We start from the raw sequence: 72089 nt of genomic DNA on the forward strand, positions 1-72089 counted from the left end.
TTTGGACATATTGTCAGGAGGGATCAGTCCCTGGAGAAGTACATCATGCTTGGTAAAGTACAGGGTCAGCGGAAAAAAGGAAGACCCTCAATGAGACGGATTGACACAGTGATTGCAACAATGGGCTCAAGCATAACAACGATTTTAAGGATGGCACAGGATCGGGCAGTGTTTCATTCTGTGGTTCGTAGGGTCACTATGGGTCAGAGCCAACTTGACGACACCCAACAACAACAATTACGAATTTCCCTGTTTTGGAATTATTCATTACGGGTTTTACTGAGCCTGCAATGACTTAGGCACTCAGAAATGTTTTTTTTTGAATCAGTGCAGGATGGGGTCATTCATTTCATAATTACTTACTCTACTTCCACCTAAATCTGGCCCTTTGTTAGCATTTTGTTCCTCCTGTTTGAATTCTTGCTTTCTTGGTGTGGTTTACAAAAGCTACACCATGGCTGTTAAGATGGAACCCAATTGGAATGTAATTGTCTGAGTCCAGCTTCTTCCTGGTGATGCTCTTCACCGATAGTCTTAAAATTTGATTCTGTCTCAAAGTGGGAATAAAAGTCTATCCTGGGGCATCCTTCACCTCAAAGCAGCAGCACTCTACTGAAACATTGTAAGAATTAACCTCATATCCCTCTCCTTTGAGATCACATGATCACAGCCCTTAATTTCTTAGATGTCCTGACTGGTGGTCATTGAATCATAAAGATTAGGGTCAGTAGTTTCCATTCATGTGGGAGTGAATTAGTATTCCCACTTTACAGCTGAAAGTGGTGTAAAGTTCAGGGAAGTTAAGGACTGTGCTCTAGAGAAACAGCACTGGAGTCTGTACTCTTTATTTTGGAACTAGGTGGTTCTCCCTGATGAAATGGATGACAAGACTGTCTTCCCTGCCACAGGAGTTTCTACTCTTCCAGGTGGGCTTTTTGAGGACTCCCAGCACTTAGTTCCTGATATGTCTGGTTCTGGTTCACCCTCAGGAGGGGGATGATGTCTCCTGAATGACTCTGGATCCCTTGGCATTCTCAAAGGACAAATGGTCAGCAACTAGACCATTCAGATTGGCCACCGGTGCAAATCAAGACTGTCAGGGATTAACCTTGAACTTCTGGCTGTGGCCCTGGGGTCATGGGCCCCGAGTCATGCTTTCAGGTCAAAACCTCTGATCTAGCCACCAACAACCCTTTGCACAGGTTACCACAGTCCTAATGTGTCGTGTGAAGCCCATTTCAAGTTATCCTGGTCTTTAAAAAAAAAAAACAACTTTTTTTTTTTTTTTCGGTCTTTAGAACCCATGAAATGCATAATTAACTTCGTTTTCAGGGTATATAGCTTCTGGTTCAGGAATCTTATCTGATCCGTAAGGACGATTGCCCTCTGTCCCTTCCTGGCTGTTTTCTGGCCCCTTCACTTCACACAGTGACCCTGCCCCCTCCACCTCCAATTCTCGCTTCATTTCTAGACCCTCAAGCCTCATTCTCAGCCTCTGCCTACTGCCCGCTGGAGGGCCAGGGTCTCAGAGCCCAGCTTCAGAGGACAGGTTTAAAGGTCCCCGTGCCAGGTGCCAGCTCTGATATCACGCCCCACAGGCCTAAAGTTGATCATTAACCCAGAGCTAATATAAGAAAGGGGCCACCCTGGAAGCGGGAAGAACCACCTGCAGCCATGGCCAGCACATTAAGCCCCAGCACCACGACTGGGGCCTCAGAGCAGCCTGTGATGTCAGAGCGCATCCAAAATGCTGCTGACATCTCTGTCATTGTCATCTACTTTGTGGTGGTGATGGTGGTTGGGTTGTGGGTATGTGGGAGCTCAGTGGGGCTTTGGGGTGGGCACAGGCATGGGGGGAAGGTGTCTTATGGAGGGAGGGGTGTGGAGTGACAAAGCTGAGGAAACATGACAGCTTTCACAAATTTCACTGTCTTTGGCCAAAGTCATTCGTGAGTGTGTGACATAAGTAAGATTTATACTGAGCTGTGTGAGTTAATTTATTCGCCTAACAACCCCATCATTATGAGGAGAGCCAGCACTGGGAATGTCTGACTTACTCTGTTTGGCATCCCCAGTGACCAGCATGAGTGAATAAGAATTTTATTTTTATTGTCTCATGCATTTTACTTTCCTTTGCTGTTTGCTCACTTTTATAGTGAGTTGGATTTTTTTTTTTTTTTTTTTTGGGTGCCTAGGCCATTTACTTTCAGTCTTTCTTTTTGGTAATGGGGTTGAGGCTGCAAAGTTTCTTTCAAGCCCAGCTTTCATGGTACCTCACCCTGTTTGAGTAAATAAAAAGAACCCGAGCATTTAGGACAGCAATTGAGGAATAGGATTTCTCAAGTTCCTTCTAGCTCTAGGTTTTTATGTAACTGTGGTTTTTTGAAGTCCTTAAGCAGGACTTCAGTTACATCACAGCTTCCAGAAAATGTTTTTCTCTTTAGAAATGCTGAAGCAGTCGCCTCTGTCAGCACCCTGGCCAGAGCATCTGGGCTCCTGGGTGAACATGTTCAGTTTGACCCTCACCTGTCTTCCCTTCTGCTCAGGCCATGCTGAAGACCAACCGGAGCACCATTGGAGGCTTCTTCCTGGCTGGTCGAGATATGACCTGGTGTCCGGTGAGTGGGCCAGGGTTTCCTGAAATTAAATTTCTTGCATGTATGTAAGAGTGAATAAAGGAAATATGGGGGCTGAAGATACTTTCTGAGCTACACTGGTTGCCCACTTGCTGGTATCTCTTTTCCTAAATCCTGACCTCAGGGCTCTTCCCTGTAGTTTTAGTTAAGTTATAGTTTGTCACCAGTTATGAGAGCCACTTGTCTGACACTTAAGGACCCTAGTTCAGCTTTCCCTCAGATTCCTTTTCCCGGTTCCTCAAGAACTTTCTGCCTCAGCTTCATACTATGCCAGCACGTCCCTTCTTTGTTCCCAAGCCTGAGTTAATGCTGCCCATCTTATTTGGATTAGCCTCACCCTCTCTACTGTCCTCTTTCAACACCCAGCTCAAGTCCTTCTTCATCTGAGAAGCATCCCAGCTCACTCCAGCCTTCACCTGAACTCTTAGTCCTGGTATTGAGTGGAGTTAGTTGGTAATGGATTGTATGTTACCCTGTGATGATGCTAATGTCGAGGCTTCTTTGATTCTTGCCCAGTTGGTGTTTTCCTTGCTGGGTTCTGGCCTTCTCCTGCCCACCCTGCCCCCCATTGCAGCAGAGGAGTGACAAAGTCCTCTGAACCACTTAGAATGTCAGCACTTGGTTGAGTATACAGTGGATGCTCAGTAAGTGCCTCATTCACAGATCCGCTGAACTCATTGTCCATATAGTATGAAAACATATGGATACTTGGAAATGATCTGACCAGAGTGATTAAAGGGGACAACCAGTGATGAACTGAAAGCTTGAAATGGATTTTTATTGGCATGTCCAATCAGACATTACCTTCTTTGTCCTTCTATTTAGGACTATTTTTTGAAAATATTCAGAGCTGAATCAATCCTTTAGCCACAAACAGCCTCAATCCCATCCCCAGGCCCCAAATGTCTGAATAGAAAAGGTAATTTTACAGAGAGCTGGAAAGTTGGGAACGGAGAGCATACACTTGAGGAGTGGACACTGCAGGGGTCACACACACACGTTCGGGTCTGTCAGGACTGGGGCTCATCTGTGCCCACTCAAGAGATCTCTCTTGATCTAGAGGCATAAGACTTGATGTATGGAAAGGATGAGAAGAGGGTCCCAGAGCCAGGAGGACAGAGGGAAGCACTATTCTTCACTAGCTTTGGGGTTCTTGAGGCTGATCAGAAGAGCCGGGGCTGGTGGGAGGTCTGGAAGTTCTTGACCAAGGACAGGCTCAACTCAGAGTTGGAGGTAGATAGGCCTATGTTCACCTAAGGCAGCAATCGGCAAGATTTTTCTGTAAGGTGCCATATTGTAAGTATTTGTGGTTTTTGAGCCATATACTCTATCACAACCATACAACTCTGCCATTCTACTACAAAAACAACTATTGGCAATACATTAACAAATAGGTGTGACTGCGTTAGGGTAAAACTTTATTTATGGATACTAGAATTTGACATTCATATAATTTTCACATTTCTCAAAATATTCTTCCTCTCTAGACTGTTTGTTTTGGCTTTGTTTTATTTTGTTTCAACATTCAAACCTGTAAAAACCATCCCACACCCACAGTTTGCCACCTATTGCCCTAAAAAAAGGAGTAGCAATTGAAGCATCTCAACATTTACCTGTTTTCAAGAATTCTGATTTGAGTCTTTCAACTCTGATCCTAATCTGTCTCTTGGATTCCAGATGGGTGCCTCCCTTTTTGCTAGTAACATCGGCAGTGGCCACTTTGTGGGACTGGCTGGAACGGGAGCAGCTTCAGGCATTGCCGTTGCAGCATTTGAATGGAATGTAAGTTATATCACAGGCTTTTTCCTTTTCAATCAAGCGCATATCCAATATATTTTTTCTGGGAGTCTGTATAATACAAACTTCTCTTTGGTTTGATTTCTATTTTTACTCTCTTCTAGTCTATCCCTTTTTTGACTTTCGGGACCTTCCTTCCAGACATATCGTTCCTCTCCTCCAGGCTTTTGCTCAAGTAGTTACTCCCACTATGAATGTGATTTTTATCTGACTCAAGCCCACTTTCACTTGACCTTCTTGGCCACTTTAGCTCTCAATCATCTCGCTCCTCCCTAAACTATCGTACCATGTGTCCAACTCTGAACAATATGCAAGGAATAAAAAAATGTAAAAGCCAAGCTTCCTTCTTTTGAGGAGTTTACATTCCAGTGGGAGGGACAGACACACATTCAGTACAGCTTAGGAAGTACAAGGGCAGAAGCATGTGCAGCTATTGGGGGATCTCACAGGAAAGGAACTGTTTTTTGTTGTTGTTGTTGTTTTAATTGTACTTTTGATGAAGATTTACAGGACAAACTACTTTCTCATTAAACAGTCAGTACACACATTGCTTTACGACATCGGTTAACCACCCCACAACATGTCATCACTCTCCCTTCATGACCTTGGGTTCCCTATTACCAGCTTTTCTGTCACCTCTTGCCTTCTAGTCCTTGCCCCTGGGCTGTTGTGCCCCTTTAGGCTCATTTTGTTTTATGGGCTTGTCTAATCTTTGGCTGAAGGGTGAACTTCAGGAGTAACTTCATTGCTGAGCGGTGATGGTAACCAGGCACCATCTAGATGTACTGGACTCAGTCTGGTGGTGGCCATGGTAGGTGTGGTTCATTAGTCCTTTGGACTAATCTTTCCCTTTTATGTTTAGTTTTCATCATTCTCCCTTGCGCCCAAAGGGGTGAGACCAGTGAAGTATCTTAGATGGCCGCTTACAGGCTTTTAAGATCCCAGACGCTATTCATCAAAGTGGAATGTAGAACATTTTCTTTATAAACTATGTTATGCCAGTTGAGCTAGATGGTCCCCTAGACCATGGTCCCCACAACCCTTAACCCAGCAATATGGTCCCTCAAGGAGCTTGGATGTGTCTATGGAGCTTCCAGGACCTTGCCTTGTACAAGTTGTGCTGGTTTCAGGAGGGGCATTTATTGTGGACAGGGGGTGGGACTTAGTACATGCTGGGGGAGCTTCCTGAAGCTGATACCTGGAGAAGGAGTAGGAATTAACCAAATGGGGCCTGACCAAGTCAGTGACAGTGGAGTGAGGAGTGACTGGCATGAGAGATAGCAGGTAAAATCTACACTCTTTGTAATTGAGTTCCCAAGTATCCTATTGTCATTTTACCGTAGAAGTTATGTCTCCTTAATTAGACTGCAAGTTCTTTAAGACAAGAGGCCATGTTATCTCTCCCACTCATACCGCCCCATCATCCTGCACATGGCTGGGCACATAGTGAACATGCCAGAAATATTTCTTGAGATGGATGAGTTTTTTCTTTTCTTTCTCATATCATTTCCAGTGTTTGCATGTGCATGTGAGTACATATCAGCCAGAGGAAGATGTCTGTATGGAAGAAATTTGAACCATAGTAAAAGTGTAAGCAGACCATCAGTCTTAGGAAGTGACCTTGAGTCATTACAAATGACTGTGCCCCTTTGTTGAATTTTTTGCCACTCTTTTTTTCTTAGATAACATTAGGGAACTGGAATGGACCCAGCCCCCAAAGACATGGACAGACATGCCCTATGGCCGAGTGGGTGTGGTTATCAGGCTGCACAGGCTCCAGCTGCACCTCTTAGAGCATGTGACTTTGTGCTTCCCTTATCTCAATGAGTCTCAGTTTCCCCCTCTATAAGACAGGAAAGACTGTGCTTATCATACCTGCATCACCTAGTTGTCATGAGAGCAACATGAGTGATATATGTGAAGCCTCTCTATAAACATTACATATTAATGCAAGAGTATATGATTGTCCTTATATTTTAAGACTTGGGGGAGAACTAGTAACGTTATCTTATCTCCAACTTTCGTTATCATCGTTTTGTCACTCTGCCTATAATTCCTACCATTCCAAGGTTATTTTATTTTGGCAAAGACTGTATAATCTTCCAGGGGTCCAGCTGGGTCCAGTCCCTTTATCTTCTGTTCATTTTTCATAACACATTTTTTGTCACATCCTAAGCCCCTAGACATTATGAATTATGAATCATGGAAACAGGAAAGGAACCCATAGTTATTGTCTAGGGATCATAATTGGGTAGGGTGGGAGAGGACCCAAAAAACATTTTTTTCCCCCAGACTCAGAGTTCATGAAGTGATGAGGCCTACAACCACGTCTCTTTAAATTTACTTCTTTTTCCTTTCTTTCTGTAGGCTGCACTGCTGTTGCCAGCCCTAGGGTGGATTTTTGTCCCTATATACATCAAGGCGGGGGTGAGTATATTCAACTGGGTGTTCTGTGCCCATCTTTCAGATGTACTTCAGGGATTCATTTATTCTCTCATTCATCCTGCTCAACCATGATGTCTAGATACTTGGCACTCAGCTGGTCTGTTTCTAGAAATATACAGACAACCAAAACCCAGTTCCTTCCCTAGAGAGACCCAGTGTATACTGTGGCTGCAGCAAGGAGACAAATCAGTGATGGCCCTGAACAATGACCATTGTGATAGAGGTCAGCCCAGCCTAGTGTAGGAATACTAAAGCTGAGCCACACACGTGCTTCAAAAATTGATTGTTAGAAATTACCTGAGTCCAGTCTTGAGGAATAAGTGATACTTCTGTAGGTAGAAAAGTGGGATCATATAGGATTGGAGGAAACAATATAAAGAGACTAAAAATCATGAAAGGACTTGGAGTGTTGAAGGCCAAGAGAAATTATGTTTAAATATGTGGAAGGAGTGGTGGATTGGAGGAGGTCTGCAGGTGTAGGTAGGTTTGAGAGTGAAATCTTTGTGTGTACCTGAGATTGAAAGGTGTGCCCTTTAACCTCCTAGAAACAGGCAGTCACTGTGGGCTTTCAGGCAGTTAAGGGTTATGATCAGGTTCCTGTTTTAGGAAGTTTCACTCAGACAGCTGAGTGGAGAATGGACTTGAGGGGACACCTGCTGAAGAAAGGATAATGAGAAAGTTTATATGATGCCTTGGGAGGCTCCAGGAAAGCAAACGGGAGGAGGAAGAGTTGCTGGGGTAGAGATGACAGGTTCGATGACAGATTAGGGAAAGACAGTGGAGAGAAAAGCATCCAGAGCAATCCTAAGACTTTAAGCTCAGGTACCTGGCACATAAGGCCACTGTTAATGGAGGGAAGGAATCCCATAGGAGACCATATGATATACAACAGGCAGAATAATGAGTTCTTTTTGGAACTGACTGAGGTCTTGGTTCCTTTCAGACACTAGCATGACACACCTATCAGGCAATTGAGCTGGTGGGTCAGGAGGGGCATCTTGGTTGGAGTTAGCCATATGGGAGTCTTTCTCTTCAGAAATGTTTGAGCTCCCACCATGTGCCTCAGGGATGTGTCTGTGAACAAGAAGCCACATCTCCCCAACCAGGAAGGAAGAACAAATAAATTGGACTTCTGGAAGGAATGGGTCAACCAGTCAAAGATGGGTGAAAACAGTTGCCCAAGCAGGGGATATATTGCCTGCAATGGCCCAGAATGACAAAGTGTGAAACACATTTGGGGATCTGGAAATTGTTTCATGTGGCTGAAGCACATGGACTGGGGCCAGGGTGTGGATGTTGGCAATGGAGGCTGGGTGGAGCAATGGGCAGGAACCTGTTGAAGAAGTAAATGTCAGAGCTGAGAACAGATCCCAGGATTCTTTGACTCCAGCTCCTGTACCTTGCTGCTCTACCAAGAGATCATTCCTTTCTCACCTCTGTATTCCCAAGGTGCCATGCACAGTGCTTAACCATCTGCAGTTGCTTAGTAAATGTTGAATGATCCAAATGTGCTTTTGCTCTGCAATGAATCCCTGTTGGTGTCTGTCTCTGCAGGTGATGACCATGCCAGAATATCTGAGGAAGCGCTTTGGTGGGAAGCGACTCCAGATCTACCTCTCCATCCTGACCCTCTTAATCTGTGTGATTTTGAGAATCTCAGTGAGTTCAGAGCGCCCTGGTTGTTTGTTTTTGAGTGATTGCCTTGATGGGTAGAGTGCTAAGATAAGAGAGCTAGAGGAGTAGACTATTGACTGCCTTTATAGCTGGAGCCATGTGGGTGTCTTAACAAGCTGGGTCTCTCTACCAAGTCTTTGTGGGAAAACAGGAGCTTCAGAGACCATGTGTTCATAGAGCAATAGTTTTCAAGTTGTAGGAAGCTTCAGATTGTAAGTCCACGTTCTCATTAAGGGTATGAAAAAATGGATGTACAGAAAGAACAAAATGTCTTGTTCAAGTAACACAGCTATTTAGTAGTGGGAAAGAGGAGGACTTCTGTGGTCTCCTGCTTTTCCACCGTGTAATATCCTCTTCGTTCTCTTTGACAGAATCATTTTGGGTTTATATTTTTATTTTCAGTTGGACTATCTGACACACGAACCCAAAGAAAAGTGTTTTGCGTTGTTCTACACTGAATTTTCTTAAACTTATTCTATTTTATCTAAGATTGCCCCTGTAAATTAGTGTTAAAATAATTTAGAAGACATTTAAAAGCTACACTCCTTGGAGACAATCAGTGAGTAAAGAGAAAAAAAAGTGAAGATTCAGCAGCACGTGTAGAAAACAAAGAAAGAGTAAATCATTTACTTCTCATCTATCAGTGATTAATGAAATAATCTGGAAGTTTATAGTCCAGGCAGTTGTCTCAATGTTCGTGACAGAAGAAGCTGATCCTCACTATTGCTTTTCTGTTGAGCTGATTCAGTGTTGGAAAAAAACCAACCATTCAGATTAGGTGGCATTAGCCTTCCTAATGCAGCATGAGCATTTTTTCAGCACTTACTGTTTGCTAGTGAGTTCTGTGTTAGGGGTAACAAAGGTTCCTATGTGCTGGGAGCTCGCCAGAATCTTACACATGAAATAATTAGCACTTTATGACAATATATGAAAAAAAAAATACATGAGAAGATACTAAAATATGAACTGAAATAGAGATGTGTGGACAAGTACAGACATGTGCTAATGATACTCAGGAAAGAGAGTGTTCCTTGATGGGTGGAATATGGAGGTTGTCTTCATGGAGGAGGCATTAGACAAGTCCACAAAATGTGAAAGGTTAGGAGATGCAGAAGAAAGCAGAGGTGTCCAGTGTGTTGGGCCCTTGGTCTCCCATGTTCCACAGTGGGTTGGACTTGCTAATCTCCCAGTTCTCTTCTGGCTCTGACATCTACAGTTTTATGGTTCTAAAGGACATGAACAAAGTGCTAGGGCAGAATGACAGTGACCAAAGGGCCCTGAGAGATACAGCTTCCTGGCGTGGAGGGTTCCTGGTGGGGGGGAGGGGCTAGGGAGGGGTCGGAATGTTGTGGAGCTGGGGGTGGAGGGGGAGCAGTTTATGACAGCTGATCTTAGGTAGGTTGGAATGATATGGTGACAGGAGTCCATTCTTGCCTCCAAGGACATTTCAAGTGGTATTAACAGCAATTAATCATTGACATGACCTTTTGTGTACTTATACACTCCGGCAACAGATTCTGCCCTGGTTACTTATTAAACAATTAGTTATAAGGAATTAGGATTATTTTCATAATCCTGCCCTGCCCCAGCCTTAGAAAAGATCATCTTGTTCACTGGTTGTCAATCTCCTATAATATACATACTGAGAATTTATATATATATATGGAAGCCCTGGTGGTGCAGTGGTTAAGTGCGAAGGCTGCTAACCAAGAGGTCAGCGGTTTGAATCCACCAGGCCCTCCTTGTAAACTCTATTGGGCAGTTCTACTCTGTCTCTATGAGTTGGAATCTACTCGATGGCAGTGGGTTTGGTTTTTTTTGTTTGTTTGTTTTATGTATATATATATATAAACCCAGTCCAGCGCTGTCGAGTCAATTCCAACCCATAGCAATATATATAAATCAAGACAAGAAGCTGCACCCTTACCTCTAAGAATTTCAGTTTCTATTTCCCAAAGTGTTGACATTTTTTAAGAAAACCACATTGTAAATTTTAAAATCAGGAAATTAACCTTAATACAAGGTATTATCTGATCCATAGACTTAATTTAAATATTGACAATTGTTCCAATAATGCCTTTAATAACAAAAGAAAATCCTGGCTAATAAATGTAATGTATCTTTTTTATGAGCAATATATTATAATGCCTCCTTAACTATCCTGAAATAAAAATCATTGATAATACAAGCTACTTACATATAATTTCAAAACCATCGATTTAATGTCTTAATTGTACTATATAAGAGCGAAGGGATCCATAATAAAATAATTTGTGTATTAATATGTATGTGATTGGGCATGACTACACCAGCTATCCGTGTCTCTCAGTTTCCTGTACTGTGGTGGCTTGAGTGTTGCTGTGATACTGAAAGCTTTGCCACTGGTATTTCAAATACCAGCAGGGTTATCCTTGGTGAACAGGTTTCAGCAGAACTTCTAGACTAAGACAAACTAGGAGGAAGGGCCTGGCAGTCTACTTCTGAAAAAATTGGCCACTGAAAACCTTATGAATAGCAGAGGAACATTGCCAGATACAGTGTTGAAAAATGAACCCCTCAGATTGGAAGGCATTCAAAATAAGACTGGAGAAGAGTTGCCTCCTCAAAGTGGAGTGGACCTTAATGATGTGGATGGAGTCAAGCTTTTCGGACCTTCATTTGCTGATGTGACACAACTTAAAATGAGATAAACAGCTGTGAACATCCATTAGTAATCAGAACATGGAATTATGAAATATGAATCTAGGAAAATTAGAAGTCATCAAAAATGAAATGGACCTCATAAAATTTGATATCCTAAAGATTAGTGAGCTGAAATGGATTGGTATTGGTCATTTTCAATCAATGATATGGCCTACTATGACGGGAATAATGAATTGAAGAGCAACGGTGTTGTGTTCATCATCAAAAAGAACATTTCAAGATCTATCCTGAAGTGCAATGACGTCAGTGATACGATAATATCCATACACCTACAAGGAAGACCAGTTAATTATTCAAATTTACGCACCAAACACTAACCCCAAAATGAAGAAATTGAAGATTTTTACCAACTTCTGCAGTCTGAAATTGATCACACATGCAATCAAGATGCATTGATAATTACTGGTGATTGCAATGCAAAACTTGGAAACAAAGAAGAAGGATTGGCATTAGGAAATATGGCCTTGGTGACAGAAATGACGTGGAGGGACCAACATAAACAGTGACTATACACATGGACCTCACCAGATGGAATACACAGGTATCAAATAGACTACATCTGTGTAAAGAGATGATGGAAAAGCTCAGTACTATCAGTCAGAACATGGCCAGGGATCGGCTATGGAGCAGACCATCAATTGTTCATATGCAAGTTGAAGTTGAAGAAAATTAGAAGTCAGCGAGAACCAAAGTACAACCTTGACCATATTCCACCTGAATTTAGAGGCCACGTCAAGAATAGATTTAGCACATTGAACACTAATGACCCAAGATCAGATGAGCTGTGGAATGATGTCACGGACATCATACATGAAGAAAGCGAAAGGTCATTAAAAAGACAGGAAAGAAAAAAAAGACCAAAATCAATGTCAGGAGAGACTTTGAAAGTTGTTCTTGAATGTAGAGTAGCTAAACCAAAAGGAAGAAATGATGAAGTAAAAGAATTGAACAGAAGATTTCAAAGGGCAGCTTGAGAAGACAAAGTAAAGTATTATAATGAAATGTGCAAAGACCTGGAGATAGAAAACCAAAAGGGAAGAGCACACTTGGCTTTTCACAAGCTGAAAGAACTGAAGAAAAACGTCAAACTTTAAGTTACAATACTGAAGAATTCTACGAGGAAAATATTAAATGACACAGGAAGCATCAAAAGAAGATGGAAGGAATACACAGACACTGTACCAAAGAGAACTGGTCAACATTCAGCTATTTCAGAAGGTAGAATATGATCAAGAACCAATGGCACTGAAGGAAAAGGCCCAGGCTGCACTGAATGCACTGGCAAAAAAACAAGGCTCCAGGAATTAATGGAATACCATCTGATATGATTCAACAAACAGATGCAGCACTGGAAGTGCTCACTCATCTATGCCAGGAAATTTGGAAGACAACTACCTGGTCAACCGACTGGAAGAGATTCATATTTGTTCTCATCCCAAAGAAAGACGATCCAACAGCATGTGGAAATTATGGAACAATATCGTTAATATCACACACATGTAAAATTTTGCTGAAGATCACTCAAAAGCAATTTCAGCAGTACATCAACAGAGAACAGCCAGAAATTCAAGCTGGATTCAAAAGAGGATGTGGAACCAGGGATATCATTGCTGATGTCAGCTAGATCTTGGCTGAAAGCAGAGAATACCGGAAGATGTTTACCTGTGTTTTATTGACTATGCAAAGGCATTTGACTGTGTGGATCATAACAAATTATGGATAAAATTGAGAAGAATGGGAATTCCAGGAGGATTAATTGTGCTCATGCAGAACCTATACATAGACCTGAAGGCATTCATTCAAACAGAACAAGGGAATACTGCATGGTTTAAAGTTAAGAAAGATGTACGTCGGAGTTGTATCCTTTCACCATAACTATTCAATCTATACACTGAGCAAATAATCTGAGAAGCTGGGCTATATGAAGGAGAACATGGCAACAGGATTGGAGGAAGACTCATTAACAACCTGAGTTATGCAGATGACACAACCTTGCTTGCTGAAAGTGAAGAGGACTCAAAGCACTTACTGATGTAGATGAAAGACCATAGCCTTCAGTATGGATTATACTCAAACATAAAGAAAACAAAAACCCTCACAACTAGACCAATAAGCAACATCATGAATCATGCAGAAAGATCGAAGTTGTCAAGGATTTTATTTTACTTGGATTAATAATCCACACCCGCAGAAGCAGTAGTCAAGATGTCAAATGACGCATTTCATTGGGCGAATCTGATGCAAAAGACCTCTTTAAAGTGCTAAAAAGCAAAGATATCAGTTTAAGGACTAAGGTGCGTCTGACCCAAGCCATGGTGTTTTCAATCACCTCATATGCATGTGAAAACTGGACAATGAATGAGGCAGACCAAAGAAGAATTGATGCCTTTGAATTGTGGAGTTGGTGAAGAATATTGAATATACCATTGACTGCCAAAAGAACAAATAAATCTGTCTTGGAAGAAGTACAATCAGAATGCTCCTTAGAAGCAAAGATGGTGAGACTACGTCTCATATACTTTGGACATGTTTTCTATGAGGAGGGATTAGTTGCTGGAGAAGGACCTCATGCTTGGTAAAGTAGATGGTCAGTGAAAAAGAGGAAGATCTTCAATGAGATGGATTGACACAGTGGCTGCAACAATGGCCTCAAGCATAACAAGGGTTGGGAGGATGGAGCAGAGCTGCAGGATTTCCTTCTGTCTTACATAGTCAGACCTGACTGGACAGCACCTAACAACAGATATCCTAATGCTGTTAAATAATTGCTCCCCTATGTAGATCAGTATGAATGAGACAGCTATAAACGAAGAAAGATGCAGTTTCTTGATTCCCAATTAGGTCAAGCACCTTTTCTGGTGTTTCTGGCATTTATTTACTATTTGGCTACACTTTTGAAATGTAGGAACCCTGACGGCAGCAGTTAAAAGTTCGGCTGTTAACCAAAAGGTCGGCAGTTAGAGTCCATCAGCCACTCCTTGGAAACCTTATGGGGCAGTTCTAGGGTCACTATGATTCAGAATTGACTGGATGGCAATGGGTTTGGTTTTTTGGAGAGTACCTACTCAAGTCTCACATTCATTTTTTTTTTATTATGTTGTCTTATCACTTATTCTTTTGTAGGAGTTCTTTATATATTTGAAATACTGGATCTTTGTGGGTTTATACGTGTTACAGATATCTTCTCCTTAGCTGTGGTTTGTCTTTACTTGAACAATTCTTAATTTTGATATATATAATTAAACTTAACAATCTTTTCCTTTTTGGTGCTTTTTGGTTCTGTGTAATAAATCTTTCCTTACCCCAAGGACACAAATTCTTTTTTCTTTCTTCTCTCATTTCCCTTCTCTTTCCTTCCCTTCCCTTCTCTTCTCTTCTTTCTCATCCTCATACTCTGTCGCTCAATCTCCCTCTCTCTTTATTTCCCACATTTAGATCTATATTCCACCTGGAATGAATTTTTGTGAGGTAGGGATCAAGTTTCTTTTTTTTTTTCTGTATAGATATCGCCTTGGCTCAGTCTACTTATTGAAAAGATTATCCTCGCCTGCTGCTCTGTAATGCCATTGTGATTCTATGGGTCCATTTATGGGTTCCCTATTGTTTTCTATTAGTCTATTTGCTTAGCCTTGCACCAATCCCACATTGTCTTAATTATTGCAACTGCATAATAAATCTTGACATTTGACTTCGTTAGCATTTTACTCCATTTTTGTGTTCTCTTGCTCTCTCTCCTCTCATTTTTTGACCATTTGAGAGTAAGTTATATATCATTGCTCTTTACCTCCAAAATACTTCAATACGCATATCCTGTTTCTAGAAATAGGTATATTCTCTTTCAAAACCCTTATTAAAATTATCAACTTCAGTAATTATTGTATTGCACATTGATATAATATGATGTAACATTAATATAATACTAATCTGTATCTGAATTCCAATTTTGTTAATTGACCCAAAAATACCTTTTGTAGACTTTTTTCTTTCCAGCACAGGATCCAGCCTTTCTCTGTCTTGTATGATACGAATTTTTTTTTAAATAATCTAATTCCTCTTCTCTCTTTATAACACCCCTCATTTCTGATTTGTCTTATATTTCCTCATGACTAAGTTCAAGTTATGCATGTTTTGCTAGAATACTATACAGGTGATGTTGTGTCCTTCTCAAGGTATCATATCTAAAGTTACTTGATGTCCATCTGTTTCTCAATGATGATGTGAATTTTGATCGCTTGGTCAAGGTGTTGCTGGATTTCTCCAATGTATAATTACTATTTTATTTTCTGTTTTAAATAATAAGCAGTCTGGGATACTTTAGCCCATGCAAAGATTTTCATCACAATTTATCACTAGATTTATCGTTCATTGATGGCTCTTACCTGCTCCAATCTTTACTACAGTGGTTGCAGAATGATGATTTTCTGATTCTAGCACTCCCTCCTTATTTACCAGTCACATTCAGCATCCTTATGAGGGCAAGAGCACTCCCTTCTCCCTTACCTACCTACCCACCTACCTACCCATCTATCTACCTACCCATCTATCTATCTACCTACCCATCTATCTATCTGTCTGTCTGTCTATCTGTCTGTCTATCTCTCTATCTCTCTGTCTCTCTCTTCATCTCTCTATCTCTATCATCTATCTATCATCTATCTATCTATCTAATCTATCTGTCTGTCCACCTCTATCTTTCTCCCTAGATATATATATATACACATATATATAATGTCACCTATTTATCTGTCTATCTTGTAATAGACTCAGAATTTTTATTTAATCAATGGTTTACAAATCATTATTGTATGTAATTATTTTGGTGCTCATATATCCCAGATTTAACATAGCTGGCTCCTTCTATGTAAAAAATGTGACATACATCCATTATTTTCTAGAGCAATTCTTTATGCTCTAGCATAGCAAGATGTTCTAAACTCACCTTGCACCAGCCCTGCATCAGTCTGGAGATCAGCCATTTCTCTGGGGATACTTGGTTTTTCAGTGGATAAAGATATTAAAGACCAAAATCTGGGTGATAAATGTGGTTATTTGTACTGAGTTTTCTTTGTTTCTTCACCCTTTCAGCAGACAGAATTATGTATATACATATACATACAAATATATACACTCATACGTATACATGTAGGTGTACATATACACATAAATATTCATATTTTAGAAATCATACATTCACATTAATATCTCCAATTACAATCCATCTGTATAGAGTTCTTTCTTGCCTTCCCCAATTCCATATTTGTACCTTCTTCCATACTTGAGGACCAAAAAAAAAAAAAATTACAATCCATCTGTATAGGGTTCTTTCTTGCCTTCCCCAATTCCATATTTGTACCTTCTTCCATACTTGAGGACTCTAGCTCCCCCAAATTATCAACATCTCTACTAATCTCCTCTATCCTACAATATATCTAAAATAGTTTTGGAATTCTTACCCATACCACTACAACAAACAACAAACTAAAAAAGGATTCAGAATTTCTTTGCAAATCTTCTCCATACCCTTCCCTCAAGACTGTTGTGTAGTCAAATACAACGTTTTGCTCAGTTTTTATTTCACTTCCAGTAGTTTCTTCTCAGTGGGGCCCTGTCTTGAAAGGGAGTTTTGGCAGTTGGTTTTGAAAGTTGATATGGCCTAGACTACTCTGTTTCCTCTCAGAGCTCACCAGGGAATTCTTACACTCACCACTAGTTAACAGAGCAAAACATCTTCAGTTTCAACTGCTGTCCTAAAATCAGCATGCTGTTCTTCAAATAAGTCTTTGTTTCCCTCTACTTTCTCCCAAATCCTGCTACCATGTAGGCCTTGTGATTTGTGGGTGACTTGTGCCCATTTCTTGCATCTTTGCTCTGTCCTATAGGGTCAGTATGAGTTGGAATCGACTCGACGGCACTGGGTTTGGTTTTTTGGTTTTTTTGGTGTGTTTGTGAAACACCTTGTCGCCTAATTTTTTTTTTCATTTAAGTTTATTTAATATTGGGTCTCCTTAAAGGACAGTCAAAAATGTTCCAAAGAGGAAAGAACCTGGAAAGATTCTTATACCCCAGCTTCTTTTGTTGTTGTTAGGTGCCATTGAGTCAGTTCCAACTCATAGCTACCCTAGATACAACAGAACAAAACACTTCCTGGTCCTGGCCTTCCTTACACTCATTGCCGTGTTGAGCCAATGTTGCAGCCACTGTGTCAATTCATCTTGTTGAGGGTCTTCCTGTTTTTCACTGACACTCTACTTTACCAAGCATGATGTCCTTCTCTAGGGACTAGGTCCCTCCTGGTAACATGTCCAAAGTACGTGAGACTAAGTCTCACCATCCTTGCTTCTAAGGACCATTCTGATTGTACTTATCCCAGGACGGATTTGTTCATTCTTCTGGCAGTTCACGGTATATTCAACATTCCTCACCAACACCATAATTCATGTGGTATTTTTTTTTTTTACTGAACTTTAGATGAAGGTTTACAGAACAAAGTAGTTTCTCATCAAACAGTTAGTACACACATTGTTCTATGACATTGGTTAACAACCCCACAACATGTCAACTCTGGGTTCCCTATTACAGCTTTCCTGTTCCCCCCTGCCTTCCAGTCTCTGCCCCAGGGCTGATGTACCCCGTTAGTCTTGTTTTTTTCCATGGGTCTGTTTAATCTTTGGTGAAGGGTGAACCTCAGGAGTGGCCTCGTTACTGAGATGAAAGGGTGTCCGGGGGCCATACTCTCAGGGTTTCTTCAGTCTCTGTCAGGCCAGCAAGTCTGGTCTTTCTTTTTCAGTTAGAATTTTGTTCTACATTTTTCTCCAGCTGTGTCCAGGACCCTCTATTGTGATCCCTGTCAGAGCAGTCAGTGGTGGCAGCCGGGCACCATCTAGTTGTACTGGACTCAGTCTGGTTGAGGCCGTGATAGATGTGGTCCATTAGTCCTTTGGACTAATCTTTCCCTAGTATCTTTAGTTTTCTTCATTCTCCCTTGCTCCTGAAGGGGTGAGACCAGTGGAGTATCCTAGATGGCCGCTCACAGGCTTTTAAGACCCCAGAAGCTACTCACCAAAGTGGAATGTAGAACATTTTCTTTATAAACTCTGTTATGCCCACTGAGCTAGATGTTCCCTGGGACCATGGTCCCCACAGCCCTCAGCCAAGCAGTTCAGTCCCTCAGGGAGTTTGGATGTGTCTATGGAGCTACCATGGCCTTGCCTTGTACAGGTTGTGCTGGCGTCCCCAGTATTGTATACTGTCTTACGCTTCACCAAAAAAAAAAAAAAAAAAATTTTTTAAAGCTACTGCTTATCTTTTGTCTATTAAGTGTTTTTCCATCCCCACCCCTCTCTCATGACCATCAAATATTGTTTCTTTTTGTATGTAAGCCTTTTCATGTGTTTTTACAGCAGCAGTCTCATACAATATTTGTCCTTTTGTGATTGACTTATTTCACTCAGCATAATGTCTTCCAGATGCATCCATGTTATGAGATGCTTCATAGATTCATCTAACATTTTCTTTGTTCCTCTTACTCTCCTGTGCTGGGTTCCTTTTGTTTGTGGATTTCTTTTTTTTTTTTTGTAGATTTTGTTTTTATTGAGGCTTTATGTTTTCTTCTTTATTTTGATGTGTAGTTTTGTTAACTTTCTTTGACCAACACTGTAATTCAAAGGCATCAATTATTCTTCAGTCTTTCTTATTTATTATTATCCAGGTTTCACATGCATATGAGGTGAATAAAAATACCACGGCTTAGGTCAAGCACACCTTAGTCTTCAAAGTGACATCTTTCCTTTTTAATACTTGAAAGAGGTCTTTTGTGGCAGATTTGCCCAGTGCAATACGTTATTTGATTTCTTGACTGCTGCTTCCACAGGCATTGATTGTGATTTCAAGTAAAATGACATTCTTGACAACTTCAGTATTTTCCCTTTTTATCATGATGTTGCTTATTTGTCTAGCTGTAAGGATTTTTGTTTTCTGTATGTTGAGGTGCAATCCATACTGTTTTTTTTGTTTGCTTGTTTTTATTTGTTTTACCAGAAATCAGGGCTATGAGTTTTATTTGGGAAAGCTGGGAGGGATTTAGAATGAGTTGATGGCCACTGAGTAAGCAGGTTTCAGGAGCCCCATATTTTCCAGAACCTAAAGTACCATAACCATGAAATTCAGCAATATTAGCACATGCTTGAGAACCTCTAACAACCAGCCCTACCCAGCTCTTCCTTCTCAGCCCACATTCCAGGTAAGGAACATTTTTATCTTTGAAACCCATGTGCACAGTCAGAGGAAGGGAGAAACAGTGACATCATCTTTTTTAACAAGCATTGCAACTGAAAGAGAAATTAGCATCGCCCTGAGTTTTGTGTGATGTCAGTTAAATGAAGGTATTTTATAGCACTTTACAACAAATTAAAATCAACTAAATTGAAAATAAGTCTAGCAGCTGGGATAAGTAATCAGGTAAGTAGCCAGTTTTACTATTTTTGCTTCGTGCTGAAGATAGAATTTGAATTTCTTTTATTGTACTTTAGGTGAAAGTTTACAGCTCAAGTGAATATATCATACAAAAATTTATACATATATTATTTTTGAGACATTAGTTGCAATCCTCACAATGTGACAGCACTCTCCCCTTTTCTACCCCAGATTCCCTGTGTGCATTCAACCAGTTTCTGTCCCTTTCTGCCTTCTCATCCTACCTCTGACAGGAGCTGCCCATTTGGCCTCGTGTATCTGATTGAACTAAGAAGCATACTCTCCACATACATTATTTTTTGTTTTATAGTCCTGTCTAATCTTTGTCTGAAGAGTGGGCTTCTAGAATGGTTTCAGTTCTGCGTTAACGGAGCATCCGGGGGCCATAGTTTCAGGGGTTCCTCCAGTCTCTGCCAGACCATTAAGCCCAGTCTTTTTATGTGACTATGAGTCCTGCTCCACACTTTTCCCCCACTCCATCTGGAACTCTCTGTCACCTACTTTTGTTGGAAATGTTCGCGTGATTTGGTTTTGCTTCTACTTCTTATGTTTTCTTATATGGAGATTCACAAATTATGCTGCCATAATCACCCTCTTCCCAGGTTGGTTTCTCTATACTTCTGGGTGAGCCTGATCCATATCATTAAGTTAAGTTTCATACTGGTAGTATGACAAAGTGTTTAGCAGTGTGATGGTTAGGGTCACGCTGTACAGATTCAAATCCTGACTTTCCCACTTGCTATCTGGGTGACCTTAGGCAAATTAATTAACCTCTCTGGACCTTAGTTTACTCAGATACAAAGTGATTATAACAACAAAAATACTTTACAGGTAGTTCTGTGAAGTGAAGTGGGGTAGGGGTGAATTCTTTCAAGGTTTCAAGAAGAATATAGTCATTTAACAGCTTAAGTTTTATCACAACACAGAAAAAAACATTATTCAATTCATCCCCTGAAATAGGCCCAGTCTTGTATATAATTGTAACAAAATAAAGCAAACATATGTAAGTGTGAAAATCTTCACTGGCAAACAAGAATATTGATTTTAAAAATGTGTGGAAAAAAAAGTGTCTTATCACAGTCAAGAGTGTTCTTATAAGCATATAAAGTTCCTGGTACAGAGAAAGTTCTCAGGACATGTCACTTCATTTAAGAAGTGCCTCAATTGAGCAATGAACTAAGTACTATGAGGACATAAGGAAAGAGAGTAAAAATCACAGTTTGAGACTCTGTGAAAGGTATCACTATAATCCGTTGCCGTCAAGTCAATTCCGACTTATAGCAACCCTATAGGACAGAGTAGAACTGACCCATAGAGTTTCCAAAGAGCACCTGGTGGACTCCAACTGCCGAACTTTTGGTTAGCAGCCGTAGTACTTAACCACTACACAACCAGGGTTTCTGATATCACTACAGGGACATTCAAATGAGTTTTGAAGAACAAGTAGAAGTCAACTAGGAAAATGAGAGGGAGGACGTTGGAGCAGAGAAACCAGAGGTCTAAACTACATGTTTCTTTTTTATCCAAACTGTCCCTTTTCAGTCAGACATCCTTTCTGGAGCCATATTCATCAAGTTGGCCTTGGGATTGGACCTTTACGTGGCAATCATCACCCTCTTGGCTATCACTGCTGTGTACACAATCACTGGTGAGTCCATTGCATGTTTATCTCACTTGCTGCCTCCTACTCGCCCCACTACAACTTTCAATTAGGAACATCAGCATTAGCCTTGTTGCCACGAAGGTAAGGACACAAGTGGCATCACTAGGGTTGGTGTTACCCCGAGCAATAACTCATGGTGTCAGCCCCTGCCCTGAACTTCTTCCCATACCAGACCATACAGAATCCTTAGTAATTTTTTTTTTTACTAATGGTACTCATAAATTGTAATTCCCATGTATCACTCCTTCTTTTCTTTTAATTACTACTTCATTATCAAAAAAATTGTTGATACAGGTTCGCAAATGCTAATTACCAGATTATTGTACCTAAAATACCAGAAAATTTGACAAAATCAACAGCTATAAAAATACCAGCAGCAATAAAAACAACAGTGAGTCTTTGTAGCATATGTAGATGAATCATGTGATTCGAGGCATCATTGTAATTGGGTAATAATGACAGCTCTGATTAGAGTGTATTAGAAGGTTCAAAAAGTAAATAGGCACAGAGTTTTAGCCTTATAGGTATATTGATACACGTAAACTGGGCTTAAGAAAAATGGTTTTGTTGTTATTGCTAACTACAGGAATATTTTTATAGACAGTCATTTTCGTGTCATCCCATCTGACAGTGTCGTCAGGTACAGTCTGCACCCACTAAACACTCCTAGTAATGCCACTGAAGGACACTACCCTATTCCCACTATGAGAGTCAGGTTCAGGCCCAGGAACACAATTAGAGCAAAGAAAATAGAATCCTCAGTATTAGATATGAGCTCCTTGGTCAAAGATAATGATGTGAGTACTGGGGGTGGGGAACTGGTGATCTGTTTCAGCTGTGTGTTTATTACCCAGATTGACAATTAGGAACCCAGCAGATAATACAGATGGAAGGTCAGGGCAAAATAGCAGTTTACACATGAGACTGGATAATGCAAGGTGGGGTCCAATGAATAAAGGATGCCAGGGTATGGTGGTGGGCTATGAGTGGCAGAGTCAGGAAGGAGAACTGGGTTAGTGATCTGGCTGTGGGGGAAAGGTGTGTGGCAATAGTCTAAGCAGTTTCTTACAAACCAGGTATGTTGGAATAGTGTCACATGTATATTAAATTAAGAAAATTAAATTATACCTGCTCTGTAAGAAAAAAAAAAAGAAGAAGAACAGCTTAAACAATCAAGATAGTTCTAGAGCCATTTTCATACAATGAGCATATGTTTCAGGATAAGTGAGAGATGGAGGTGTAAATCTGGTGTTTTCAGGATCCGTTTTGTTTCCCTATGACACTCTCATAAAGGAAATATCTCCCTGACTGTGTAACTAGTGTGTCTAGAGTTTAAACAGAAGTTTTTAGGTTTTTTGGTACAACATTGTAGCAAAATATAAGTCAACTACTATTTCTAGTATTCAACCAAAGAAGCAATGTGCAAGGATAGCCCAAGACGACAGCTTAGTCAGACATACCACACAGCAAAGACCAGAGAAACCAAGTGAAACAAATACAGTTGACAATTTTGGAATGCTGAGCAGCAAATGGAAGAACGAAGAATTAAATCAAACACTGAATGCAAGGAGAAACTGAATTTATAAAACAAACAAGGGGACTTATGGATCATACGCACCCTGACAGCTGACCTGGTACAGCATGGCAATCTTGAGAAAAAGTGAGCAGAATTCCTGGGTAAGGAGCGTAGGAAGGCAACTTCATGGAATTCCCATTGGGAGACAAAGATACTGTGTAGACAAACCTGGACATGTACACCTCTGTTCAAACAACAAGCAGGTGATCCTAGCCCCCTCATCCAATGCCTGCCCTGCTGCGACGGTATACATGCCACACCCAGACAGTTCCTGCAGGCTGATTGCACATGCACCAAAGCCCCTTGATTCCCCCACTACCTACTGAGACACAAATTTATGTATACACAGAGGGCCTATCCCATCCTTTTGGCTAGCATTCCCTCACAGAGCTACAGAGATGTCCTTCCCTGACCTCCAGAGGACACACTAACTGCTAGCACCAACCTGGAAGGACCCCAGGGTCCCACAAAGTCTATGGCGGGACCTTGACCACTCAACACTTGCACCCAATATCAGGGAAAGAATCTGCTCTCCCACCTCCACTCAATATTGTAAGGGAGGATATATGAACTCAACCACAGAGAACTAGATAGGACCCACCATACCCACTAGTGAGAGGAAATTATACCCAATCAACCAACATCACTGAAGTCACACATAAACCAGTACCAGAAAACCAAAACAACAACAATTAAAATAATACAAAGGAAGAAAGACATCCCAAAGAGAACAAGAAGAAACAAAGCTCACGATATATAAAACAAAAGAAAAAAATCAGGACGAAACAAACAAACATACAATTGACAAAGAAAGATCTAGATAAATAAATTAACACCTTATGCCTCAGACAGCAGACAATAACAAATCACATGAAGAAACAAAATAAGATGGCTAAACAAGTGAGCAAAATAAAGATACAGAAAACCTTCCTGATGAGGAAATGGTAATAGAACTGTCTGATAAGGAATTCAAGACTTAGGCTCTTCAAAGAGATCAAGGAAAATACAAACAAAACCCTAGAAGAATTCCAAATAACAATACAAGAACAAAATGGCAAAATAAATAGACAATTAGAAACCATACAAAAAAAAAAAAAACTAGAAATCCAGAAGATTAACAATAAAATAGATAACTCAATGGAAGAACATAGAAGTATAATTGAATCAATGGAAGAAAGAATCAGCAAAATAGAGGACAGATCCCTTAATATTATTTTAAGAAATTACCAGAAAAATGAAGAAAGCCTAAACCTAACCAGGAATGTAAAAGACTTATACAAGGAAAACTATAAAACACTACTGGAAGAAACCAAGACAGACCTACATAAATGGAAAAACATTCCATGCTTAAGGATTAAAAGACTTAATACTGTGAAAATGTCGATACTACCCAAAGCCATCTATAGATATAATGCTATCACAATACAAATGCCAACAAGATTCTTTAATGAAATGGAAAAACTAATCTCCAACTTTATATGTAAAGGAAAGAGGCCCCAAATAGCTAAAGCAATATTGAAGAACAAAGTAGGAGGCCTCACACTTCCCAACTGAAAACTTACTATACAGCCACAATAATTAAAACAGCCTGGTACTGTTTCGATGACAGACATATATCAATGGAATAGAATTGAGAACCCAGAAGTTATAATCCATCCATCTACAGGCAGCTGATCTTCAAGAAAGGGTCAAAGTCCACTCAACCAAGAAGAAACAGTCTCTTCAACAAATGGTACAGGCAAAACTGGTTATCCATTTGCAGAAAAATGAAGCAGGATCCATACCTCACACTATGCACAAAAACCAACTCAAAATGATTCAAAGACCAAAATGTTAAAATGAAAATTATAACATTCCTGGAAGATAACACAGGGTCAAAACTAGGAGACCTAGCTTTCTGCATAAATAGCCTATCAAACACAACTAAAAACGAATGAACAACATAAGATAAATTAGATAACTGTAACCTCCTAAAATTTAAATACTTTCATCAAAAGACTTTACCAAAAGAATAAAAAGAGAACCTACAGACTGGGAAAAAACCTTTGGCAATGACATATCTGACAAAGGTCTAATCTCTATAATATATAGAAAATTTCAACAACTCAACAACAAAAAGACAAACAATACAATAAGAAAATAATCAAAGGATATGAACAGACACTTCACCAAAGAGGGCATTTAGGTGGCCAACAAATACATGAAAAGATGCTTGCAATCATTAGCTATTAAAAAGAAAAAAATTTTTTTTAGAGAGATGCAAATCAAAACTAAAATGAGATACCATCTCACCCCTGCAAAAACAACAATGATCAAAAAAAAACAAAAAACAACAAATGCTGGGGAAGCTGTGGGAGATTGGAATTCTTATATTCTGGTGGGATTGTAAAATGGTATAACCACTATGGAAAAAGGTATGGCTCTTCCTTCAAAAACCTAGAAATAGAAATATAAGATCCAGCAATCCCACTCCTAGATATATACACTAGAGATCTAATAAAAGAGTCTCAGATAGACATATGGACACCTATGTTCGCTGCAGCATTATTCACAATAGCAAAAAGATGGAAACAACCTAAGTGCCCATCAACGAATGAATGGATAAACAAATTATCGTACATACTATGGAATACCATGCAACTGCAAAGAATAATCAGGAAGTCCACGAAACATCTTATAACATGGATGAATCTGGAAGACATTATGCTGAGTGAAATAAGTCAATCACAAAAGTACAAATGTTGTATGGCCCACTATTATAAAAAGTCAAGAATAGATATACACACAAAAAGCAACATTCTTTGATGATTACCAGGTATGGGAGGAGAAGGGAAGGGGAATAGCTTTCTAGATAGTAAAAAAAACAGTAGACACTTGTTATTTTTGGTAATGGGAAAGGCAATATCAAATATGGATTAAGTCTGCACAACTCGACCAAGGTAAATGAAGATACTAAGAAGTACACAAGAAAAAGGGACAATTTCAGTACAATTCTGCAAAAACAGTAATAACAACAACCAAAAAGTCTGTTCATGGTTACATAGGTAGATATGCATGCATATATGTGTATAGGAGGGCAACAGGAATAAGTGCACATTCATGTATAGGTTTATCTGTAGGCATAGTATATACATATTTATTTGTGCTGCATATATATCTATATATATACTTGGATCCACAATCAACACCCGTGGAAGCAGCAGCCAAGAAATCAAAAGACACATTGCATTGGGCAAATCTGCTGCAAAAGACCTCTTTAAAGTGTTGACAAGCAAAGATGTCACCTTGAAGACTGAGGTGAACCTGACCCAAACCATGATATTTTCAGTTGCATCATGTGCGTGCGAAAGCTGGACAATGCATAAGGAAGAGCGAAGAAGAATTGATGCCTTTGAATTGTGGTGCTGGCAAAGATTACTGAATGTACCATGGACTGCCAAAAGAATGAACCAATCTGTCTTGGAAGAAGTACAACCAACATGCTTCACAGAAGCAAGGATGGCAAGACTACATCTTACATACTTTGGACATGTTATCAGAAGGGATCAGTCCCTGGAGAAGGACATCATGCTTGGTAAAGTAGAGGGTCAGTGAAAAAGAGGAAGACCCTCAACGAGATGGATTGACACAGTGTCTGCAACAATAAGCTCAAGTATAGCAATGATTGTAAGCATGGTGCAGGACAGGGCAGTGTCTCATTCTGTAGTACCTAAGGAGGTTATGAGTTAGAACTGACCTGATGGCACCTAAAACAACAACAATAAAGCATGGAGCCCTGGTGGTATAGGGGTTAAGAACTCAGCTGCTAACCAAAGGTCAGCAGTGCTAATCCACCAGCCACTCCTTGGAAATCCTATAGGGTAGTTCTACGCTGTCCAATAGGGTCATGATGAGTCAGAATTGAGTTGACAGCAATGGGTTTGGTTTTGGTATAATAAAGCACATAGGGAGCACAGTTACAAAGACTTCCAAGATATATCCAAACAACTTATGGGATTGGTTTAGTGAGTTAAAAGGCTTAGGACTATAGTCTTGTGGGACAACTTAGTCAATTGGTGTAACATACTTCATAAAGATAGTGTTCTACATCTTAGTTTGAGAGTAGTGTCTGAGGTCTTAAAAGCTTTCAAATGGCCACCTAAGATACAACTATTGGTCTCTACTCATCTGGAGCAAAACTGAAGGAAATCAAAGACTCAAAGAAACTAATCCACAGGACTAAAAGCCCACACCAACCACTGCCTCTTCTAACCTGAGACCAGAAGAACTAGATGGTGCCTGGCTACCGCTACTGACCATTCTGACCAGGGACACAATAGAATGGGAGAAAATTGTAGAACAAAATTCAGGTTCCTAAAAGAGGCTAACGACCAAAGACCAGACAAGTTGCAGAATGACATCAAGGATATCATACATGACGAAAGCAAGAGATCATTAAAAAGACAGGGAAGAAAGAAAAAGACCAAAAAGAAAGAGAAGGCCAAAATGGATGTCAGAAAAGACTCCGAAATTTGCTTTTGAATGTCAAGTAGCTAAAGCAAAAGGAAGACAAAGTAAAGTATTATAGAGACATGTGCAAAGACCTGGAGATAGAAAACCAAAAGGGAAGAACACACTCACCATTTCTCAAGCTGAAAGCACTGAAATAAAAATTCAAGCCTCGAGTTACAATATTGAAGGATTCTATGGGGAAAATATTAAACGATGCAGGAAGCACCAAAAGAAGATGGAAAGAATATAGAGTCACTGTACCAAAAAGAATTCGTCGACTTTCAACTATTTCAGGAGCTAGCGTATGCTCAGGGACCAATGGTACTGAAGGAAGAGGTCCGAGCTGCAGTGAAGTCATTGGCAAAAAACAAGACTCCAGGAATTGACGGAATACCAATTGAGATGTTTCAACAAACAGATGCAGTGCTGGAAGTGCTAACTCGTCTGTGCCAAGAAATTTGAAAGACAGCTACCTGACCAACTGACCGGAAGAGATTCATATTTATGCCTATTCTCAAGAAAGGTGATCCAATTGAATGCATAAATTCTTGAACAATATCATTAATATCACAGACAAGTAAAATTTTGCTGAAGTTCATTTAAAAGCGGCTGCAGCAGTACATTAACAGAGTACTGCCAGAAATTCAAGCCAGATTTAGAAGAGAACGTGGAACCAGGCTGAAGGCAGAGAATACAAGAAATATGTTTACCTGTGTTTTATTGACTATGCCCAGGCATTCAGCTGTGTGGATCATAACAAATTATGAATATCATTGCAAAGAATGAGAATCCCAGAACACTTAATTGTGCTCATGAGGAACCTGTACATAGATCGAAAGGCAATCATTCCAAAAGAATAAAGGGATACTGTGTGGTTTAAAGTTAAGAAAGGTGTGTGTTAGGGATGTATCCTTTCAGCGTAACTATTCAATCTGTATGCTGAGAAAATAATCCGAGAAGCTGGATTATAATAAGAAGAATTGGGCATCAAGATTGGAGGGAGACTCATTAACAACCTACGTAAAGCAGGTGACACAACCTTGCTTGCTGAAAGTGAAGAGGACTTGAAGCATTTACTGTTGAAGATCAAAGACTACAGCCTTCAGTATGGATTGCACCTCAACATGAAGAAAACAAAAATCCTCACAACTGGACCAATAAGCAACATCATGATAAACCGAGAAAAGATTGAAGTTGTCAAGGTTTTCATTTTACTTGGATCCACAATCAACACCCATGGAAGCAGCAAATCTTCTGCAAAAGACCTCTTTAAAGTGTTTGAAAAGCAAAGATGTCACCTTGAAGACTAAGGTGCATCTGACTCAAACCATGGTGTTTTCAGTTGCCTCATATGCATGTGAAGTACGGCCATGAATAAGGAAGAACAAAGAATTGACTCCTTTCAGTTGTGGTATTGGTGAAGAATATTGAATATACCATGGACTGACAAAAGAACAAATCTGTCTTGGAAAAAGTACAGCCAGAATGCTCCTTAGAAGCAAAAATGGTGAGACTACATCTCATATATTTTGGACATGTCATCTATCAGGAGGGATCAGTCCCTGGAGAAGGACATCATGCTTGGCAAAGTAGAGGATCAGCGAAAAAGAGGAAGACTCTCAGCAAGAAGGATTGACACAGTGGCTGCAACAATGTGCTCAAGCATAAACACAAGTGTGTGGATGGTGCAAGACACCAGTGTTTCGTTCTGTTGTACATAGGGTCGCTATGAGCCAGAACCAACTTGACAACACCTAACAATGACAACAAAAAAAGCTAGACCTGCTGGACCAATAGAGACTAGAGGAGCACTGGAGACTATCACCCTAAGATAACCCTTTGAACTTGGAACTGAAGCTATTTCTAGAGGTCACCTTTCAGCCAAATAATAGATTGGCTTAATAGCACCCACGAGTAATGTGCTCCCTTAAACAATCAACTAGAACCCCACCCAGTGCCGTCAAGTCGGTTCCGACTCATAGCGACCCTATATGAGACAAAATGGTCAACAATTACCCAAAAGCAAAGGTGAGAAGGCAAGGAGGGGAAGGGATGCTAGATCAATGGAAACAGAACAAACAGAATAAAAATAATGCGAATACTGACACATTGTGGAAATGGTAACCAATGTCATAGAACAATTTGCATAAAAATTTAAAATGAGAACCTAATTTGCTGTGTAAACTTTCACCTAAAACAGGGTAAAATGTTTTTTAAAAAAGAAAAGAAATGATGTGCTCTAACACTAGACCAAAAATAGCTTTGCTAGATCTTTTTGAGCTCTGGTAAACTGCACTACCAACCAAAACCCAACCCCGTTGCTGTCTAGCCGATTCCAACTCATACCGACACTATAGGACAGAGTAGAGCTGCCCCATAGAGTTTCCAAGGATCACCTGGTGGGTTCATACTGCCAGCCTTTTGGTTAGCAGCTGTAGCACTTAACCACTATGCCACTAGGGTTTTCTAAAAAATGCCACTAGGGTTTTCAAAACTGCACTAGATGGAGTAAATTAGGGGGAACTTTCATGATATTTCCCCTACTCATTTTTCAAAACCTCACCAAAAGATGAACCACACTCATAAAAATTTTGAGTCAGGGCAAGGCAATGAAAAATCAATAAGAGACACAAGTACTAATGAGATAATGATGTTAAAACAAGTTTGTAGCCCAGCTAGGAGCTTTTAATACGTTTTCTACTTAGTCATCTCTAGGGTTTGGGTGAAGATCCCAGAGGCAAAGACAAATAGATGAGTGCACTTAATCCTTGGTTCTTCTCTTCATCTCCACAGGTGGCTTGGCCTCGGTGATTTACACAGACACTCTTCAGACCATCGTCATGCTGATTGGCTCTTTTATTCTCATGGGATTTGGTAAGTGAATGAAGGAAGATGACGGCGTGAGTGTGAGCAGTGCTCTGGGCTGGGAATCATGAGATGATTTTTTCTGCTCAGTCTATCTGGGCTGCTCTTTATCTACTGCCTTCCAGTTCCATCTGGTCTCATTTTCCAATCATTTGTATAATTCCCATCTTTGGAATGTTTGCCTGACTTCCTTCTTGCTCTTCTATCTCAGCAGAAGGAAATGGAAAAGGATTTACTCCCTTTAAAAAATTATTGCTTAGGTAAATTATCTTATTTCACCATAGTTTCTTTGTGTTCAGAAAGGACAAAATCAGTACTATTGGGTTGACAACTTTACATAAATATTGGTGAGTTGAAAACTTCATTTATATAGAATCTTCATGAAGTAAAGGATTAAATATTAGGAAAAATTTAGATAATTGAGTATTAATCTTATGACTATTTTTGGTGAAAATTCATGAAAAGAACTACTCTGTTGTTAGAATATGCAAACATAGGTTGAATTTTCCTTGATGACTCTGATGATGCTTATTGGTATCATTAGTTCACTCTTAGAAGTCATGCCAGAAAGCAATATTGATTAATCTAGTTTACACCTGGCTAATTTTTGTTTTCTTTTATTATGGTGTTTTTTAAATCTTTGGATAAGCAATCCATGCACACGGTAAATAGGTATAGGGTGTGCATAGTTTTCCTAGGGCTGTGGTAACAAAATACCACGAAGTGTGTGACTTATCAAAGCAAATTTCTTGTCTCACAGATCTGGAGGCATCAAACTGTCAGCTGAGCCATGCTTTCTCTGAAGTCTCTAGGGGAAAATCCTCTCTTGTCTCTCTCAGCTTCCGATAGCCCCAGTGATTCCTTGGCTTACAGATTCATCTTCACACGGCAGCCCTTCCTCTTCTGTCTCTCTGTTTTTTCCTCTTTTGTAGGGACACCACTCAGATTTTATTAGTACCCATCCTATTCCAGTATGACCTAATATTAACCAATAACATCTTTTTTTTAAAAAAATAATATTTTGTTGTGTTTTCAATGATAGTTCACACAGGAAATTCGGTTCCCATTTGGCAATTTCTATACAAATTTTTCAGTGACACTAGTTATCACAGTTATCTTTAATTGCATTCTGGTGGTTTAGTTTCCAGTGCTCTAGTTTCCCTGCCCCTTTATCTTCTCATCTTTGCTTTAGAGTAATTGTTGACTTTTTTGGTCTCATGTAGATGGTTTTTAATGGAGCACCATACTCACAGGTAATATCTTTTATTTTCTGTACCAATCTGTTATTTTGCTAAAAGGTGACCTCAGGGGATAGTTTCAGTTCAAGGTTTAAAGCGTACCTCAGGGAGATAGTCTCAGGGAGGCCTGTAGTCGAAACTGGTCCACTACATCTAGACTTTTTAAGAATTTGGCTTCTGTTCTGCGTTTTTCTCCTATTCTATCAGGGTCCACATATTGTGGCCCTGCTTAGAATAGTCAGAAGTGGTAGCTGGGTACTATCTAGTTCTTCTAGATGCATTCCTGGTATGAATCCCACTTGATCACGGTGTATAAATTTTTTGATATGTTGTTGAATTCTGTTGGCTAAAATTTTATTGAAATTTTTTTGCATCTATATTCATGAGGGATATTGGTCTATTATTTTCTTTTTTTGTGTGATGTCTTTGCCGGATTTTGGTATCAGCGTGATATTGGCTTTATAGAATGAGTTAGGGAGTGTTCCTTCCTCCTCTACGTTTTTGAAGAGTTTGAGTGAATTGGTGTTGACTCTCTCTCTAATCGACTTGATGGCTCTGGGTTTTTTTTTTTTTTTTTTCTTCTCTGAATATTTAGTAGAATTCTCCAGTGAAGCCATCCGGTACTGGGCTTTTTTTTTTTTTTTTTTTGGCAGTTTTTGGATGACATCTTCAATCTCTTCTTTTGTTATAGGTCTGTTTAGATGTTCTACCTCAATTTGTGTTAGTTTAGGTGGGTAGTGTGTTTCTAGGAATTTGTCCATTTCATCTAGGTTTTCAAGTTTGTTGGAGTACAGTTTTTCATAATATTCTGTTATAATCCTCTTTATCTCATTTGGGTCTGTTGTAATGTCTCCACTTTCATTTTTTCTCTTGGTTATTTGCCTCTTCTTGTTTTTTCCTTTTGTCATCTAGCCAGTGGTTTGTCTACTTTATTGATCCTTTCAAAGAACCAGCTCTGGTTTTATTAATTCTTTCTATCATTTTTCTGTTTTCTATTTCATTTATTTCTGCTCTGATCTTTATTAGTCCCCTGATAACATCTTCAAAGACTCTATTTCCAAACAAGGTCATGACCACAGGTACCAGCAGGTGGGACTTCAACATATCTTTGGAGGGATACATTTCAGTCTGTAACAAGGTGAAAATAAATTTCTCTTCATCACTCCCCTGTCTTGCAGCCACCATGCTCAACCCACTTCAGCCACACTGAATACAGCAATTCTGAATACACGTGCACCTAATCACAGAGCTTGAAGATATGTGATGCAAACACTGATAGAATTGCAAAAAGAGACAAATTCACAATGACAGTTGTTAAGACAATGCAAATACTGTTAGTCACATGTAGCTATTTAAAATTTAAATTAAATAAAATTTAAAATTCAGTTCTTCAGTCATTAGCCATATTCCAAGTGCCCAATAAATGACTAGTGGCTACCATATTGAGCACTGCAGATACAGAACAGTCTATTATTACAGAAAGCTCTATTGCACAGTGCTGCTCTGGAGGCAACTGCTAGTACCAATTCCTTGCATACCCTCCTGTTTAGTTATCGAAAACTTCTAGGCTATTCTTGTTCACGGTCTTTGGTTTCTGGCCTCACTGATGTACTTGCTGGTAATTACTCAGCCTCTCTAAGCCTCACTTCTTTTATTCTTAGTATGAAGAGATGGAATTCCCTCATTACTTAGAGTCTCCTGTGTATTTCATTACAAACCACATTTCCCTTATCAGTAAAATTCCCCTGCATTATGGTTACTTGTCTTCCCCCTCCCACTAGGCACATTCATTTTGCTCATTATCACATTCCTGCTTCCCAGCACAATGTTTGGTACACAATAGTTGCTCAATAAAATAACTAGTGAAAAAGTAAATTAATATCAACCTCAAATCTATAATTACATGACATTTTGATAAGTTTTACATCATTTGAACCTGTATGAAGTGGTCCTAGGTGCCTGGACTGGCCTTTCTAAGTTTCCATTTACCATAGTTCTTCTCCACTCCTGACTAACCTTTCCAGACCCCTGTGGGCTTAGTCTCAACATTTCCACCTGCATCTAACCTCCTGCCCCAGTTTCTGCTACTTACCTTCCCAATTTAAAAAAAAATTGTAACATAGGCAGAACACAGTGCTTCACCTGAAAACAAGACTGTGGTAAGATCATACAAGCCCAGCTCTGTCTCAGGAGGAGAGGCCACTGTTTCTTGACCCTTTCAGAGGAGTTGGGGCTTTCTGAGGTTTGATTCAGTTAGGTTCACTCTGTTAGCTTACCTTCGTGTTTGTTTCTTCTCTGGATGGTTGTAAGACATCAATATCAGTCTATTGGTAAAAGTTTTATTTTTACCGTGAGTCTAGAAATTAAGTCAAAGTTTTAAGGAACACCACAAGAAGAAAAGTTAAAGAGAGATGTGCTATATGTACTTTGTGAAAATAAATTTAGTAGCATGATAGATACCAGTGGAGCTACTAGAAGGACACGGATCCTGGGAGAAGGAACAGGCTGATGTGCTTGAGCAACTCCACCACAAAAGAATAATCATAAATACCAGGGGTCTTCAGCTTCTGTAAGACATTCCATTTTATCTGATGCCTTTTCAGCATTTGCCGAAGTTGGTGGCTATGAGAGTTTCACAGAGAAGTACATGAATGCCATCCCGTCCGTAGTTGAAGGTGACAACCTGACGGTCAGCTCCACGTGTTACACTCCTGGGCCCGACTCCTTCCACATTTTCCAAGATGCTGTCACCGGGAATATTCCATGGCCAGGCACAGTTTTGGGAATGACCATTTTGGCTTCGTGGTACTGGTGCACAGATCAGGTGATGTGTGTGTGAGCACGTGTGTGTTTTAACATGTTTATGTTGTTCTTTGTCTTCTCAGAGAAAATCTAGTTTCCATTTTGTGATGCTATCATGTGCACACATTGCTTAAAGAGTCAAACAGTTCTACCAGGCTTGTTATGACAAACAGCTGCCCTACTATCTCCCCTATTTCTTGTCTCGCAGAGGCAAACACTTTCAGCTCTTTCTGCCGTGACTTTGGGATTTATTTCTGTACTCTAAATCCTTGCACTCGGTGTGTGTTCTGTGGACCATCAGCATGGATGTCACCTTGCAGCTCATTAAGAATGAAAACTCTCCTACCACACCCAGATCCATTGAAGCAGAATTTGCTTGTTAACATGAAACTCAAGTGATTCAAACTCCATGCATGTATTGCTCCCTTTTGGTTTGTCAGTCTCCTATTGGCTTCCCAAAGTGAGAGGCAGTCGATTAGCTATCTTTCAACTTTCCATCCTCAATCACACACAAGCACACCTCCTGTCTTCCCAGGCTCCCAACAGATTTAAAATCACAATTTTGATGAGATCAACACTTCGTGCTTACACTTTATGATTAGTAAATGTAATTCATACCTAAGCCACACAGTATTTTTGTACTATAGCTTTTTTTTTTTTCCCTCAAATTAATAATTAACTTTTCTGGTTTTCAAATTTTCTTGGTAATTATTAATTAAACTACAAGCCCTCTGCAATTTGCCTGAATCTCCTTTCAATACAGGAAAATACATCAAGCATTCTACAAATTCATTTTTCTTGCTTTCTCCCAGAACCTTTGGCCTCTCCCAATCTGTCAGGTTGCTCCTATACTCAGTGCCCATCCTCAACAGGACCCCCTTCACTGCCATCTTTCGAATTCCGTTTGCCTCTCTCTTGGGTTATAGCTCCTATTTCCAGTAGCCCACGTCTTCTTCTTTCTTGATTAACTCCTCCTTTGAGGGCAAGCAAATCTTCCAGTAGCTTCCTGAGAAAGGCCTCATAGGAAATAAATTTATTGCGACTTTGCATGTTTGAAAATATCTTCACTCCAAACTTTCCTTAATTGATAGTTTGGCCATGTACAAACTTCTAGATTGGAAATAATTTTCCAAGTCATAGATCCATTGTCTCCTGACTTTCATTGTTACTGTTGAGGAGCCTGGAGTTATTCTAATTATTGATCCTTTGAATGTGACTGTCTTTTCTCTCTGGAAGTTCTACTTTCTTTTGTCCTTGGTGTTCTGAAATTTTACCATAAAGTGTCTTCTTGTGGATCTGTTTTTGTCCATTGTGCTGGGCCTATATATAAGCCTGTTTATTCAGGTAGTTGATGTCTTGGGTAATTCTAAAGGATTCTTTGATTTTTTTTTCCATTAATTTTTCTCTTTTGGGACCCTCTATGTTTGGATGGGAGCCCTGGTGGTGCAGTGGTTAAGAGCTACAGCGAGCTACAGCTGCTAACCAAAAGGTCAGCAGTTCAAATGCAGCCGGTGCTCCTTGGAAACCCTATGGGGCAGTTCTACTCCGTCGTATAGGGTAGCTATGAGTCAGAATTAACTCGACAGCAATGGGTTTGTGTTGGATGTTGAATTATCTGAGCTGGTTCTCTGGTGTTCTTATCTTTTCTCCCCATTTTCCATACCTTGGTCCTTGTATTCTACTTTCTAGGTGGTTTCCTCAACTCTATCTTCCAGGTTTTTCTGCCTTTGTATTTTTAATTTCCAAATTACCAAGGCTCCTTAAGTTTTTGTTTCTGTTTTACAGTGCCTGCTTGTTTGCTTTTTTGAAATTTTCTCCTCTCTGAATAATCTCTGTAACCTTAAGCTTATCATTTCACAATCTTTAGCCCATCCTGATTCAATAGTTACTTGTGAGTTAGTGTGGGATCCAGTTTTCTTTTTCTCTGTATAATGAACCAGTTTTTCTAACATATCAACTAAAGAATGCTTCCTTTCACCATGATTTTCAGGAGCATCTTTTTCTTTATATTTCACCTCTTACACCCTGACTTGCCTCACATTACCCTTAGATCTGATACCTGGCCCTGCTTGTCTACTGACAGGGCTCCCCTCCTCACTGTGGTGTGTGTTGTCCCACTGACTGTCTGCTCTAAGTCCTCTGTCTAAAAATGCAATCTTCTCCCCCAGCATTGAATGACACCATTGATGGATTTGTCTCTCCAAAGGCAATTAGGCAGAAAAAGACATCCCTGTTTGCTGATGGACCTTGAGAATAAAAATATCAAGAAGTTGTGCCATCTTAGATAGAAATTCCACTTTGCTAGAAAATTCTTAGTCAAGAGATTAAACAATTTAACTAGGAATTATGAAATTATATGTACTACACCACCACACTTTTCCTGTAACTGTAATATTTGATTCATAACTAAATGAGGTTCTCAGAATTATTCTGAAGACATCTAGAAACAAATGTCTCAGGATTCTACTCTGATGGCTCCTTAATTATCACATTTCCGTGGTGACAGGCTTGATTCCCAAGGAGGCAATCACACCATCAGTAGTAGAGAGTTACTGATGAGTGTGTGGCTTACTTAGTGCCTGAAATATTAAGGTACAACTTAAACACAGAATCTGTGGCAAAGAGAAGTAACAAGAACTTTGTACCTGGAGGAGCACATGGCCATTGTTGCTTTGTAGCCTGGGAGCTGTAAAAACGTAAAGGCATTTACTGACTTAGTAGAATTGCCATGTATGAAAGGCCTTACATACATCATACCAAATATTCAGAATGTCTTTCAAGAGATAACCTAACATTAAAGATGAGAAACGTGAAACTCATAGAGGTCAAATACCATATAAGAGAAGTTGGGGTTTGAGTCCTGATCTTATTCCAAAGCCTTCTGTTTTCTACTAACCATAGCCTCACTTCTTATGTAACATTAAACCCTGAAAAGAGATTCACCTCTGAAATCATCCTCTGTTTCATCAGTGAGTCGTGTTTTTCTGGCAGGTCATTGTGCAGCGCTGCCTCTCAGGCAAGAACATGTCTCACGTGAAGGCCGCCTGTGTCATGTGCGGGTACCTGAAGTTGCTGCCCTTGTTCCTCATGGTGATGCCAGGAATGATCAGTCGCATCCTGTACACAGGCAAGTCCCGAGTCCACATGTCCTCTCTTTCTTATGCTTGAATTCTGAGAAGTGTTTTGAAGGTGTGGTAAAACATTGATAAACAAGAAAACCCCAGAATGAAAGTAAAAACTCAATTCAAGTTGGAAGAAACAGCTTGTGCAGAAGGTTCAAGAAGAAAATTTGGTGTATTTGACACTTTGTTCAGTTAGCTGTTTTATGCTCCCTGCCTGTCTCCTGTAGACATTTGAGTCTATGAGTTCTGTTTTGGTGAGTGGCCTGGATTTCAGCAAGTCAGGAGAATAATGGGAGTCCTTGGGTGGCACAAACGGTCAACCAAAAGATTGATGGTTCAAATTCACCCAGAAACTCATCTGAAGAAAGGCCTGGAGATCTACTTCTGAAGAATTACAGCCATTGAAAACCCTACAGAGCACAGTTCTACTCTGACACACTTGGGGTCACCATGAGTTGGAATCTACTCAATGGCAATGATTTGGTTTTTTGTTGTTGCTGTTGTTTTTGGTTATTTGTTTAGAAAACAAAACAAAAGGGTAAAAGAGGATAAGGTAGAATTGGGCAAATATGAGTAGGGAGAGCTGTGGTGGTTGAGTCTAGTGGCATCTCTGACTTAAGAAGGTCCAGAGAGATTGTTATGCAACATGGCTCTATAGACAAAAAGGATAAAGAACTATATCAAGCACTGAATGGAAGAAGAAAGTGATAGAGAACAGAGAACAAGAAGAGCTATGGAGTGGAAGTCCCCTGCTAGCTAAAGTGATACACGGATTCGCCATCTTGGAGCACAGCCACCAATGACCCTGGACAGGGAGTATGAGAAGGCAACTTCATGGTGCTCCCAACAGGAGATAGAACATCTGGTAACCAGAGATACACACTTTCCCACCCACCCCCACCGACACAGTGGCTCAATGCTCCCCCAGGTCCACCCCACCCCCAACAGCTGGCTCCCCTCAGGGCCATATTTTTGTTTTGTTTTGTGTTTTGTTTCTTCTCTCTGTTTCCCTTCCTTCCTTTCCTTTCTCAAGCCCACCTAGCCCTGTGTGCTGCCCCCACCCCTTCTCCCTTCTCAAAAGGCCATGCCACACCACTCAGCTAGAGAGCCAGTGGGTCATGGCCTCCCAGGGTCTGCACTACCCCCACAGGCTGGCTCCATCAGCACCATTTTTTTTAATTTTTCTTCATCTTTCCGTTTCTCTCTTTTCCTTCTCCCTCTCACATAGGCCCTGCACTTCCTTTGCTGCTTCCTGACAGGCTGTGCTGCACCATCCATTGAGAGAGACAACAGTTCGCCACCATCTCGGTTCTGCCCTGCCCCAAACAGACAGTTCTCTTAGTCCCATATTTTGTTTTTGTTTTTTTGGTCTTGGGTTTTTCTTTTTATTTTTGTTTCTTTTCTCTCTCTCTCTCTTTTCCTTCCTTTCTTTTTTCCTGCCTACCTAGCCCCATGCACCTCCCTCACCTCTCCAGAGAGAAACCAGCTCAGTCCGCCCTGTTCCAAATGGCTGGTTCCCTCGGGGCCATATTTTATCTTATTTGTTTGTTTTTGTTGTTGTTGTTTGGTTTTTGTTTGTTCATTTGCTTCTTCTCTCTCTTTCACTTCATTTTTTTCCTTTCTCCCACCCACGTAGCCCTGTGCACCATCCTTACCCCTTCTTCACCAGCCATGCCACACAGCTCAGCAAGAGAGCCACAGGCACACAGCTCCCCCAGGTCTGCCCCTCACCCACCCACTGACTCCCAATGTGCAGCCATTTTATTTTCTTTTATTCTTCATTTTTTTTTCTGCTTCTGTTTCTCTCCCTTCTTTCTCTCTCCCACTTAGCTCCACACTTCACATTCTCTCCTTTCCCTTCTGCCTCTCTGCACTGTATGCCGAGCACTGCACCCCTGAGCAACATTTTTGTAGATCTCCACAGACCCCACTCCCTGCCAACCCCCAGCCCCGGACTGCCAAGTGCTGTGCCCCTTAGTGGCACTGGCATAGATCTCCAGACCCCCAGGCCCCACCCTGTGCTGCCCCCTGACCCTCCCCTGCTGAGCACCACACTCCTGAGTTGCACCAGCACAGAACCCTGTACCCCACCTGACACCACCCCCTGGCCTCAACCCACTGAGTGCTGTGCCCCCAACGGCACCACCACAGACCCCCGGAACCATAATAAATATCTACGCACCCAATGGCAGACTCCACAATGCATAAAACAAACTATAACAGCACTGAACAGAGAAATTAGCATTTCCACAATAATAGTAGGACACGGTTCTTGGTAAAGGACAGCATATCTAGAAAGAAGACCAATAAAAATACAGAAGATCTAAAGGCCACAGTCAACCAACTTGACCCCATAGATATAAATATAACACTCCACCCAAAAGCAGCAAAGGACACATTCTTTTCCAACATCCATGGAACGTTTTCCAGAATATACCACATCTTAGGCCACAAAGCAACCCTCAACAAAATCTGAAACATTGAGGTAATACAAAACATCTTACCTCATCACAATACCATAAAAATAAAAATTAATAACAGGAAGAGCAAGGGAAAAAAATCAAAAACATGGAAACTGAATAAACACCTTGCTTGAAAACATTGAAAGAAATCAAAGGAATCAGAAAATTCCTAGAATCAAATTATAAAGAAAACATCATACCAAAACCTTTGGGACACAGTAAAGGCAGTGCTCAGAGGCCAATTTATAGCAATAGATGCACACATCAAAAAAGAAGAAAAGGATAAAATCAAAATGTTAGCTTTACAATTGAAACAAATAGAGAACAGTAAAAGAAGTCCACAGCCACTAGAAGAAAGGAATAATAAAGACTGGAGCAGAAATAAATGAAACAGAGAATAGAAAAGCAAAAAAAAAGAACCAGCAAAACCAAAAGTTGCTTTTTTGAAAGAATCAACAAAACTAACAAACCATTGGCCAAATTGATTAGAGAAAAACAGGAGATGAACCAAATAACCCAACTAAGAAATGAAATGGGGGACATTACAACAGACCCAACTGAAATAAATAGGATCGTAACAGAGTACTATGAAAAACTGTACTCCAACAAATTTGAAAACCTAGAGGAAATGGATAGAAATTTTTCTAGAAACATACTATCTACCTAAACTAACACAAAATGAGGTAGAAAACCTGAACAGACTGATAATAAGAGAAGAGATTGAAAAGGTAAAAAAAAAAAAAAAAAACCTCTCATCCCAAAAAAGTCCTGATCAGACGGCTTCACTGGAGAATTCTACATTCAGAGAAGAGCTTATCTCAGTACTACTCAAACTATTTCAGAACATAGAAAAGGAATGAATACTTCCAAATTCATTCTATGAAGCCAGCATAACTGTGATACCAAAACTAGGCAAAGACACCACAAAGAAAGAAAATTACAGACCAATATCTGTCAGCAATGTCGATGCAAAAATTCTCAACAAACTTCTAGCCAATAGAATTCAGCATCTATTATTTAAAAAATAATAATATACCACAACCAAATGGGGTTCATAACAAGTATGCAAGGATGGTTCAACATCAGAAAATCAATGAACATAATCCACCACATAAAATAAAACAAATAAAAAGAATCACATGATCATCTCAACTGATACAGAAAAGGCATTCTATAAAGTCCAACACCCATTCCTGATAAAAACTCTCAATAAGATAGAAGTAGAAGGGAAATTTCTCAACATAATAAAGGGCATCTATACAAAAACCTGCTGGTTAAGAGCTTGGCTGTTAACCAAAAGGTCAGCAGTTTAAATCCACCAGCCACTCCTTGGAAACTTTATGGGGCAGTTCTACTTTGTCCTAATAGGTCGCTATGAGTGGGAATCGACTCGATGGCAATGGGTTTGATTTTTTTGGTTTAAAACCAACAGCCAATATTATGCTCAACAGAGAGAGGCTGAAAACATTCTCCCCTGAGAACAGGAACAAGACAAGGATACCCTTTATTACCACTCTTATTTAACACTGTGTCGGAAGTCCTAGCTAGATCAATAAAGCAAGAAAAAGAAATAAAGGGTATCCACATTAAGGAAGAAGTAAAACTATCCCTATTTGCCGATGATATGATACTATACATACAGAACCCAAAAGACTATGAAGAAAATTACTGGAACTCATAGAAAGAGTAGCAGGATACAGGATAAATACAAAAATCAGTTGGATTTCTATACACCAATAAAGGGAACAATGAAAAGAAAATCAGGAAAGCAATACCATTTATAACAGGCCCTAAAAAAAATAAAATACTTAGGAATAAATCTAACCAGGGATGTATAAGGCCTATACAAAGAAAACTACAAAACACTACTGCAAGAAGCCAAAAGAGATCTACATAAATGGAAAAACATACCATGCTCATGGATAGGTAGACTCAACCTTGTGAAAATGTGAATTCTACTGAAAGCAATCTACAAGTACGATGCAATCATGATCCAAATACCAACAGCATTCTATAATGAGACAGAAAAACCAATCATTAACTTTATATAGAAAGGAAAGAGACCCCAGGTAGTAAAGCATTATTGAAGAAGAACAATTTTAAGAGGACTAGCACTACCTGACCTCAGAAGCTACTATACAGCTATCGTAGTCAAAACAGCCTCATATTAGTACAATGACAGATACATTGACCAATGGAACAGAATCGAGAACCCAGATGTAAATCCATCCACCTATGGTCACCTGATCTTTAGCAAAGCCCCAAGGTCCATTAAATGGGGAAAAGGCAGTCTTTTTAACAAATGATGCTGGCAAAACTGGATGTCCATCTTTAAAAAAATGAAACAGGACCCATACCTCACACCATACACAAAAACTAATTCAGAATGGATCAAAGACCTAAATACAAAACCAAAAACTATAAAGGTCATGGAAGAAAAAAAAGGTCAATGCTAGGGACCCTAATATGAGGCAGAAATAGGATACAAACCATAACAAACAATAAATAAACCCCAGAAGATAAGCTAGATAACTGGGATCTTCCAAAAATTAAACACTTAAGCTTTTCAAAAGACTTCATCAAAAGGGTAAAAAGAAGGCCTAAAGAACAGGAAAAAATTTTTGGCTATGATATATCAACAAAGGTTTAATCTCTAAAATCTACAGGAAAAGCCAACACATCTACAACAAAAAGAGAAATAATCCAATTTAAAAATGGGCAAAGGATATGAGCAGACACCACCAAGGAAGACATTCAGGCTGCTGACAGACACACGAGGGAATGCTCAGGGTCACTAACCATTCCCAAAAAAAAAAAAACCAGTGCCGTCGGGTCAATTCCGACTCATAGCAACCCTACAGGACAGAGTGGAACTGCCCCATAGAGTTTCCAAGGAGTGCCTGGCGGATTCGAACTGCCAACCTTTTGGTCAGCAGCCGTAGCAGTTAACCGCTACGCCACCAGGGTTTCCCACTAACCACTAAAAAAAAAAAACCACTAGAGAAATGCAAATCAAAACTACAATGAGATACCATCCCACCCCGACATTACTGGCATTAATCAAAAAATAACAAATGTTGGAGAGGCTGTGGGGAGATTAGAACTCTTATACAGTGCTGGTTAGAATGCAAAGTGATACAGCCATTTTGGAAATCAATATGGCACTTCCTTAAAAAGCTAAAAATAGAAATACCATACAATCCAGCAATCCTACTGCTGGGAATATATCCTAGGGAAATAAGAGCCATCACACGAATAGACATATGCACACCCATGTTCACTGCAGCATTATCCAAAATAGCAAAAAGATTGGAAACAACCTAAGTGCCCATCAGCAGATGAATGGGTAAACTATGGTACATACACACAACGGAATAGTATACAATGATAAAGAATAATAATGAATCTGTGAAACATCTAACAACATGGATGAATCTGCAAGGCATTATGATGAGTGAAATAAGTCAATCACAAAAGGACAAACACTGTATGAGACCACTATTATCAAAACTCATGAAAAGATTTATACACAGAAGGAAATAATCTTTGATGGCTGTGAGGGAGGGGAGGGGAAGGAAGGAAAAAACACTAACTAGACAATAGATAAATGATAACTTTGGTGAAAGGTAAGGCAATACATAATACTGTGGAAGTCAGCACAACTTGACCAAGGCAAAGTCATAGACACATCCAAACTCCTATAGGGACAAAATTACTGGGCTAAGGGCTGGGGACCATGGTCTTGGGGGACATCTAGCTCAATTGGAACAACACAGCTTATAAAGAAAATCTTCTGCATCCTACTTTGGTGAGTAGTGTCCGGAGTCTTAAAAACTTATGAGTGTCTAAGATACACCTGCTGATCCCACCCCTTTGGGAGCAACGGAGAATAAAGACAACCAAAGACACAAGGGAAAGATTAGCCCAAAGGACTAATGGACCACAATTACCACAGCCTCCACCAGACTGAGTCCAGCACAACCACTGATTGCTCTGACAAGAATCACAACAGAGGGTCCCAGACCGAACTGGAGAAAAATGTAGAACAAAATTTAAACTCACAAAAAAAGGCCAGGCTTACTGGTCTGACAGAGACTGGAGAAACTTGAGAGTACGGACCCTGGACAGCCTTTTACCTCAGTGCTGAAGTCACTCCTGAGGTTCATCCTTCAGCCGAGGATTAGACAAGCCCATAAAATAAACAATAATATACATATAATATACATAGCTCAACCATGTATACGAGTCTAAGTGGGCACACCAGCCCATGGGCAAGGACAAGAAGGCAGGAGGGGACAGGAAAGCTGGACAAATGGAATGGGGACCCCAAGGTTGCTAAGGGGAGAATGTTGACACATTGGGTTGGTAACCAATATTATAAAACAATATGTGTATTAATTGTTTAATAAGAAACTAATTTGTTCTGTAAACTTTCACCCAAAGCAAAACAAATAAAAAAAGAAGGTCTGGAGAACTTCTCTTGACCCCTCTGAGAGGGCTGGAGAACTGCACCAACTTTTACAGCTTTGGAATCAGGTTGTTTGGGTTACTTTAATTTCTGAGTCAACTGAGAGTACTACTGTTGAAAATCTTCCTAAAAATCAACTTTCTTTTTTTATTGTAAAATGTGAAGAAAATATAACTAGGCCTTTCGACTATTATCAGGTCAATACAGAAAACACTGAATCTACTTGATGTTTTTTCATTTTCATTTGGGTGAAATAATATTACAATGTTGTTTAAAACAGTAAAGGATAGGTAGATGTCCAATGAGCAGAAAAGGCTAAAAAAAAAAATTTGTACCTGTCCTATGGAAAACTGCAATCAAGAGAGTGAAAACCATCTCAAAATCTGGGAAAATTCTGACATTATATTAAATGAAAAAAGACAACTACAAAATTTTATCTAAGCAATTTCTGTAGTTATGCCAAAACAAACAAACAAAAAAAGCATTCCTCTGTGGAAAATGATTCAAAAGAATTTTCTTTAAAGGAAAAGAAGTGAGTGTTCTAAGGTGTTAGTATTGCGGGTGATTACCAATTTTTGGTCTCTGTTTTCATAATATTGTTTAAGCAAAAAAAAAAAAAAAATCACCAAGTTATTATGCAATTGTGACAATAAAGTGAGACATCATACATGGGCAGCCACTGAATTGGTCGTCACAACTGGCACCTATTTTTAGATATAAGGGAAAGACACTGGGCTAAATGTGACCAGACACAAGTTTGTCTTATTCTCTGTTTTTTAGTATATGGAATTCTGTGCTCTTGGGAGAATTTATTTTCTTGCTGCTTTTCTAGGGGATGGGATCAGCTCCCTCTTTGCACTAATGCTCTAGCTGGACATTCATCCCCCAAAAAGTGCCCTGTCCCTTAGGTCAGTGCAAGTAGAGCTGCAGGCATGGGACACATAGTAAGTCGTGTTCAGCTCTCAGATAAGCCAGATCCCTGATATGAGCACTCAGCAGTGACTATCCAACATTAGGTCTCCAACTTTTAGGCAAATGTCCTTTTCCCCTGTGAATCTACAACTTGCTTCTTTGTCTAGTGATCATGGGTTGTGCCTGTTTAGCCATAGCTCACCGAGCTCCCCTCTGAACCCCTCCTCAGATAAGGTGGCCTGTGTCATACCTTCCGAGTGTATGAAACACTGTGACACTGAAATCGGCTGCACTAACTATGCCTACCCAACACTGGTGCTGGAACTGATGCCCAATGGTAAGACAACGTCTGCGCTGGGACTGCCTCAGAGACCTGTTGTATAGGTGGGCCAATAGGAAGGGGGATGGTAAATCCTTGGTCATCCTCACGTCTATTAATTTAATTCAATTTACCAGACCTTTCTTGAGCACCTTTCATGGGCTTCCAGCACTGTGCTGGGCCTTGGGACAGACGGACAAAGAGGATACACTTCTGGGTAGAGGAACCCTTAATCTTTTGGATTTGCGAGTGACCTACCGGCCAATTAGGAACATGATCTCTTAAAGAAAAAAAAAAATTTTTTTTTTTTTTGGTCAATAAAAGGGTCCCACAGCCATAAAGTTAAAAGCTCAGAAGACTAGGCTTACTATTTATCTTGCTTTCTTAAGGCCAGTGATGTCCAAGTAATAGATGCCAATCTATTTGACTTATAACTACTTACTGAGTGCCTAGGAGTCCCTGAGTGGCACAAACAGTTAAGCACTCAACTGCTTAATCTAAAAGTTGGTGATTGAAATCCACCCAGAGGCACATTAGAAGAAAAGCCTGGCAATCTATTTCTCAAAGAGCACAGCCATTTAAAACTCTATGGTGCACCGTTCTACTTTGATACACGGGGTCTCCAGGAGTTGGAATTGACTCAAGGGCAACTATTTTTTGTTTTGTTTTATTGAGTGCCTGTCTGTGTTAGGCACTACCCTGATTCTTGGGAAACATGAGGGAAACAGACAAAAAATTCTCTGTGCTCTTGGAGCTCACATTCTACTTTGTAAGAGAGAAAATAAATCACACATATTAAATAAGTAAATTAGATAGGATGTTAGAAGGTGATAATTTCCATGGTATACAGAAACAGAGTATGGTACAGGACTTGAGGGTGACTGGTGATCCTGTACCACAGGTCCAACAAAGGTTGGCTAATACTTCTGTGACCTTTCTACTCCTGATACACGTGAGCATTCTTAGGAGGAAGGGAGCATGACCCACAAGTGACATCACCACATCTACCCCATTCCACACTCTGTCCTAGGAGGTTTAGGGGCATTAACAATGGGCAGTGGGAACTGGAGCAAAAAGTGGCCGTCATGTCTCAAAACCTTCAGCTTTGTGCCACCAAAGATGCCTTCAGCAGAACTGCCTACTAGGCTTCTTCCTCTCCAGTTATTTCAAGTCTTCAGGAGGCCAAGAGTTCCTCCCCAAAGAAAGGTGGCACTGCGCTGTTTCTTCCAAAATCAGGTGCCCCTTGATGATCTCTAAATATATATCGAGAACAAAAAATTCTATAGTGGGTTATTCTCAAATCACCAGGAAATATGTAGGAAACATCACATGTTGATGTCTGCTTTGATAGGCACATCAGTTGGTAAACGTTCCAGATGACAATTTTATCTTTGAATGACCCTCTGGTTTAACAAGTTCCTTATAGACCGTGGCGTCCATTCCCTAACCAGTGTTTGCACCTATTCTGGCCCCAGGTCTGCGAGGCCTGATGCTGTCAGTCATGTTGGCCTCTCTCATGAGCTCCCTGACCTCCATCTTTAACAGCGCCAGCACCCTCTTCACCATGGACCTCTACACCAAGATTAGGAAGCAGGCATCGGAGAAAGAGCTCCTTATAGCTGGACGGTGAGAGAACTCTAGTTCCTGACTGAAATTTATCTGGAAAAGTGCAGATGTAGAAGTGAACTTGAGCCCCCTCATCTTTGGTTCCAGTGAAACTCATATAGAATTCCAGAGTTGGGGAAAGGACATTGTTGTTTTGTTGTTAGCTGCCATCAAGTTGCCTGGGCTCATGGCGAACTCATGCACAATGAAATGAAACCCTACCTGGTCCTGCATCATGCCCACAATTGGATGCAGATCAAACCATTGTGTTCCATAAGGTTTTCATTGGCTGATTTTCAGAAGTAGGTTTCCAGGCCTTTCCTCCTAGGGAAAAAAAAAATTAGAAGACATTTAATTTAACTTTATGTCTTTCCAGATAACAAACACTGGGGCCATACCTTTAAACGAAATAGCTTCTTTTTCAGGCTTTCAAATGCTTCTGATTGTCTCTTACTCTTTCTTTCTACATCCCCTCTGCACAATGACATCTTCACAATAATTGGTCAGTGTTTCATGGAATATAAAATTCTTACTTACTCTGATAGATTAATGCATTATCTCTAGAAGTTTCCATGTCTATCATATGAAAGAGGTAATAAATTAAGTCATCCATGCATTACTACATAGCAGTTTATCAAATGCATTCATTAAGAATTGAACCAGCCTAGAAAGGGACAGACTCAGAGAAGGAACTATTTTCAATAGTCTATTTATTGAGTTATGTCAATCCAGGGGCCCTGAGCAACCCGGGGGCCCTGAAGGGAACAGGGTGGAAGGAAACAAACGAAAAGGATGGATGGTATATTCTTCTTTTTCCTCTTTATAATTATCAAATAGACCATTTGTTGTCATGGCATTTTGTAAAACGTTTTTAAAAATTAAAATATAGCACACATATAAAAAACATGTAAAGCATAAATATATAGCTCAATAATTTATCACAAAATGAAACCCATGTTACCATAAGTTAGGTTGAGATATGGAAATTACCAGCACCCAAAAGCAAATTTTTTTTTAAAACTCTATGACTTCTAACACTATAGTCTTTTCCAGTTCTGGACTATGTATAGATAGAATAACTCCAGATGCGTTCCCTGCTGCCTTTTTTTGCTCAGGTTTTGTTGGTGAAGTTCAGTCATGTTGTTATGTGTAGCTGTAGTTCATTGATTTTCTTGCTGTGTGGTATTCCATTGTAGGAGTATATTAAAATTTATCCGTGCTACTGTTGATGGACATCTGGACTATTTTGTAGTTTGGTGCTATTACAGATAATGCTGCCTTGAGTATTTTTGTCTATGTCTCTTGGTGCACATGGGCACATATTTCTGTCAGGTAGATTGCTAGGAGTGTGCACGTCTTTTGCGTCCAGTCTTTCAAAATCTAGTCACTCTGGCTAGAAAGTAATGTGGGAAGAGATCTTAAAAGAAGAGAAATCCGATTATGACTCTTGCAAAAATGATCAAATTGATGATGATATTAAATCTAAATGTGGTCAAAGTGGTAAAAGCATGAATGCATCATTTCTTCTTCTATGCTTTACTTTTTTTTGGTACTCTATTTGTGTGTATTTTTTATAATGAGAACATATGATTACGCACTCGTGGCTTAGCACGTGAAGCTTCTTTCAGAGTTTCCCCATTGGGTGGAATGAAAACAGGAGCCCTGCTATTCTTCCCTTAACCTAGAATCTTGCCCTCCCCATGGCTCATTCATTGAGTAGGGTAGCCTGGGCACCCAGTCTTAGTGGATCCAGCGCAGGGGCACTAACAGTCCAGTCCAGAGTGCAGTGTCCATGAAGATCAATCTAAGAGGAGCCCTGCCAGCTTTTCTGTAAAATGAGGTGTTAAGAGAAACTGACAATTTGCTTCAAAGATTGTACTTTCTTGGTGACATTTGAGACAGTTTTAATTACTGTAGTAAATGAAACACTTAGGGAAAAATTCTCAAGGACCCCCATGGCCTCAGTCTTAACTCTGGAAAAATGCTGTAGGAAATAGAGAACAGTAAGTCATCTGTGTTTCTATCATGGATAAAATGATGGACTGGAATTCAGGAAGCCTGAGACATAGTAGTCCCACCAATAAACCAAAAACACAAACCCACTGCCGTTGAGTCGACTCCGACTCATATCAACCCTATAGGGCAGGGTAGAACTGCCCCATAGAGTTTCCAAGGAGCGCCTGGTGGGTTCAAACTGCTGTAGCACTTAACCACTATGCCACCAGGGTTTCCAAAATTGCCATCAAGTCAATTCTGACTAATAGGGACCCTGAGCTCCAGGAACCTTGAATAGGTTTTTACTAACTTACCAATATATTGATCAATTCTTTCTACCTTCAAGTGCACTCAAGTAATAAGATGCACAAATTAGCATTTCTTGCCAAATCACTCAACATTCTGGGACAGAAGCTGTTTTAATTCTAGCCTATGAAAACTGATTTAGTTTCCCTTCAAGCTAGGAAAAGAAGATAAAAATGAGAGTCAGCTTTCTTTATCATACAAATAATTACTTGCTAGTTTTTTTTTTTTAGTAGAAATAGTGTGGTGTTTATTTCTAATTGACATGTACGTGGCATTAGGGAATGACTAATCAGTTGCTGAGATTTGAACTGTTTTTATGAATGGTTTGTGAATGGATGTCTAATCACATAAATGAAGATACTATGGCTAATTATAGACAAGAAATTGCTTTATTGACATTCTACTAACTGAAAATTATTAAGCATGGCATGGGTTCATGTGGCATCGAGGACTTGATTTTGTTTGGGAAAACCAATGTATGGCTACAAGAATGAAAGCAAGAACTAAAGCACAATAGAGATACTGAGAAAGCTTTTGGTTAACATTTAAATCATTTTGTTTTCTTCCCAGGTTATTCATCATTCTATTAATTATCATCAGCATTGTGTGGGTCCCGCTTGTACAGGTAGCTCAAAATGGACAACTATTCCATTATATTGAATCAGTTTCTAGCTACCTTGGTCCTCCAATTGCAGCTGTCTTCCTACTTGCCATCTTCTGTAAGAGAGTCAATGAACAGGTTAGTGAAAACTGGGGAACTTCTTCCCTGCAGAAGTGAGAAAAATTGTTTATTTCTCTGGGATAGTAAAACACATCCTTTTCACCCTATTTATACACCTCAAATTCCATCTCAATATTGGTTTTGGTCAGCCACAATTTCTGACTCTCTCTGAAGTGTGTAACTACATAGTGCACACTCATAGTACAGTGTTGACATTCCTACAAGATACTATGTACGTATAAGGCACCGTGCTGAACAATACAGGTTTTGGTATCAGATTTCCAGGGTCCAAACCTGGCTCTGCTATCTTAATAGCATTGTGATCTTAAGCAAATCACTTGTCTATCTGTGTCTCAGTTTCCTTATCTGTAAAGACAATGGTACCTAATTTATGGGTTTGTCGTGAGGATTATTTGAGATAAAATATATAAAGGGTTTAGAAGGAGACCTAACACGCTAATAACAGTTCAACTATGTTAATTACTATTATATATGTGTGTGTGTGTGTGTGTATGTATATATATATATACTTGGTTAATCGATTATTAGAAACCATCATGAAGTTCCCGGGTGGCACAGACAGTTAAGCACCCACTCAGTGGAACCTTGGAAGACAGGCCTGGCAATCTGCTTTCAAAAGGTCACAGCCTTGGAAACCTTATGGAATACAGTTCTACTCTGACATACATGGGGTCACATAAATCAGAACTGACTCTACAGCCACTAACAGCAACAGCATAGTCCACGTACATTTAATCTCTTAATTATTCCTAGATGTTAGCCTTTCTTTCATAATTTTCATATGAGAAACAGGTTCAAAGGGGTTAGTATCTCTGTACCTTGCACAATTACTTAATATTAGTAAATGGGGTGGGTCACTGGGATTCAAACTCAGGCCTTCCTACAGAAAATGCTCATATTCTTCATCTCCATGAAATATTGCTTCCCTTAAACATAACATATTGAGCAGAGTAAGAGGGGGCACATGTTTTCATCCCCGCCAACTTCTCAGAGAAATAAATGCTTTTAAATGCCCAAAGCTTAATGGAACTGTTAAAATACAAATATCAACACAGTAAAATGTTTAACATGAGTCACAGTTTTGCTTTATTATACAAAATAACTCAGAAGTTCTTAAAATCTGTATATAAAAGTCAAGGAAAGCTTCACCGTGGGTCAGGGTAGACAGCTGTGTTCTGGATTTGGAGAATCAACAGAGCAATGATGTTTCAGGACCAAGGAGAGCAACAACCTACTCATATAACACATTTTTGTTACTTTCCCTGCTTTGGTAACCTTGTACTTAAGGCTACCTGTATGTAGACCCTGAGGTTGAGAAAGCAGGCAGGGTGATAGTAATGAGTTACTATAATAAGCTTCTAATCTTTTTCCAAAACTCTGATTTTGTTCTTGTTTCTTTTGCAGGGAGCTTTCTGGGGTCTAATCATTGGACTTGTGATCGGCCTTATCCGTATGATCGCAGAGTTTGCCTATGGAACAGGGAGTTGCATTGCTGCCAGTGACTGTCCTGAGTTTATCTGTGGCATGCACTATCTGTACTTTGCAATCATCCTCTTTTTCGTGTCCATCCTGATTATCCTGGGAGTCTCCCTTATAACCAAACCCATTCCTGATGTACATGTGAGTAAGGAGTAATGAATTAATGCTCATTTTTAAAGAAGGACTCTTTGCCTTCTAAAACTATAACTAGTGTCCCAGTCTCAGGCCAATGAATTATAGCACTAGAGAGTAAGTACATCTAAAAGGAACCTAAGAGAATATCGTCCAGTCATTAAGTCAACCACAATATGCACCTAGTATGTGCAAGACACCAGTGAATTTAAAAATAAGGCATTAGGAAATGGACTTCATTCTCAAAAAAAGTTTCACAGTGCAGTTGGGAGGTAATTTATATCATTATACAGGGTTCCAGGAAGAGCATAATTAGTGTTCCCTCAGACACAGGGCAAGACTTCACAGCAAAGCTGTCATCTGGGGTGGACCTGTTTGGGGCAATAGGTTTTCAAACACAGCACAAAAACTGGCACAGACGTTAAAAAAAAAAAAAAAGCACGTGGTACCAGTGAGCAGAAAAAAGCAAAATAGAACAGTGACATGCACTTTTTATTTAAGATAGGCAAAAAAAGTTTAATTTGTATAATTTTCAGTATTGGCAAGGATGTGGGGAAATGCCCCAAACTGTTGGTGAGTGTATGAATTTGTATCATTTGTAAAAGAGTAATTTGGCAGTATCTTTGTACTCTAAAATTCTCATACTTTACGAGTCAACAATCTGACTTCTAGAAGTCTATTATGTAGAAATTCTTGTACAAGTAGGAATATGTATATATATATAAGAATTTTCTCTGTTGCTAGGTTTGTAATAGCAAGCAAAGAAATCAGGATGGCCCCAACCCCCATCACTGTAGAAATAGGTACACAAAAAATTTTACATTGAATATTTTTGCAGCTAACTCAAAAGCATGAGGAAGCACTATTGCCAACTTTGAAAAATGCCCGTGACGTAGTTAAGTAGAAAAAAACCACTTGAAGAATAATACAATATGGTATAATACAGTAAAACCTGAGAAAGCCGGAATATGTGTAAGGCAGAAACCTATCACAGAAAGAAAACTAAAATATTTTCAACTAATAGAGAGCAATGGAAAAGTGGTAAGACCGTACCTGGTCAAAGGCAGAAAACTTGAAAGACTCAGTCCTGTTGAGTTCTGAGTATCACAGGTTTCTCTGTATCATTTTTATATACATATAGGCATATGTACATGTTTGTCTAAGCATAGAAAAAAGTCTTAAGGCATACGTACCTGAAAGTGTTCAGAAGAGGTATCTCTGGGTAAGGTACTATACCCACAAGTAAGGGCAAATGCTAAACATTTTTAAAATGTAATACTGCGTATACACTAATATTCTTTGAATTTTTGATTAACATGTATAACTTACATGTTTTCTTGCGCTTATCACTTGTAATCGTCACTGCAATACTTATTTGCATATTTCCTAGTACAGCGACCAGCAGATCATGTGTGGGTGGGAAAACCTGAGGCCCAGGGTGGTTTATATGGTTTTACCAAGAACACATCACTGGAATTCATAAGTAAGTATTTATGCTGAATATTGGGACTTGAACTCGACGAAAGGACATTAGACAACAAATCACAGTTTTTAAAGAAATAAATATAAATGTTAAACTCTTTTAAGCAACAGAAATAACGGTAAATTATTATTTATTTTGAGGGAAAAAAATTTGTCTGCAAAATCAGTGAAACCATTTACTAATTTATGTTTGTGTTTCATTAATACACCATGAGGTGTGAGCTTCCAAAATGGACTGATGAAAATCAATAGCTGTTTCAGAGAAAGTCATGGGTAGTATTGCAGAACTAACCTAGCAGTACAGTATAGAAAAATCCTAGGATGATAGATTTTCTGCAGGACAGCTACCTGGCCAACTGATTGGAAGAAATACATGTTTGTGCCATTCCAAAGAATAGGTACCAAATGGAATGCCAAAAGTATCTAACAATATCATTAGTATCACATGCCTGCAAAATTTTGCTGAAGATAATTCAAAAAAGACTGCAGCCATACAATGACAGGAAACTGCCAGAAGTTCAAGCTGGATTCAAAAGAGGACATGGAACAAGGGTCATTATTGCTGGTGTCAGATAGATCTTGGCCAAAAGCAAAGGATATCAGAAAGATGTTTACCTGTGTTTTATCGAGTACATGAAGACATTCGACTGTGTAGCTCATGATAAATACTAGATAGCATTATGAAGAATGGGAATTCTAGAATACTTAATTGTGCTCATATAGAACATGTATATGGACCAAGAGATAGTTCTTCAAATAGAGCAAGGAGAAACTGTGTGGTTCAGAATTGGAAAAGGTGTGGGTGTAGAGCAGTGTTATGTGTCAACGTGGCTAGGCTATGATAGTCAGTGGTTTGGCAGACACTGTGTAATCACCTTTCATTTAGTGATCTGATGTGAGCAGTCCATCATTTAAAAGGGGAGCTTCTTTGGGAGTATGGCCTGCCTCCAGTAAATAAATGGATATCGGGCAAAGTCCTCTCTCTTTCTTGAACCTGCACCCTTCTTGTCACCTGACCTCCGGTTGTTGGGACATAAGCCTGCAGAAGTCTCTGGCCTACTGCCTGACCTCTAGATTTAGGACTAGCCAATCCTTGCAATCCTGTGAGCCAGAAGAGACCTCCAATCTGCCACCTGACCTGCATATTTTGAATTCATCAGCCCCTGCAACCACGTGAGCCAGCAGAAGTTTTCAGCCTGTTGCCTGTCCCACAGATTTGGGATTTACCACCCCCTCAACTGCATGAGCCATTTTCTCACAAGTGCATGTACCACTTCATTGAAGTAAATTTTTCCCCATGTGTATCCATATATGCTTCACTGGTTTTACTTCTCTAGAGAACCCAGACTAATACAGGCAGAGCTGAATCCTTTTGCCCTACTTATTTAATCCGTATGCTGAACAATAATCTGAGAGGCTGGATTATATAAAGAAGAACACAGCATCAGAATTGAAGGAAGGCTCATTAACAACCTGTAATATGCAGATGACACAACCTTGCTTGCAGAAAGTGAAGACAATTGAAGCACTTACTGATGAAGGTAAAATACCACAGTCTTCAGTATGGATTATACCTGAACAAAAAGAAAATGAAAATTCTTACAACTGGACCAATAAGCAATATCATGATAAATGGAGAGAAATTTGAGGTTGTGAAAGATCTTAGTCTAGTTGGATAAAAAATCAATGCCCATGGAAGCAGAAGTCGGAAATCAAACGGCATATTGCACTGGGCAAATTTGTTGCAAAAGACCTCTTTAAAGTATTAAAAAGCTAAGATCTCACTTTGATGACTAAGGTGCACCTAACCCAAGCCATGGTCTTTTCAATTGCCTCATATGCATGCAAAAGCTGGATAATGAAAAAAGAAGACAGAGAAGAATTGGTGCATCTGAATTGTGTTGGTGATTAATATTGGATATACTGCAGACTGACGGAAAAGTGAACAAATCCATCTCAGAAGAAATACAACCAGAATGCTCCTTACAAGCAAGGATGAGTCTTTGTTTTGCTTACTTTGGACATATCATCAGGAAAGACCAGTTGCTAGAGAAGGACATCATGTTTGGTAAAGTACAGCGTCCACGAAAATGAGGAAAATCATAGCCACAACAATGGTTTCAAACACACCAACAATTATAAAGATGACACAGGACCAGACAATGTTTCATTCTGTTATACATAAGGTCACTGTGAGTCAGAGCCAATTCGACTGCAACTAACAAGAAGAAAAGTGCTGGGTCCAAGTTCAAATAGGAATTCAAGGACTCTCGAGAAGAGTTTTCATAAGGAAGTGGATTTAGTGAAAGAAATACTATGATTTAGGAGCTTAAGAAGTCTTAATTAAGAATCTTAGTGGCAAGGTGAAAGTATATGCTTCTCATGTCAGTAACAAATAAAAAACCCAACTACAAATTCTAGTAAAGTAAATCTGTACAAGAAAGTCATGGAGTAAATATGAAGCCAATCAAAATGAGGCATGATTTTAAGAATATGATGGATTTTACATTTAAAAACACAATTGATACTTGGCCTAATTTCCTTAGAATGATCTAAGACTGATATTTCTTCATTGTGGCCAATGGTGTGTCTTGGACCTGTGGGGGAGGGGAGTTATATAATCATTATAGCATAAGTGTTATTTACTTATTTTTAATAATTAAAACCAACATACAAAGCATGGAAATAGTCATCATATTTACAGAAAAAAATTAAAATTCTACATAAATTGACAATTTAAAAATAATGGAAAAGCTGACAGAAGTTGGGAGGTGGATTGGGAAAGCGACATGCAAGGGTACTAATTGCTATCAGAATTGTGAATGGTACATGGGTACTACCCTAACATGCTGGATCCAGAATACAACTTAAGTAGATATTTTTAAAAGTTTCAATACCACTAGAGGTACTGAAAATAATAACGCTGTATCTGATAATAGTTGGGTGATAGAGACAATGAGTGAAGCTGGGGGTATAGCGTAAATGAGCTAAGTCTTCAACTTTTGTGAAAATATAAACCAAGAAGTAGAGGTTAAGTTTAAGCTTATTTAGATTGTGAATAACTACCAGAAGGATTTTAAAAAACAAATATTTAAAAGTGGTTATCGTTTTTTGGTGAGTGGGTATGGTGGGAGAACTTTTCTTTGTGATCTGTACTCTCCTCAGCTGTTTGATTTTTTTTTTTTTAAACCATACAATAAACTAAAGCACTTTTGTATTATTGAAAACATTTTCCCGTCACTAATAGTCTTGTGTGTGGTCTCTGGTCAGCTCCATGGCCTGTGCTGGGCTCTTCGAAACAGTACAGAGGAACGAATTGATTTAGATGCAGAAGACAAAAGACAAGAAGAAGTTGATGATTCTGAAGAGGGTAATACCTGGTTTTCGTTTTGCTTTCATATAGGAACTCTGTGTGCCTGGTTTGGCTTAATGTTCTTAAATGCCACAAAATTCAGCTTCTGAAAAAGCTGTTACATTTAGGGAAAATCTTAACTTCCCAACAACCAAAACAATTTGTTTCATACGAAATCTATCCATTCATCTGTCTGTGCATCACATAACCAGAATTACGTGTCAGCTACTGAACTGACGATCTGTCCCAGACTCTCTTGTTCTTAGTCACATACCAAGTATTCCACCAATTAGTCTTGATAGATTGTGACTAGGCATTTATCCCCACCTCCTTCTCTAACCTTATTTCTCGCTATTCTCCACAATATACCCTTCATTCCAAACTAACAGGTTTTCTCACTTCCCCGCATATACAAAACTCATGACTTCCTAGGATATTTCTACCTCTCCAGGGGCCCTGGTTGCACAGTGGTTAAGCTCTTGGCTGCTAACCGAAAGGTCAGCGGTGTTTCTCCATGGGAGAAAGATGTGGCAGTCTGCTTCCATAAATAATACAGCCTTTGAAACCCTATGGGCAGTTCTACTGTGTCTTAGTGTCTCTATGAGTCAGAATTGGCTCCATAGCAGTGAGCTTGGTTTTTTTTGTTTCTCCAAGAAAAAAATTTTCCTATTCTTTAAAATCTAGCTTTAATCTCACTTCCTTCATTAAATTTCTCCAGCAGCCACTCCATGGCTCTGTGTTTACCCAATATTTTTTAAACCACTGACAAGTTTAACACTTCAGGATATGTTGTCTTGAACTGTACACTGATTGTTTGGTTTGAGTTGGTCTGGTTTAGTTTAGTTTTTGTTCTTCAAATTGAAAGAAGGGTCAATGCCTCCTATTTTTTTTTTTTTTTTTTGGTTTTTATACCAATGCTCCTAAATAAGACTGGCCTATAATTTTCCTTAGTCTTTGTTTGGTTTTGGTATTAAGATCATAGCATTCTCATAGAATAAATTGGGGATTGGCCCCCTTTTTGCGTTTTATGGAACTATTTCAATAAGTTTGGAATGATATCTCCATTACATTTTTGGCATTTTGACAATACCATTAGAACCTGGTGAGTTTGTGTGTGTGTGTGTGTGTGTGTGTGTGAAGAAGAGAAAGAGAGAGAGTCTTTAAACTACTGAGTAAATTTATTTTATGTCTATAGAGCTATTAAGGGCTTTCATTTATTCATGACTCAGTTTTGGAAAGTTAGATTTTGCTTGAAGTTTGGCCATTTGGTACATAGTTTCGAATTTATTGGCATAAATTTCTTCATATCTACTTAGTCTTTTCTATCTCTGCTGCCTCTATAGTTCTGGCTTCCTTTAAATTTCTAATATAGTTATGATTTGGGGAGACTCTCTTTTTTGTTTGGTAAATCTCACTAAATACATCTATATTTCTTTTCTCTAAGAACCAATGCTTGGCTTTGCTATTTCTATTATTATCCTTATTTTCTATTTCATTACTTATTCTTATCTGTACGTCCTTCCATTTACTTTGTTTGAATGTATTCTGTTGCTATTTTTTCTAACTTAAGCTGGATACTTCACTAATTTTCAACCTCCCTTATTTTCTAAAATATCTAAGGCTGTACAATTCCTTCTAACTAATGTTTTTTGCTGCATCTTACAGCTTTTAATTTGTAGCTAGCTTTCATTATCATTTATTTCTAAATATTATGTTACTCTCATTATGAATTTTCCTAGACATTTGAATTTAGAAGCATGTTTAAAAATTTCCAGTGCTGCAACAAATAGCCTTGTGCGTAAGTCTTTTCAAATTTTAGCCAGTCTGTCTTTGGAATAGATTTTTGAGAAGTTGGATTTTGGGTCAAAGGGTCAATGCCTATTAATTTTGCTATACGCCTACTCTTAACCTACTCATTTATTGACTATCTTGTTATCTGAGATTTTTGTATTATGACAATAGTAAGGAATTTACTGTCTGACTATTTTGTACATTAACAACATACATTTGGCAGTAATGAATGCCAAGGTACGAGACTAGAGTAACACTGGTTGTGATTTTTAAGGTTATATGTCAACTTGTCTGGGCTGTGATTCTCAGTGGTTTGGTAGTAATGCAATGATGTAATTTGGCAGTCATGTAATGGTGTAATTTGGCAGTAATGTAGTCATCCTCCATTTTGTGATCCGATGTGGCCATCCTGTGTTTTCACGTAACACCAGTTTTCACATAACGACCTGATCTTTGAAACATAACCAAGTTAATAAGCAAGGAGTGGGTGTGTTGCCAAATCCTCCTAAGTGGGGGCTGAATCATGCTTTCTTAGCCATAACACATGGGAGGGCCAGTTTCTGCACAGCTGCGCTAACGTAGTATTATGTGAAACTTGTAAATTTTTGCCACTGATAAATGAGAAGTGATATCTCAGTATAGCTTTAATTTGAATGTCTCTTTTCTGAGTAGGGTTAAGAGCCACTGTTTTTCTTTGAACTGTTTATTCATTTCTCGAGCATGTTTACATGGGATTGTTGGTGGTCTTTTCTTCCTTGTTTTTGGAAACTCATTGTATATTAAGGATATTAAAACTTTGTGATACAAAAATAAATTTTTTTCTCAGTTTATCACTTATCTTTTTACTTTGTTTATTGAGCTTTATGCCATGCAAAATTTTCCTATTTATATATACTGAAATTTATCTATATTTTATCCATATTTAACGTTTAGAAGTAGTTGTGATCACTCTTTACAGTCATAGGTACTGCCTTGGCAAGGAACAGCCAGGGTCAGTTGAAAAAGGGTTCGATTTCCCATGTTTTATGATAATATATTTATCTTTTCTTGTCTCAGATAATTCTGAAGAAACTCGTGGGTGTTTCAAGAAGGCTTATGACTTATTCTGCGGTTTGCAGAAGAAAGGCCCCAAGTTGACCAAAGAGGAGAAAGAAGCCCTGGAGAAGAGGCTGAAGGACACATCTGAGAAGCCCTTGTGGAGGACTGTCGTAAACATCAACGGCATCCTCCTCCTGGCAGTGACGGTCTTTGTCCATGGCTACTATGCCTGAGCTTGGATCTAAGCTGCTCAAATATTACTTAAAAAAAAGCAAAGCATAATTTTATTGATTTTCACTTTCATAGATTTTGTGTTGCGTAAGAGCGAGACGGTTTGTAATTTTATCTAATGAGATGACTACAGACCTGGTTGTTTGCTTTTATTGGTCCTTTGCTCCAGTAAAGAAAGATTGTTGCTATTTTTGTTGTTGTTAGGTGCCATCTTATCATTCTGACTCATAGTGACCCTATGTGTGATAGAAGGAAACACTGCCTGGTCCTGCAGTGATAATTTAGAGAGCCAAGGAAATGACCCTATATGTGTATAAACTAGGAATATTAGGTCCAAATTCTTTTTTTAACAGCTCTCCAAGTAAGTTACCCTACCTTACACTTACTTTCTGCAGTTTCTGAAGATATCCAACTGAAAAGAATGCCTATCCCAACTCTGTCATACCTAGCAACCTCTTCATTTATAAAACAGTGATGTTCTCCTCCTGTATTCACCTCACTGATCTCAAAGTTTGGAATATATAAATATTTTCTAATAGGTGGTGGGTAGGGTGAGATGTAAATCCCTGTTGTAAACTTTTTTTTTAATGAATCTAATGGAAATTATTAGTTTATGTTTTAAATAAATCCACCTTCCCACTAAATGTGACAATATCAAACCATTGATTCCCACCCCTCCCCCCCCCCGCCCCAGGGCAAAATTTCTCTTTGTTTGTGAACATGTGAAATCTAGAATACAATTATGTGCTTCCAAAGTGCAATGGCAAAACAGGCACAAGGTAGATCTTCTCATTACAAAGAGGAAAAATTAGAATGCAAGAAGGCATAATAAGCATCAAGTGAGTCCAAAACCCAGCCGAACAAATTACATTAGATCTAAAGCCTGGAAAATAATCCTCTGTTCTCTGAGACCATCAGGACAGTGGCTCGCCCTCCAGACTCTGGGTGTTGGCTGCACCCTCTGGACTCTAGGTAGAGATCGCTCTGCCCTTGGCTTCAGCCCCACCTTTCAGTCCCACTAGACAGCAACTCTGCTCTCTTGGATTTGGGTGGCCCCATTCTCCTAGTCCATCTGAGGACGATCTCAACTCCTCAGATCCGGCAAGATCCATTCTCCTGCCCTTTGAGCACAAGAGCACCACCCCCCTCACTTTTGGGCTGTGACCCCATCCTCTTGGCCTTTGGGCACTGCTGTGGCCCCTTAAGCCTTTGGTTTTTACAACAGCTTTATTGATATGTAATCACACACCACAGAATTTACCCATTCAGTGGATTTTTAGCGTATTCACAGAATTGTGTAACCATTACCACAATCTAATTTTATATCTTAACATTAATTTATTTATTTGCATGATTTACTTAAATATATACATTTCTCTTTGTAGTTCTGTTTTATTTTGTCATTTTTAATGTAATTATCTCTGTGTGAAATTGGTTTTGAAACACATTTTTTCCAAGTCAAGGAATTAAAATGTTTTAAAATAAATGACATGAGAAACACGTATCAATCTTATTGTCATAAAAATTCAAGCAATGTCTTGTTCTATAGAATTAAATATGACACTATATACTGACAACCTGGAGTCCCTGGGCACTAAGCTGCTAAGCAAGCTAATAGGTTGGAGTCTACCCAGAGGTGCCTTGGATCACTTCCATGATAAGATTTGACATATTATGATCACCTCCATAATGGGATCTGCTATGAGTTGCCAATCAGTTGAAATAGAGTTTCCTTAGGGGTGTGGACTGCATCGAACACAAGTGGACTTTCTGGCAAGGCTCGAGAGCTTTTGCTCACTCTGCATCCTGCAGCTGGCTCCTGTTCTTCTGATGTCTGGTTCTTGAAACTTCAGCTAGCAGCTTACTTGCCGTCTTGCCTGCCAATCTTGGGATTGGTCAGTGTTCACAGCCTGTGAGCAAGATCCCTGCTGTCTAACCTGCCAGTCTTGGGTTCACCAGCCCCTGTGGCTATGTGAATCAGGAGAAGCCTCCAGCATGACCCATGGACTGGGGACATTCCAGCCTCTACAACCCTGTGAGCCATTTCCTTGATACAAATCTCTCTAAATATATATTTATATGCTTTAGTGGTTTTGCTTCTCTTGAGAACCCAGCCTAAAATAGGAATGGACTCAAGATACAACTGAATCCTGTAGAATGTATCCTGCCTCTTTAACATAACTGCTGTTATAACAGAAATACCATAAGTGGATAGCTTTAACGCAGAGAAATTTATTCTCTCACAGTTTAGGAGGCTAGAAATCCAAATCCAGGGCACCATCTCTAGAGGAAGGCTTTCTCACTGTGTCAGCTCTAGGGGAAGGTCCTTCTCATCAATCTTCCCCTGGTCTAGGAGCTTCTCAGGGCAGGGACCCTGGGTCCAAAGGACATGCTCTGCTCCTGGCTCTTCTTGCTTAGTGGTAGGATGTCCCTCTCCTCTCTGTTTGCTTCTCTCTTTTATATCCTAAAAGAGTTTGACTCAAGATACAACCTAATCCCATAGATTGTGCCTTGCCTCATTAACCTAACTCTCTCTAATCCTGCCTCATTAGCATCATAGAGGTTAGGATTTCCAACACATAGGATAATTGCATCAGATCACAAGATGGAGGACAACCACACAATATCAGGATTCATGGCCTAGGCAAGTAGACACACATTTTTGGAAGATACAATTAGGTCCATAACATTTACCTAGGGCTGCTGTAACACAACAGCGGCCCTTAATGACGTGGATGGAGTAAAGCCTTCGGGACCTTCATTTGCTGATGTGGCATGACTCAAAATGAGAAGAAACAGCTGAAAACATCTATTAATAATCGGAATCTGGAATGTATGAAGTATGAATCTAGGAAAATTGGAAATCGTCAAAAATAAAATGGAATGCATAAACATTGATATCCTAGGCATTAGTGAGCTGAAATGGACTGGTATTGGCCATTCTGAATCAGACAATCATATAGTTTACTATGCTGGGAATGACAACTCGAAGAGGAATGGTGTTGCATTCTTCGTCAAAAAGAACCTTTCAAGATCTATCCTGAAGTACAACAATGCTGTCAGTGATAGGATAATACCCATATGCCTACAAGGAAGACCAGTTAATATGACTATTATTCAAATTTACACACCAACCATTAGGGCCAAAGATGAAGAAATAGAAGATTTTTATCAGCCGCTGCAGTCTGAAATTGATCGAACATGCAATCAAGATGCATTGATAATTACTGGTGATTGGAATGCAAGAGTTGGAAATAAAGAAGAAGAATAAGTACTTGGAAAATATGGCCTTAGTGATAGAAACAATGCCGGAGATCGAATGATGGAATTTTGCAAGACCAACGACTTCTTCATTGCAAATACCTTCTTTCACCAACATAAACGGCGACTATACACAGGGACCTCACCAGATGGAACACACAAAAATCAAATTGACTACATCTGTGGAGATGATGGAAAAGCTCAATATCATCAGTTGGGACAAGGCCAGGGGCTGACTGTGGAACAGACCAACAATTGCTCATACGCAAGTTCAAGCTGAAACTGAAGAAAATCAGAGCAAGTCCACGAGAGCCAAAATATGACCTTGAATATTTCCCACCTGAATTTAGAGACCATCTCAAGAATGGATTTGACACATTGAACACTAGTGACCAAAGATCAGACAAGTTGTGGAATGACATAAAGGACATCATCCCGAAAAGACAGGAAAGAAAGAAAAGATCAAGACGGATGTCAGAGGAGACTCTGAAACTTGCTCTTAAGTGTCGAGCAGCTAAACCAAGAGGAAGAATTGATGAAGGAAAAGAACTGAACAGAAGATTTCAAAGAGCGGCTAGAGAAGACAAAGTAAAGTATTATAATGACATGTGCAAAGAGCTGGAGATGGAAAACCAAAAGGGAAGAACATGCTCGGCATTTCTCAAGCTGAAAGAACTGAAGAAAAAATTCAAGCCTCGAGTTGCAATCGTGAAGGATTCTGTGGGGAAAATATTAAACGACTCAGGAAGCATCAAAAGAAGATGGAAGGAATACACAGAGTCATTATACCAAAAAGAATTAGTTGATATTCATCCATTTCAAGAGGTGGTATATGATCAGGAACCAATGGTACTGAAAGAAGTCCAAGCTGCTCTGAAGGCATTGGCGAAAAATAAGGCTTCAGGAATTGCTGGCGTATCAATTGAGATGTTTCAACAAACAGCTGCAACGCTGGAGGCGCTCACTCGTCTATGCCAAGAAATATGGAAGACAACTTCCTGGCCAACTGACTGGAAGAGATCCATATTTATGCCTATTCCCAAGGAAGGTGATCCAACTGAATGTGGAAATTATAGAACAATACCATTAATATCATACACAAGCAAGATTTTGCTGAGGATCCTTCAAAAACTGCTGCAGCAGTGTATTGACAGGGACCAGCCAGAAATTCAGGCCGGTTTCAGAAGAGGACGTAGAACCAGGGATATCATTGCTGATGTCAGATGGATCCTGGCTGAAAGCAGAGAATACCAGAAGGATGTTTACCTGTGTTTTATTGACTACACAAAGGCATTTGACTGTATGGATCATAACAAACTACGGATAACACTGCGAAGAATGGGAACTCCGGAACACTTAATTGTGCTCATGAGGAACCTTTACATAGATCAAGAGGCAGTTGTTCAGACAGAACAAAGGGATACTGATTGGTTTAAAGTCAGGAAAGGTGTGCATCAGGGTTGTATTCTTTCACCATATCTTTTTAATCTGTATGCTGAACAAACAATACGAGAAGCTGGACTATATGAACAAGAACAGGGCATCAGGATTGAAGGAAGACTCATTAACAACCTGCTTTATGCAGATGACACAACCTTGCCTGCTGAAAGTGAAGAGGACTTGAAGCACTTACTAATGAAGATCAAAGACCACAGCCTTCAGTATGGATTACATCTCAACATAAAGAAAACAAAAATCCTCACAACTGGACCACTGAGCAATATCATGATAAACGGAGAAAAGACTGAAGTTGTCAGGGATTTCATTTTACTTGGATCCACAATCAACAGCCATGGAAGCAGCAGTCAAGAAATAAAAAGACGCGTTACATTGGGCAAGTCTGCTGCAAAGGACCTCTTTAAAGTGTTGAAGAGCAAAGATGTCACTTTGAAGACTAAGGTGCGCCTGACCCATGCCATGGTATTTTCAATCGCATCATATGCATGTGAAAGCTAGACAATGAGTAAGGAAGACCGAAGAAGAGTTGACACCTTTGAATTGTGGTGTTGGCCAAGAATATTGAATATACCATGGACTGCCAAAAGAACGAACGAATCTGTCTTGGAAGAAGTGCGGCCAGAATGCTCCTTAGAGGCAAGGATGGCGAGATTGCATCTTACATACTTCGGACATGTTGTCAGGAGGGATGAGTCCCTGTAGAAGGACATCATGCTTGGCAGAGTACAAGGTCAGCGGAAGAGGAAGACCCTCAATGAGGTGGATTGACATGGCGGCTGCAACAATGAGCTCAAGCATAACAACGATTGTAAGGATGGTGCAGGACCGGGCAGTGTTTCATTCTGTTGTGCATAGGGTCGCTATGAGTCGGAACCAACTCGACGGCACCTAACAACAACAACAATAAGAAAGACCAGTTAATATGACTATTACTCGAATTTACACACCAGCCACCTAAGGCCAAAGATGAAGAAAATGAAGATTTTTATCAACTTCCGCAGCGTGAAATTGATAGAACGTGCAATCAGGATGCATTCATAATTACTGGTGATTGGAATGGAAGAGTTGGAAACAAAAGATTGGTAGTTTGAAAATATAGCCTTTGTGAAGAAACAATGACAGAGATAACATGATAGAATTTTGCAAGACCAATGAGGTCTTCGTTGCAAATACAAGGATTGTAAGGATGGCGCAGGACCAGGCAGTGTTTCGTTCTCTTGTGCATAGGATCGCTATGGATCGGAACCAACTCGAAGGCACCTAACAACAACAACAACAGCTGTAACACAAATGTCACACTTGGGTGGCATTAAAGAACAGGAATTTATTTTCTGTGAGTTCGAAGGCTAGAAGTTTAAATTCAGGGTGTGGCTCTAGGGGGAGCTCCTTCTTTGTTTATTTCAGCTTTTAGTAGCCAGTAGCCCTTGAAGTTCCTGGGCTTGTAGTTGCATTTGCTGTGTGTGTCTGTCTCTAATGGCTGTGTGTGTTTCCGTGATTATTCTGGTCTTTTTATAGCATTAGCATTACATAAGAAAAACCTTATTTCCAAATCCTATTTCCAAACAGAATCACTTCACAGTACAAGTGTTAGGAATTCAACACATATTTTAGGAGGCACGATTCAATCTATTACACTAGGCATTATACTATGCCTCAGCTATACCTATATACTTTCTTTGTAAAATAATTTTTATTGTGCTTTAAGTGAAAGTTTACAAATCAAGTCAGTCTGTCACATATAAGCTTATATACACCTTACTACATACTCCCATTTACTCTCCCTCTAGTGAGTCAGCCCCCTCCCTCCTTCTAGTCTCTCCTTTCGTGACTGTTTTGTCAGTTTCTAACCCTCTCTACCCTCCTATCTCACTCCAGACAGGAGATGCCAACACAGTCTCAAGTGTCAACCCCAACCCATTGTCCAGTCCTTTCCATGTCTGATGAGTTGTCCTTGGGAATGGCTCCTGTCCTGGGCCAACAGAAGGTTTGGAGACCATGACTGCCGGGATTCTTCTAGTCTCAGTCAGACCATTAAGTCTGGTCTTTTTATGAAAATTTGGGGTCTGCGTCCCACTGTTCTCCTGCTCCCTCAGGGGTTCTCTGTTGTGCTCCCTGTCAGGGCAGTCATCGGTTGTGGCCAGGCACCATCTAGTTCTTCTGATCTCAGGATGATGTAAGTTTCTAGATCATGTGGCCCTTTCTGTCTCTTGGGCTTATAGTTATTGTGTGACCTTGGCGTTCTTCATTCTCCTTTGATCCAGGTGGGTTGAGACCAGTTGATGCCTCTTAGATGGCCACTTGTTAGCATTTAAAACCCCAGACACCACACTTCAAAGTGGGATGCAGAATGTTTTCTTAATAGAATTTATTTTGCCAATTGACTTAGAAGTCCCCTTAAGCCATAGTCCCCAAACCCCCACCCTTGCTCCGCTGACCTTTGAAGCATTCAGTTTATCCCGGAAACTTCTTCGCTTTTGGTCCAGTCCAGTTGAGATGACCTTCCCTGTATTGAGTATTGTCCTTCCCTTCACCTAAAGTAGTTCTTATCTACTATCTAATCAATAAATAACCCTCTCCCACCCTCCTTCCCTCCGCCCTCTCGTAACCACAAAAGAATGTGTTCTTCTCAGTTTGTACTATTTCTCAAGATCTTACAATAGTGGTCTTATACAATATTTGTCCTTTTGCATCTGACTAATTTCACTCAGCATAATGCCTTCCAGGTTCCTCTATGTTATGAAATGTTTCACAGATTCGTCACTGTTCTTTATCAATGCGTAGTATTCCATTGTGTGAATATACCATGATTTATTTAACCATTCATCCATTGATGGACACCTTGGTTGCTTCCAGCTTTTTGCTATTGTAAACAGTGCTGCAATAAACATGGGTGTGCATATATCTGTTCGTGTAAAGGCTCTTATTTCTCTAGGGTATATTCCAAGGAGTGGGATTTCTGGGTTGCATGGTAGTTCTATTTCTAACTTTTTAAGAAAACGCCAGATAGATTTCCAAAGTGGTTGTACCATTTTACATTCCCACTGGCCGTGTATAAGAGTTCCAATGTCTCCGCAGCCTCTCCAACATTTATTATTTTGTGTTTTTTGGATTAATGCTAGCCTTGTTGGAGTGAGATGGAATCTCATTGTAGTTTTAATTTACATTTTTTTTTTTTTTTTTTAATGGCTAGTGATCGAGAGCATTTTCTCATGTATCTGTTAGCGGCCTGAATATCTTCTTTAGTGAAGTGCTTGTTCATATCCTTTGCCCAATTTTTGATTGGGTTGTTTGTCTTTTTGTGGTTGAGTTTTAACAGAATCATATAGATTTTAGAGATAAGGTGCTGGTCGGAGATGTCATAGATGAAAATGTTTTCCCAATCTGTAGGTGGTCTTTTTACTCTTTTGGTGAAGTCTTTAGATGAGCATAGGTGTTTGATTTTTTAGGAGCTCCCAGTTATCTGGTTTCTCTTTGTCATTTTTAGTAATGTTTTGCATTCTGTTTGTGCCTTATATTAGGGTTCCTAATGTTGTCCCAATTTTTTCTTCCATGATCTTTATCGTTTTAGTCTTTATGTTTAGGTCTTTGATCCACTTGGAGTTAGTTTTTGTGCATGGTGTGAGGTATGGGTCCTGTTTCAGTTTTTTTGCAAATGGATATCCAGTTATGCCAGCACCATTTGTTAAAAAGACTACCTTTTCCCCAATTAACTGTCACTGGGCCTTTGTCAAATATCAGCTGCTCGTATGTGGATGGATTTATATCTGGGTTCTCAATTCTGTTCCACCGGTCTATGTGCCTGTTGTTGTACCAATACCAGGCTGTTTTGACTACTGTGGCTGTATAATAGGTTCTAAAATCAGGTAGAGTGAGGCCTCCCACTTTCCTCTTCTTTTTCAGTAATGCTTTGCTTATCCGAGGCTTCTTTCCCTTCCATATGAAGTTGGTGATTTGTTTCTCCATCACATTAAAAAATGTCATTGGAATTTGGATCGGAAGTGCATTGTACGTATAGATGGCTTTTGGTAGAATAGACATTTTGACTATGTTAAGTCTTCCTATCCATGAGCAAGGTATGTTTTTCCACTTAAGTAGGTCCTTTTTAGTTTCTTGTAGTAGAGCTTTGTAGTTTTCTTTATATAGGTCTTTCATGTCTTTGGTAAGATTTATTCCTAAGTATTTTATCTTCTTGGGGGCTACTGTGAATGGTATTGATTTGGTGATTTCCTCTTTGATGTTCTTTTTGTTGATGTAGAGGAATCCAAGTGATTTTTGTATGTTTATCTTGTAACCTGAGACTGTGCCGAACTCTTCTATTAGTTTCAGTAGTTTTCTTGAGGATTCCTTAGGGTTTTCTGTGTATAAGATCATGTCACCTGCAAACAGAGATAATTTTACTTTTTCCTTGCCAATCCAGATGCCCTTTATTTCTTTGTCTAGCCTAAATGCTTTGGCTAGGACCTCTAGCACAATGTTGAATAAGAGCGGTGATAAAGGGCATCCTTGTCTGGTTCCCGTTCTTAAGGGAAATGCTTTCAGGCTCTCTCCATTTAGAATGATGTTGGCTGTTGGCTTTGTATAAATGCCCTTTATTATGTTGAGGAATTTTCCTTCAATTCCTATTTTGCTGAGAGTTTTTATCATGAATGGGTGCTGGACTTTGTCAAATGCCTTTTCTGCATCAATTGGTAAAATCATGTGGTTTTTGTCTTTTGTTTTATTTATATGGTGGATTACGTTAATGGTTTTTCTAATATTAAACCGGCCTTGCATAATAGAAAATAATATCTGGTATAAATCCCACTTGGTCGTGGTGGGTTATTTTTTTGATATGTTGTTGAATTCTGTTGGCTAGAATTTTATTGAGAATTTTTGCATGTATGTTCATGAGGGATATAGGTCTGTAATTTTCTTTTTTTGTGGTATCTTTACCTGGTTTTGCTATCAGGGATATGGTGGCTTCATAGAATGAGTTAGGTAGTATTCCATCATTTTCTATGCTTTGAAATACCTTTAGTAGTAGTGGTGTTAACTCTTCTGTGAAAGTTTGGTAGAACTCTGCAGTGAAGCCGTCCGGGCCAGGGCGTTTTTTTGTTGGGAGTTTTTTGATTACCTTTTCCATCTCTTTTTTTGTTATGGGTCTATTTAGTTGTTCTACTTCTGATTGTGTTAGTTTAGGTAGGTAGTGTTTTTCTAGGAATTTATCCATTTCTTCTAGGTTTCCAAATTTGTTAGAGTATAATTTTTTGTAATAATCTGATATGATTCTTTTAATTTCAGTTGGGTCTGTTGTGATGTGTCCCTTCTCATTTCTTATTTGGGTTATTTGTTTCCTTGCCTGTATTTCTTTAGTCAGTCTGGCCAATGGTTTATCAATTTTGTTAATTTTTTCAAAGGACCAGCTTTTGGCTTTGTTAATTCTTTCAATTGTTTTTCTGTTCTCTAATTCATTTAGTTCAGCTCTAATTTTTATTATTTGTTTTCCTCTGGTGCCTGATGGATTCTTTTGTTGCTCAGTTTCTATTTGTTCAAGTTGTAGGGACAGTTCTCTGATTTTGGCTCTTTCTTCTTTTTGTATGTGTGCATTTATCGATATAAATTGACCTCTGAGCACTGCTTTTGCTGTGTCCCAGAGGTTTTGATAGGAAGTGTTTTCATTCTCGTTGCATTCTATGAATTTCTTAATTCCCTCCTTAATGTCTTCTATTACCCAGTCTTTTTTGAGCAAGGTACTATTCAGTTTCCAAGTATTTGATTTCTTATCCCTGATTTTTCTGTTATTGATTTCCACTTTTATGGCCTTGTGGTCTGAGAAGATGCTTTGTAATATTTCAGTGTTTTGGATTCTGCAAAGGTTTGTTTTATGACCTAATATGTGATCTATTCTAGAGAATGTTCCATGTGTACTAGAAAAAAAAGTATACTTTGCAGCTGTTTGGTGGAGTGTTCTGTATAAGTCTATGAGGTCAAGTTGGTTGATTGTAGCAATTAGGTCTTCCATGTCTCTATTGAGCTTCTTACTGGAAGTCCTATCCTTCTCTGAAAGTGGTGTGTTGAAGCCTCCTACTATAATTGTGGAGGTGTCTATCTCACTTTTCAGTTCTGGTAAAGTTTGTTTTACATATCTTGCAGCCCTGTCATTGGGTGCATAAATATTTAATATGGTTATATCTTCCTGGTAAATTGTCCCTTTAATCATTATGTAGTGTTCTTCTTTATCCTTTGTGGTGGATTTAACTTTAAAGTCTATTTTGTCAGAAATTAATATTGCTACTCCTGCTCTTTTTTGATTGTTGTTTGCTTGGTATATTTTTTCCATCCTTTGAGTTTTAGTTTGTTTGTGTCTCTAAGTCTAAGGTGTGTTTCTTGTAGGCAGCATATAGACAGATCGTGTTTCTTTACCCAGTCTGAGACTCTCTGTCTCTTTATTGGTGCATTTAGTCCATTTACATTCAGCGTAATTATAAATAAGTATGTGTTTAGTGCTGTCATTTTGATGCCTTTTTGTGTGTGTTGTTGACAATTTCATTTTTCCACTTACAGTTTTGTGCTGAGACGTTTTTCTTTGTAAATTTTGTGTTCCTCATTTTCATAATAGTTGAATTTATGTTTGCTGAGTTGTTATGTTTTTTTGGTTTTTATTTTGAGTTATGGAATCGTTAGACCTCTTTGTGGTTACCTTAATATTTAACCCTATTTTTCTAAGTAAAAACCTAACTTGTATCATCCTATATCTCCTTGTTTTCCTCTCCATATGGCAGTTCTATGCCTCCTGTATTTAGTCCCTCTTTTTGATTATTGTGATCTTTTACATAATGATGTCAATTGTTCCCTGTTTTGAGCATTTTTTTCTTTTTGAAATTAATCTTAATTTGTTTTTGTGATTTCCCTATTTGAGTTGAAATTAGGATGTTCTGTTCTGTGACCTTGTGTTGTGTTGGTATCTGATATTATTGACTTTCTGACCAATTTCCTTTAGTATTTCTTGTAGCTTTGGTTTGGTTTTTGCAAATTCTCTAAACTTGTGTTTATCTGTAAATGTTTTAATTTCACTTTCGTATTTGAGAGAGAGTTTTGCTGGGTATATGATCCTTGGCTGGCAGTTTTTCTCCTTCAGTGCTCTATATATGTCATCCCATTGCCTTCTTGACTGCATGGTTTCTGCTGAATAGTTGGAACTTATTCTTATTGATTCTCCTTTGTAGGAGATCTTTCTTTTATCCCTGGCTGCTTTTAAAATTTTCTCTTTATCTTTGGTTGTGGCAAGTTTGATGATAATATGTCTTGGTGATTTTCTTTTTGGGTCAATCTTATATGGGGTTCGATGAGCATCTTGGATAGACATCCTTTCAGCTTTCATGCCAGGGAAGTTTTTAGCCAACAGATCTTCAACTATTCTCTCTGCATTTTCTGTTATCCCTCCCTGTTCTGGAATTCCAGTCACACGCAAGTTATTCTTCTTGATAGAGTCCCACATGATTCTTAGGGCTTCTTCATTTTTTTAAATTCTTTTGTCTGATTTTTCTTCAACTATATTGGTGTCAATTGCCTTATCCTCCAACTCCCCCACTC

At 39.4% G+C, this 72089-nt stretch overlaps 1 protein-coding gene across 1 annotated transcript; it reads left to right on the forward strand.

The window, feature by feature from the left end:
• The first annotated feature begins 1674 nt into the window (after positions 1-1674).
• Positions 1675-59800, forward strand: LOC126065600 (solute carrier family 5 member 4). Its single transcript, XM_049865805.1, has 15 exons — positions 1675-1809; positions 2547-2618; positions 4314-4418; positions 6801-6860; positions 8433-8537; positions 21270-21375; positions 30251-30331; positions 34164-34384; positions 37354-37489; positions 45556-45663; positions 47121-47271; positions 50122-50290; positions 51698-51913; positions 56657-56756; positions 59586-59800. The coding sequence occupies exons 1-15, from the start codon at positions 1675-1677 to the stop codon at positions 59798-59800; spliced, it is 1980 nt and encodes a 659-aa protein (XP_049721762.1).
• Positions 59801-72089: the final 12289 nt, after the last annotated feature.

The sequence above is a fragment of the Elephas maximus genome, chromosome 22 (assembly GCF_024166365.1).
Source record: "Elephas maximus indicus isolate mEleMax1 chromosome 22, mEleMax1 primary haplotype, whole genome shotgun sequence".
NCBI classification, from domain to species: Eukaryota; Metazoa; Chordata; class Mammalia; order Proboscidea; family Elephantidae; genus Elephas; species Elephas maximus.

What these genes read in the sequence shown, in the direction of transcription:
- LOC126065600 (XM_049865805.1), top strand. Translation starts at nt 1,675, where the DNA reads ATGGCCAGCACATTAAGCCCCAGCACCACGACTGGGGCCTCAGAGCAG. An exon ending in GAGATATGACCTGGTGTCCG is followed by an intron (nt 2,619 to 4,313) that starts GTGAGTGGGCCA and finishes CTTGGATTCCAG; the next exon opens with ATGGGTGCCTCCCTTTTTGC. An exon ending in GAGCTCCTTATAGCTGGACG is followed by an intron (nt 47,272 to 50,121) that starts GTGAGAGAACTC and finishes TTTTCTTCCCAG; the next exon opens with GTTATTCATCATTCTATTAA.